General features: G+C 43.5%; 2 protein-coding genes across 6 annotated transcripts; one reads left to right on the top strand and one right to left on the bottom strand.

Annotated features, from left to right (window-relative positions):
* Positions 1-5993: 5993 nt before the first annotated feature.
* Positions 5994-21229, bottom strand: SIX6 (SIX homeobox 6). Its single transcript, XM_028739035.2, has 2 exons — positions 20550-21229; positions 5994-7050 (listed from the first exon to the last, which is right to left on the bottom strand). Exons 1-2 carry the CDS (start codon positions 21119-21121, stop codon positions 6873-6875), a joined length of 750 nt encoding a protein of 249 aa, XP_028594868.1. The 5' UTR covers positions 21122-21229; the 3' UTR covers positions 5994-6872.
* Positions 21230-36752: 15523 nt separating this feature from the next.
* On the top strand, positions 36753-63702 carry C1H14orf39 (chromosome 1 C14orf39 homolog). 5 transcript variants are annotated; one of them, XM_077921733.1, is made up of 22 exons: positions 36753-37172; positions 39533-39590; positions 40193-40249; positions 41071-41197; positions 42880-42969; positions 43343-43530; positions 44750-44792; positions 45831-45951; positions 49045-49139; positions 50329-50462; positions 51600-51679; positions 53640-53725; positions 53833-53897; positions 54773-54843; positions 55975-56105; positions 56259-56391; positions 58337-58388; positions 59903-59973; positions 61653-61783; positions 61939-62071; positions 62604-62658; positions 63082-63700. In XM_077921733.1, exons 2-22 carry the CDS (start codon positions 39542-39544, stop codon positions 63270-63272), a joined length of 2103 nt encoding a protein of 700 aa, XP_077777859.1. In that variant the 5' UTR covers positions 36753-37172; positions 39533-39541; the 3' UTR covers positions 63273-63700. The 5 variants fall into 5 exon arrangements, with proteins under 5 accessions (XP_077777859.1, XP_077777904.1, XP_077777978.1 ...); XM_077921778.1 differs by lacking the exon at positions 36753-37172 and adding an exon at positions 37552-37603; XM_077921852.1 differs by lacking the exon at positions 36753-37172 and adding an exon at positions 38291-38572 and having other exon boundaries at positions 61999-62071; positions 63082-63702.
* Positions 63703-71604: the final 7902 nt, after the last annotated feature.

The following is a 71604-nucleotide window of genomic DNA, read 5'->3' as shown; positions in this document are numbered from 1 at the left end:
TAAATTCCCCCTTTATTTCCCTCTTAAAACAATAACAACACAACACAGTCTTCTTTAAAAATAAGAATAAAGTTTTACTCACATTCAGTTCACAGCAGTAATCTGAACGCAGGCCTTATCTTGTGGTTACAGTGAAAAGAAGTCTGAGCTACATCTCAGACTTTCTGCTTGTGGGCTCCAACCTATGTGAAGGTTGAGCCATGCTCTGGCTAAGAGCCAGGAGAGTCCAAGAGTAAGAGTAAGAGAGTAGGAGTCCAAGAGAGAGGTGGTGGCCAGCCCTTTTATCTGGTCAGCTAGGGTCACAGACATCTACCTAGTCACACACAGGGGGAGGAAGCTTCAGAGCAGGTATGACAGGAAGTCCTCCCTGTCTGGAGCCACATTCCCCTGTGTGTCCATTCTAGGCAACAGGAAATGTTGTACTTGACTGCTCTGGTAATAATACACCCCACACTTATTTCTAGGAAAGTTTGAAAAGTATTGCAGTAGAGGTCTTATAGATTTCAACTTGTGTAGGGTTTCAACTTGCGGTCATTAGACACCTGCTTAAGCATGGGCAGTGGCGTAGTGTGGGTTGTCAGCACCCGGGGCAAGGCAAGTAATTTGTGCCCCCTAACCCGTGGATTTGCGCCCCCTAACCTGTGGATTTGCCCTAACCCCAGATGTTGCGCCCAGTGCGGCCGGCCCCCCGTGCACCCCCCACGCTACGCCACTGAGCATGGGCATAGCCAGGATTTATGTTAGGGGGGGACATGGCACCCACCTGTCATCGTCCTCTGTCTGGCTCTGTCTAGCAGATTTGGAATGAAATCTCTCAATAACAGTTGTTTTAAATCACTTTATTTTGATCCCACGTGCTCAGGAAAATCTGTCCAAATCTTTCTACAATTTCAACGTTTGGCTTAGTATTTTTTATTTATTTACTTGATTTAAGCGGGCAGCTGTCCCCTTGCTCCCCCCCCCCATTACACCCACGTGCTTAAGGCTTAGATAAGCCCTGAAGAGCACAGTGGCATGTAAAAAAGGTAAAGGGACCCCTGACCATTAGGTCCAGTCGTGGCCGACTCTGGGGTTGCGATGCTCATCTCGCTTTACTGGCCGAGGGAGCCGGCATACAGCTTCCGGGTCATGTGGCCAGAAGACTAAGCCGCTTCTGGCGAACCAGAGCAGTGCACGCAAATGCCGTTTACCTTCCCGCTGGAGTGGTACCTATTTATCTGCTTGCACTTTGATGTGCTTTCGAACTGCTAGGTTGGCAGGAGCAGGGACCAAGCAAGGGGAACTCACCCCGTCGCAGGGATTCAAACCACTGACCTTCTGATTGGCAAGTCCTAGGCTCTGTGGTTTAACCCACAGCGCCACCCGCATGCCTGGGGTTTCAAGCCTGTAGAACAACTAGTTCAGGATTCATTTCAGGATTGGCCTGGGGCTGATGGAAGATGGTCGCAGGTTAGGGTCGCAGGTTAGCCACCCTTGGTGCAATTGTTGCTGTAATCCTGTACTTATTTACTGGGGTGTATGCTCCATTGAACTCAATGGGACCTTCTGCTGAGTAGACAGCTAGCAGGGGTCAGCAAACCTTTTTCAGCAGGGGGCTGGTCCACTGTCCCTCAGACCTTGTGGGGGACCGGACTATATTTTGAAAAAAATAATAATGAACAAATTCCTATGCCCCACAAATAACCCAGAGATGCATTTTAAATACAGGGACACATTCTACTCATGTAAAAACACACTGATTCCCGGACCGTCCGTGGGCCGGATTGAGAAGGTGATTGGACCAGATCCGGCCCCCGGGCCTTAGTTTGCCTACCCATGAGCTAAAAGATTGCTCTGCCAGCCATTTTAAGAACTTCCTAAAGTCTAGGAAGATACTGGTTCGTTTTTCTTTTATGAATTATGTTAAAATTCACAGGCTGCAAACTGATGAATGAAGGCTGCACCCTAATCGGATTGGGAGGATTGCTCCAAAATAAGGTACCAGCCAGAGAAACTTTGTAGTTTCCATTTTATAGTGGACACACCCCCCCCCCCTAAAAAACTAAGTGGTTTGGTTTATCCATTTACTTGGTCTGACTTTTCTGACCATCTTCCTCCTGCTATTATTGAGATACACACTTAACCGGCAGTAAGCCAAGTTGAGCTCAGGGAGACTTACTCCCGAGTAAACATGTATAGGGCTGGGCAGTGAGACTGCAATTCAAGATGCATTTACTTAGGAGAAAGTCTCCATTGAACTCAGTGGGACTTACTCCCCAGTAAACATGCATGGAATCCTAGTGCACCCCAAGCGCTTCTTAGTAATTTTTTATTGGATCTGGGCCGTCAGCATGTCCCACTCCTTTAATTAAAGAGGGATTCTAATTAACGGAGATCCCTTTCTCCCTTCTGTTCGCAGCGCGCGCCCTCCCCTCCTCAAACGTCTATTATTTTATCGGCATTAATCCTTCACGCTATTTAAATCACATTAATGGCGGGGCACCGGGAGGAGCTGTACTCAACCAAACTGCAGTGCGGGCTTAATGCGACGTGAGCGCGTATCTCCTCCATACAGACCCAGCCGGTATCTCGTCGCTGTTTGGGTCTCCAGTACCAAACTGGAGAAAATGGGATGTTTCTTAAGGCAAGAAAGAGATGATTAAAATGGAGATTTACACCAAATCCTGATTCCCCCAGAAACAAGGAGTCTTGTTACTGAGGAGTAAAATGTTATTATGCACCTCAGTCCTGTTCACTCGGAAGCAAGTGGCGCCGTGATAACCAGTAAGGCAAGTAAGTGTCTGTTCAATGGTTCATTCGTCCTTCCTTCCTTCCCTGTTTTGTTTTCTATTATTCTTATTTTTATTATTTCTTTTATTATTATTATAAAAAATAATAAGAAAAAGAAAGCAGCCGAGGAGCGCAGCGCAAGGAGGGAATCGATGGCTGAGCGGCGGAGCGTCTGCCCCGCAAGCAGAAGTAATAATAATAATAATAATAATAATAATAATAATAATAATAATAATAATAATAATAATAATAATATATTACTTATGCCCCGCCCATCTGGCTAGGTTTCCCCAGCCACTCTGGGCGGCTCCCAACAAAATATTAAAATACAAGAGTCCGTTAAACATTAAAAGCTTCCCTAAACAGGGCTGCCTTCAGAAGGTCCCAACTTCAACCCTCAACGTCAGGCTTCCCCAAACTCGGCCCTCCAGATGTTTTGGGACTACAACTCCCATCATCCCTGACCACTGGTCCTGTTAGCTAGGGGATGATGGGAGTTGTAGTCCCAAAACAGCTGGAGGGCCGAGTTTGGGGATGCCTGCTCAACGTCATCTCCAGCTCGGGCTTGGGGAGACTCCTGCCTGAAACCCTGCAGAGCCGCTGCCAGTCCGTGTAGACAGTATTGGCGGAGATGAACCAATGGCAGGTGAAGCGTTGTTCTGACTCGTTACAAGGCACCCTATAGAATCAAAGAATTGCAGAGCTGGGTGGGACCCCCAGGGGCTTTCCAGTCGAACCCCTTGCAATGCAGGAATCTCAACTAAAGCATCCGTGACTGATGTATATTTTCCTAGGCATGCGTCTGCCTTAGGCAGCTGTTTTGGAGCGATGGAATGAAAGGGCACCAACGTTTTAGTTGCGGCTCCCTTTAATGCATTCTTGTTGGGTTTTTGCTGCCAGCGAGGAGCAAAAAACAACAACAAAAACCACCATGTGCGTCGTGGAAGTCTCTGCCGTAGGTGCCAAAATAACATGACCCCCACCACCCACGCATAGACGCCTTGCACTGGTTGCAAGCGCCCTTGCCCGGCGCGCTCTCTCGCGCTCTCTTTGCGGTGCGCATCAGGAAGCAAAATGTCTTGGTCCGGCCCTGAAGGCGCTGTGGGCGAAGGCAGCGCGCGCGAGCCGCAACCGCCTCCGGCTCCGCGCTTGGCTTCTAGGAATTCGCCAGGCGGCGGGGAGAAACAGGGGGCGACGCAGGCGGGAGGGGGAGGATGGAGGGAGGGAGGACTCGGGCAGGTTCCCCTGCGCGCTCCCTTTCCTTCTCCCGCTGCAAAGAAGCCAAGCCAAGCAAGCAAGCAATCAGCTTATTCGGGTAGCCGAGTCCCCAAGGACAAAACGCGAGACCGAAAAAAGCACAGCTCAAGTGATTTAAAAGATCAGCGTTCAAATTGTATAATATTGTGAAATCCTCTGGGCTGGCGAAGGGGGAGACGCGCGCAAGGAGCTTAGCTGCCTCTCGGCGCGGGCTTTCTCTGCAAACCCGAGTCAGGGAGCGAGCGCGCGGCGAAGAAAATTAAGCGGGCAAAGCGCCCGGAATCTTGCTATATTCCACCCAAAATTCTGGGGGAACCGGGCGGCCAAGGTGCCCTCTGCCTCCACACATCGAGTTGTGTGGCTGCTTCGGAGCTTGAGATCTAGCAGTGCAACGAGCCCGCTGTTTTTACCTGCTCGTGAAAGGGAAACAAGGGCTCTCCATCCGTCTTGGCGCAAGAAGGTGGCGGCGGCGCAGGATGCAACGCGAAGCTAAGCAGGGCTAGGTCTGGTTAGGGCCTGGATAGGAGACCACTCGGGGACCCCGCGGGAACAGCCTTCAGGTTCCACAACGGAAGAAACGCGAGATTTTGATGTAATAACAAAAGTACCCTGTTGCAATCGGTTGCAACTTGCTTTCCAACATTAGCCCGGGACCCAAAAGCTAAGTCGAGTTGGAGTGCACCTTACAAAAAGCTGTTGGTTTTAAAAAGGGAAAGGTCCATTGGCGTAGCCAATCAAGATCAAATAAAGAAAAATACTTTAACTGAGGTTCTGTACCCACAACACGAAGCCTGCTCCCCATAACACGGAGTCTGCCCCCCCCCAGACTTAAATCCTGGCTCCTTTCCCAGCGGTGCAGCCCAGTTCTGTACACATTTACAAATAAGTGTTCAGGAAAGTGTGTCAGTATTCTGTAGGGTTGCAAATTTATTCCGCCCCATCCTGTGTATAGCATTAGCGCGCAAAAGAGTCATTGATCCGATGCATCACTTTGCACAGGATCGCTCTAGCATAAGGGGATAAAACTGGTATGTTGAAGGTAAATAGCATTTTTTTAAGCGCGCCAAGTTTATGCTCATAAAGGATGGATTGTGGGTGTGTGGTGCCCAATTTATCCTCTGTCAACTGCAAGTTATCCCCGGGATATTTTTACTTTAAAGTAAGCACTGTTGAAAATCTGCCCTGTTTTCCATATTGAAAGGACACGGGAACTACATCTTGCGTTACCCAGATGGCTGCAATATTTCCCCCCCTCTTGCATTAGCCCGCTGTGCGTACAAACAGGGCTTAATTCAGAAGCCAGAAAAGGCAAAGATGCCATCTTTGCAGCTCCGACCTAACCTCTAGTTTCTGCAAAGAGCAGCTGTGCACTGCGATCCTAGTAGACCCGTTGAGTTTATCAGGGCTTACCCCTCATTGCATTATGCTGTTATTTTAATTGCTTTATTTAAAAAAAAGAGTAACTGGCTCGGATAACTTCGGTTCCTGGACGGCATTGCAACGCAGTTAATAAAACAGCTACACCTAAGTCTGGATAGACAGACTGCTGCCTTGTTTTCTCTTCCAAGGCCCAAAGATTTTCCTGACTTTTGTCTTCGTGTACCGAAACGCTCCCTTCTCTCTCCCTACCCTCCTTCCTTTGGCTCGGTTTGTCTCTCAAAAATGCTTTACTCCAAGACGGTAAAACCTCCTTGGTGCTGAACCCACAAGCGCAATAAGAGGCCTTCTCTTTTTTGCGCACCAACGAAAATGAATAAGCGTTGCTCAAGAACGTGGATAGACTCTGGTTTTCTGGAAATCACGCTTGGTTTTAAATTCACTTCTTTTCTTTTAAATCCACATCCAGGTGCTCTCTGTGGACCTTGTTTAGACCCCAGATCCATGCAAACGAACAAACAAAGCGCTTCCAACCCTTCTCCTGGTTTTAAAAGCGTTTTGAGTCAAGGACGGGAAAGAAAGAATCTCAGTTTCGCTCACCTATTATTTTATTACACTGGAATTGTTCGTTTCTTGGTCTGTTTGTTGTGATTTGGCTGCCCCCTCCCCCTACAATCCCTAGTCCTGCTGCACATGATCCAGGAAATTAAATCCCCAGCGCACGCAGGCATCAAGCCTCAAACAATAATTATAATAATAATATTAATAATAATTAATAATAGCAATTATGATAATCAAATAAAAACAATCTACCCACAGAGCAATTCTTTAAATAAGTCAATAAACATTATATAGAATATTTATATTTATATTTATATATATGTATATGTATAAAAAAAACTTTTAAAAATAAAAGCGAACTAACAAACCAAACCAAACAAACAACCTCCGAAAAACAACCACCAGCAATTTGTCAGCTGGAAATCCCCAGAGGGAGGAATTAGGATTTGCGGCAGGCGACGGAGCTGCAATTTCTATCCTCCTCCCTCTAGGTTTGGCGTCTCTCTTTCTCCCTCTGCGCGCGTGTGTGACTTTTGAGGCATCTTTACAGCAGATCCTGGCTGAAGGATGGAAGGCGACGAAGATGCCGCTGGGAGGACAAGCGTCAGCGGAGTCTCTCCGAGCGTTTTCGCGTCCTGCTTTTCAGACGGGCTGGACTGTCCTTGGAGACTCCGGCTGCTCCGCAGGCCCGCCACCAGCCGTCGGGCCCGGGATTGCGGACAAGGCAAAGCGGCGCAGGAAGCCGTGAAGGCGGGCAAGGCAGGCAGACAGGCACTGGCTGGCGAGGAGTGCTTGGCTGGAGGCGGCTGTGCCACCGCTGCTGCTGCGCCCTCGGCTCTCCCGCGCGCCCGGCCGCCCCGTCCGTCCGTCAGTCCTTCCTCCTCCTGCTCTCCTCCTCTTCTTCCTTCTCACAGATCACATTCGCTGTCGCTGGAAGTGATGGAGATGGCCGAGGAGGCGGCGGCTTTGCTGGACAGGCTGGCGGCAGGGCTGGCGGCTGCGCCCAGGAGGGGCTCTCCGGCGCTCTCCTCCTCCGACGGCAGCGACCGCCCTGCGCCTTGCGACGACAAGACCTGCTGCTGGAGCCTGCGGCGGGAGAAGCGAGAGGGAGCCGTCACTTTGGGGAGGCAGCGGAAATAACCAAGGGCTGCCCCCTCCCTCCTTCCGGAACACCCCCACCTCTGTCTCCGGGCCCACCCACTGCACCCCCGATGCCCATCCCTGAGCCACCTAGCAAGGGATCCTAAGCACCGAGACGCAGCCTCCTGCTTCCGGGCAATGTGCATTCATATTTCTAGAGGGGCAAGGAACAATGCTGGCCCTCCACCTTTGGGCTAAGGAGGGCCAGTGAGCGCCAGACACTTGTTTTCTAAATTTGTTGTTGTTTTCTGGTGGTGCATATTTAATCCAGCCAGATGGGCTTGGGCAGGGTAAAAATAATGAAATTATTATCATTATTATTAAGGCGGTAATACATTTGGATATATAATGCTTTCTGCATTTAGGTATGAGCTGCACTCCATTGATTCCGCTTCAAGTACACTTAAAATTTCTAAAAATTTGCAAGCTGCCCTTTCCCAAGGAGATTCGCAATCTATATGATGATGATGATGATGGTGATGGTGATGATGATGTTCCCAACTAAATCCTACTCAGAACAGATCCGCTGAACACAATGGGCATAAGTTCATTATTTGCAGTGGATCTACTCCGAGTCGGGTTAACACAGGACACAATCCATTATGTTTGTTATTATTGTCAAAATACAGCCATAAGCAAAACAATGACACAATGATTTTTTTAATTAAATGATTGCAATAGACTATAGCATTAAAAACACACACACACACACACACACACACACACACACACCTAGCAGACCATATTAATGAGAACCCCTGTTTCTTTGGCAGAGATGAACACATCTCTTTCACTTTGTGGTCACTCATTATGCTTCTTCACACCTTGAGCAGCCCAGGGTCTCACCTGCATTAAAAGCCTATACTTTCCTCTACAAATAATATAATAATAATAATAATAATTTATTATTTATACCCCGCCCATCTGGCTGGGCCTCCCCAGCCACTCTGGGCGGCTTCCATAAAAACCAAAAATACAGTAAAAACACATGTTAAAAACTTCCCTGAACAGGGCTGCCTTAAGATGTCTTCTGAATGTCAGGTAGTTGTTTATCGCTTTGACATCTGGTGGGAGGGCGTTCCACAGGGCGGGCGCCACTACCGAGAAGGCCCTCTGCCTGGTTCCCTGTAGCTTTGCTTCTCGCAATGAGGGAACCGCCAGAAGGCCCTCGGCGCTGGACCTCAGCGTCCGGGCAGAATGATGGGGGTGGAGACGCTCCTTCAGGTATACTGGACCGAGGCCGTTTAGGGCTTTAAAGGTCAGCACCAACACTTTGAATTGTGCTCGGAAACGTACTGGGAGCCAATGCAGGTCTTTCAAGACCGGTGTTATATGGTCTCGGCGGCCGCCCCCAGTCACCAGTCTAGCTGCCGCATTCTGGATTAATTGTAGTTTCCGAAATCTGTGGTGTGGCTGCATTTGGAAAACGGTACGTTTCAAAGCACAAACCAAAGTGTTGGTGCTGGCCTTTAAAGCCCTAAACAGCCTGGGTCCAGTACACCTGAAGGAGCATCTCCACCCCCATCGTTCAGCCTGGACACTGGGGTCCAGCTCCGAGGGTCTTCTGGTGGTTCCCTCATTGAGAGAAGTGAAGGGAACCAGAAAGAAGGCCTTCTCAGTAGTGGTGCCCTTCCTGGGGAACACCCTCCCACCAGATGTCAAGGAGATAAAGAACTACACAACTTTTAGAAGACATCTGAAGGCAGCCTTGCATCAGGAAGTTTTTAATGTTTGATGTTTTATTATGTTTTACATACGCTGTAAGTTGCCCAGAGTATCTGGGGAAACCCAGCCAGATGGGTGGGGTATAAATATTATTATTATTTATTATTATTATTATTATTATTATTATTATTATTATTATTATTATTTACAGTTTTGGTCACTTCATCTCAAAAAAGTAATTGCAGAGCAGAGGAGCCAACTCCTAGGGGCCAAAGTCCCTTTGCCCCCAATAAAATATTTGAGGGGGCTGGGCCCCCCAAAGTTAATGGGCATGCCATTCAAATGGTTTGCATGTGCCATGTCATATGATCGATTTATGTGGGGCAGGGCTGACCTGGCACCCCCAATATTTTATTCAAGTTGGCACCCCTGTTGCAGAGCCTGAAAGGGTAACGGGATCGAGGGGATGGGACAACTTGCCTATTGGGAAAGAGTGCAATATTTGGGACTTCTCAGATTAGAGAAAAGCCTAGTAAAAGGCAAGAAGTGTATAAAATTTATGCATGGCATTTCAGAAAAACTGAGAACTCCAATGAAGCTGAATGCTGGAGGATTCAGGACAGATAAAAGAAAGGGCTTCTCCACACAGCGCAGTTAAACTATGGAATCTGCACATATGGATCTGCACTGCACAAAGTGGCAGTGATGTTCACTAACTTTGATGGCTTTAAAATAAGTAATCTCCTCTAATAAGGCTACCAATGGCTACAAGTCATGATGGCTCTGTTTTGCGTCCACTGCTGGACGCAGTATGCCTCTAAACCAAATAGTAGTAATATTAGCAGTAGTAATAGTAATAATAATAATAATAATAATAATAATAATAATAATAATAATTTATTTATACCCTGCCCATCTGGCTGGGTTTACCCAGCCACTCTGGGCGGCTTCCAACAGGATATTAAAGGTAAAGGACCCCTTACAGTTAAGTCCAGTCGCAAATGACTCTGGGGTTGTGGCGCTCATCTCGCTTTACTGGCCGAGGGAGCTGACGTTTGTCCGCAGACAGTTTTTCCGGGTCATGTGGCCAGCATGACTAAGTCGCTTCTGGTGAAACCAGAGCAGTGCACGGAAACGCAATTTACCTTCCCGCCGGAGTGGTACCTATTTATCTACTTGCACTTTGACGTGCTTTCAAACTGCTAGGTTGGCAGGAGCAGGTACTGAACAACAGGAGCTCACTCCGTTGTGGGGATTCAAACCGCCAACCTTCCAATCGGCAAGCCCAAGGCTCAGTGGTTTACACCATAGCACCACCTGCGTCCCAACAGAATATTAAAAACACAATAAAACATCAAAAACTTCCCTAGACAGGGCTGCCTTCAGGTGTCTTCTGAAAGTCAGACAGTTGTTTTTTCCCTTGACATTGGCTGGGAGCATGTTCCACAGGGTGGGTGCCACCACCGAAAAGGCCCTCTGCCTGGTTCCCTGTAACCTCACTTCTCGCAGTGAGGGAACCGCCAGAAGGGCCTTGGAGCTGGACCTCAGTGTCTGGGCTGAATTGCACTGTTGCACTAAGGTCTTGTTTGTGGGCTTCCCAGAGGCATCTGATAGGCTGCTGTGAGAACGGGATGGTGGACTGGATGCGCCACTAGGCTCTTCTAATGTTGTTTGCACCCCTGTGCTAACCCTACAGTCCTCTTCGTCTTATCAAAAGGTGGAAACGCAATCATATGCTCTGCCACTGCCTCAGGAATTGCAACCTACCACTTCTCCAGCTCTTAACTATTCTGCTTCTGTTAGCCAAAAACAGACACCATAGCAGTCGTGTTTGCATCATTAGACACCATGCTTCTCCATGCTTGCATGGAGAGGGCAATGAAGAAGAAGAGGAGGAATCATAGAATCATAGAATCATAGAGTTGGAAGAGACCACAAGGGCCATCGAGTCCAACCCCCTGCCAAGCAGGAAACACCATCAGAGCACTCCTGACATATGGTTGTCAAGCCTCTGCTTAAAGACCTCCAAAGAAGGAGTTTGGATTTGATATCCCACTTTATCACTACCCAAAGGAGTCTCAAAGTGGCTAACAATCTCCTTTCCCTTCCTCTCCCACAACAAACACTCTGTGAGGTGAGTGGGGCTGAGAGACTTCAGAGAAGTGTGACTAGCCCAAGGTCACCCAGCAGCTGCATGTGGAGGAGCGGGGAAGCGAACCCAGTTCACCAGATTATGAGTCTACCGCTCTTAACCACTACACCACACTGGCTCTCAGTGAACGAGGACAGGGGTCAGCAAACTTTTCCAGCAAGGGGATGGTTCACTGTCCCTCAGCCCTTGTGGGGGGCCGGACTGTGTTTTGAAAAAAATAATAATGAATGAATTCCTATGCCCCACAAATAACCCAGAGATGCATTTTAAATAAAAGCACACATTCTACTCATGTAAAACATGCTGATACCCAGACCGTCCGCAGGCTGGATTTAGAAGGCGATTGGGCCAGATCCGGCCCCTGGGCCTTAGTTTGCCTACCCATGAACTAGGACTCCCCAGCTGCTCTCAGCACATTGCAGGGTGTGGGGGTCTCATATCCATACAGGGAGAGTGGTTCTCTGGTTTCACAAAAGCCCAGGCAGACTTAAGAACTAATAAATCATTTTAATGAGCCACAAGAACACAGAAATAGCTGGACCAGGACAAAGGCCCTTCTACTCCAGCATTCTGTTCTCCCGATGGCCAACAAAGCTTACAATCTTACAATCGGGACCTGAGTGGAATCGTGGGGAGGAAATTCCTCCACTTAGGAGAATGCTCTCTCCCAGAGCACCACCACTCAAACTTCTGAGGGCAGTGGAACTTCCAACGGGGCCTTTTCTGCAGTGGCTCCCCATTTGTGGGATGCTCTCCCCAGGGAGGTTTGGCCTGAGCCTTCATTTTATACCTTTAGGTGCCAGGCAAAAATGTTCCTCTTTGACCAGGCCTTTGGTTGATTGACATACAATACCCTTTAAAAATGTCTTGTGGAGGCGGGGGATTATTGGGTTGCTCTTGTTTTTGTTTTTATTATGCATTTTATGTTTTTTATATTGTGATTTTAGCTTGAGATCTGCGGGCATAGGGCAGTATACAAATTTTAATAATAATAACAATAATAATACCAAGAAGACCTGCTCTGTTGATGTTAATAAATGAGTGGGTTTATTGGAAGGGAAGCAGTATTTCAGATATTTACATCATTTAGACCTTGACATCATCATCATCATCGTTGTTATTATTATTATTATTATTATTATTATTATTATTATTTTAGTATTTATACCCTGCCCATCTGGCTGGGTTTCCCCAGCCACTCTAATCATAGCATTACTGTATGATTAATAACAAATGATACACCTACCCTCCATGAATTTGTCTAATGCACTTTTAAAGCATATTCTCTTTGCCTTGTGTCAATGAGTTCCACAGATTCACTTTAACCATGTCACTTTAACCAAGCCACTCTTGTTCACTATTATTTCAATGCATGCTATTTCCCCAAAGGACAAAAGCTTATCTTGGAATCTGTACTCTTTGTCTTTCATTGGAAGGTGAGAGAAGGCAAAAGCTTACTTAAAGATGTACGTTTCCTGTTCACCTACTCAGCTACTGCAAAGGAAATTTAAAAAAAATCCTTACAACCTAACAGTGTAAGACACATTTTGTCTCCTCTGAAATCACTCTATCTTTCCTTTATGGTGGGGGAACCTGATGCCCTCCAGGTGTTATTGGACCACAAGTCCCATCATCCCTGATCATTGGCAGGTGATGACAGGAGTCTGGGAATATATGGAGGGCCACAGACTAGCCAACCCTGCCCTAAATATTTGCCTTCCTTTGGATTACTGAGCACAATTCAAAGTGTTGGTGCTGACCTTTAAAGACCTAAACGGCCTCGGTCCAGTATATCTGAAGGAGCGTCTCCACCCCCATCGTTCTGCCCAGACACTGAGGTCCAGCTCCGAGGACCTTCTGGCAGTTCCCTCCCTGAAAGAAGTGAGGTTACAGGGAACCAGGCAGAGAACCTTCTCAGTGGTGGCACCCTCCCTGTTGAACACCCTCCCTTCAGATGTCAAGGAGATAAAGAATTATGGTACACAACTTTTAGAAGACATCTGAAGGCAGCCCTGTATAGGGAAGCTTTTAATGTTTGATGTATTACGGTATTTTAATATTTTTTTGGAAACCGCCCAGAGTGGCTGGGGAAGCCCAGCCAGATGGGTGAGGTATAAATAATAAATTATTATTATATTATTATTTTTGTGTTTCTTCATGAACCTGCTTCAATCAGAGATTATAGAGGTATAAAGAAATGAGTATGCCCAACACTGGCCCTATCAGCAGGGCTTTTTCGGCCATGGCCCTGATCTGGTGGAACGCTCTGTCACAAGAGACTAGGGCCCTGCGGGACTTGACATCTTTCTGCAGGGCTTGCAAGACAGAGGTGTTCCACCAGGCCTTTGGCCAAGGCATAGCCTGACCCGCTCCTTCGGCAATCCTCATAGAACTCTAGCCCAATGGTTGCCATTAATTTGACTGTGAATTGATTTTGGAATGAATTGATTTTAGAATGTATTTCAATAAAATGATTATGATTTTATGTAGACTGTGTTATTTTTACTGTTGTTAGCTTCTCTGAGCCCAGCTTTTGGCTGGCGAGGTGGGATATAAATAAAATTATTATTATTATTATTATTATTATTATTATTATTAGCAACATCATATCAGCTTCAAGGCTCCTAAGCACTGATTTCTGTTGCAGCCACGTTTGCCAAATTCAGCTAGGTCCTAGTGGCTCCCAACTCCATCCATCTATCCACTTGTTAACCACCTATTCTGACGCTGCAGTAGCCAGTGTCTTACACTTCCCCATCAGCTATCCTAGCCAAGGCCACTTCCACAATTTAAAATGGCCAGTCATAGAATGACTTCACGTGCATGTACAAATAACTTCAGTGTCACTTTGGTGCAGGGACGCGGGTGGCGCTGTGGGTTAAACCACAGAGCCTAGGACTTGCCGATCAGAAGGTCGGCGGTTCGAATCCCTGCGACAGGGTGAGCTCCCATTGCTCGGTCCCTGCTCCTGCCAACCTAGCAGTTCGAAAGCACGTCAAAGTGCAAGTAGATAAATAGGTACCGCTCCGGCGGGAAGGTAAACGGCGTTTCCGTGCGCTGCTCTGGTTTGCCCGAAGCGGCTTAGTCATGCTGGCCACATGACCCGGAAGCTGTACGCCGGCTCCCTTGGCCAATAAAGCGAGATGAGCACCGCAACCCCAGAGTCGGTCACGACTGGACCTAACGGTCAGGGGTCCCTTTACCTTTACCTAACTTTGGTGCAGGGTTCCACAGGTTTCAAACCCTCTCCCTGGGGAACCCTAAGACACTCCAGAAATTTGTCAGAGGTCCTCAGTGAAAGGTTCAGGAACAACAGACAAGCCAGTTGATTCCTGCATCGGCAGGGGGTTGGACTAGATGACTCCCCCCCCCCTCCCCCAGGCATCCCTTGCAATTCTACATTTCTAAGCTTCCCTGAAAGAGTATTACCACTTTCCCCTTTAATGCACAGCCAAAGAAAAGGGTTGTGTGCATTCTGCAACAGTCGGTCACTTTGCACAGGAGATGGGCGTCCCTCGTGCCATGATCTTTCTGCAATGGCCAGGGGTTCCCTGACAAATGCACACAGGTGCCTCAGCAGACAGATCAGGGTGGAAATTCCTCCTGAATGCAGGAAGTTTGAGAAACCCATTGGTATAACTCAAGGGGGTATTTGTCCTGCTTTAGGGGCTGGGGGTGTGGCAGGTCAACTGGAACAAGCTGTGACTCTTCCTCATTCTGCAAACTTTGCAAATTCACCACGCCTGCATTTGCATCCACTGCAAGGTTTTAAAACTCTTGCCAGCTGATCCACTCATGCAGTTTTAATTTAGCCATTTGTGCATTTAAATTATTTCCCTAATTCCAAATTGCATTATTATCATCATTAATATATATCCGTAATATTCTGGATGAAGTTTCTTTTCAAGAATGCATTTCTCATTCCGCATCATATATTATTTCAGATTCTGTAAATGCGATTATTTCTACTGTTATTTTTCTTGCAACGCTATGTTATATGATACCGCCAACTTATACACCCAGACCTTGTAAATTACATTTTATTTGGCCCCCATTTTGTTTTCATTGGGAGTAATTGTTTTCATTTGTGTAATAACCCATACAATTTGAAGGTGATGTTCAAACATAAATCAAAGGCCATATATATATATATATATATATATATATATATATATATATATATGCAGGTTTTGGTGTCCTCGGGTGTCTTCCCGTGTAAAAGTTGGGGTGTCTAGGCGACGTTTCGACGAGGTCTCACTCGTCATCTTCAGGCTGGTGCTTTCGGCTTCTTGTTACTGGAACAGAGCAGGATCTCAGTGTTTGAGTTCCTATAAATACTGTTGAGGAGGTGTGGTGTATAGCCTCCAATGTTCTGGGCAGAGAGGAAGTTCCTTATCCTTAAGGAACAAAAGAAGAAAAGGCACACTAGCCTGGGAACTTCCTCTCTGCCCAGAACATTGGAGGCTATACACCACACCTCCTCAACAGTATTTATAGGAACTCAAACACTGAGATCCTGCTCTGTTCCAGTAACAAGAAGCCGAAAGCACCAGCCTGAAGATGACGAGTGAGACCTCGTCGAAACGTCGCCTAGACACCCCAACTTTTACACGGGAAGACACCCGAGGACACCAAAACCTGCATTCCTGTACCCGTGAAAATCTACGAAAGCATATATATATATATATATATATATATATATGGATTCATTTCAGTTTCTGAAATTTTCAGTAGGGAAGGGTCACAGGGTTGAGTGATGTTCAAAAGGTCTGCTAGAGCAGTTATTGTCAGACACAACAGAAGTCCACAACAAATGTTCTCAACACATAATGCTTTTTTGTAGTTCTGCCTTGAACATATTTGCAAAAAGTACAAAAAGAGCAACGTTCAAAGTAAAGCAGCGAAAAAGGCGAAATCAATGTATTTTGAGAAGATTCTTAGTGGTTTTTTGTTTTGTTCTGCCTCACAATAGCTGCTGTAGTCTTATCGACATGGATGAAGTCATCACGCATACAGCTTTTTTAATATAAAAAAGCAAAGGCACACACACTTAGCACATGGACCCAGTTAACAATAGTCACTCTCTGGGTAGAATCGGCATGGAAGACCAGTTCAAGACAGAAATACTTCCAAGCGCATGTGGAACACATCCTGCAGAATAGCATCTAGGAACATATTTAAGATTGTAATGTTTACCCCTCCTCTCTTTTTTTAAAAATCACCTTTTTAAAATTAAACCTGCCTCGGGCAAACATGGGTGTTACAGAGCTGAAATAAAATACATCTGTGAAATATTGCAACTGCTTGATATATGCTGTTTTACTGTTATTAGTGTTGTTATTCTATCATCATCATCATCATCATCCCTTCCCCTCTTTATGGAGCCAGGCTCATTGTTACGGCTGACTACATCTCTTAGAACAAAGAACCGAAGAACGGTGTTAATCTAAGCACCGAGGGTTAAGCCTCGTCTATAGAAACGGCTCTTTTTAGCTACCAAACCTAAGACAAATACATTAATGGGGGACGATCCAATAATTTGGCATCGAAGCAGCAGTTCCTATTTCTGCAAACTATATGTCGTAATAGTATTTTTATACACACCTGCTTTCAAGCAACTTTTAGCAGAAATATATCTTGGGTCACTTATTTGAGGCGGCTGAGGTCCCCACAAGTGTTTCAAAATATTGTCTGTCCCCCCCCCCCGCCGCCCCCAGTTCCAATAAATTTAACCACACTTGCACTACAATGGGGAGGAAATGCAGTTTTTGCAGATTGCACTATGGATTGGAATCAGCTCCTCTCCAGTAGATTAAGGAATGTCCTACAACTGATTCCCACCAAGGATAGTTTAGAACCAACAACAGTGTTTTTTCACTGGATTCATTATTTGTATTTATTGTATAAATGGAACATCCACTCTCAAGTGCACCGGGTTTTAAATTTTGTTTTTGTAATATGATATTTTCTTGTGTGCTATTGCTCTGCCCTTATTTTATAAACATTTATGAAATAAAGGGTCAATACTGTTTAGAAATGACACATCCACAAAAATACAGAACAAAGAAGAGTATTTTCTGAACAAAGCTTTCAAGGATGTTAAGATTAGAACCGATTTTAGCTCTGAGCAATCCAGAGTAGATTTGGAAAATACTTTTTAAAAACAAACAGCAGGGCCGTTTTTAAACACAGTCTGCTTTTTCTCTCTTAGCCTTTCTCTCAGTTGAAGAATCCGCAACCCACTTAAAATAAAAGCCCTTTAATTTCCAGTTTTGCCGCATTGGCTTTTGTGGGCCTGCCTGAATTTAAGAATCTCTTTACAGCTGCAATCCCGTGTGCACCTGAGCTCAGAAAGATTTACTTCCAAGTAGACCTGCAATGGGATTATAGCTGCATGCATATTGCAAAACTCTCTTTCTTCTTCACCGGTTGTAACTGAGGAATAGATTCAAGAATGTATATACTTCGACTGGATCGCAAAAACTGCTTGTCCCCCAGCAATTTCCCCCCTCTCTGTCTCTCTCATTTCTGTCTCTCTCATTGCAAGTTATTTATACATTGGTGTGCATCGCCCTCACATTTAAACTTTGTAAGATGGAAGCCTATCTATGTTTACTCAGAAAATCAGGATTTACTCCTAGGTAAGTCTGTATGGGATTGTTAATGTTAGTCGGATTCACAGACTTAAGCCGAAAGAATCCTATTGGATTTAAGCCGAAAGAATCCTACTGAAGTCCGTGCAGCTAAACTGGTTTACATTCAAGCACTTTGGCACAATGGAATCGTAAACACGCCTCCTGCAAAATATAGGTCATTCGTGCTAATTAGTGCACCTAATTGTCATCAGAAATCCTTTCCCATTCTAAGCTAGGCTTCTTCTTCTTCTTTTTACTTTCCCTATTTATTCCTTACGTCAAGCTCCCCAGGCAGTCCTTAAACCAGCTCCCTGTTTGGCTAAATAAAAGTCCTAGTTTTGTTCTACGCTTAAATGGCAACATTGAGCATCTTTTTAAAATTATGGGCTGTATCCATAACCCTAGAGAGGGATAAAGGATAATGGTGAAGGGAAGCTGATGTGAATTTCCTAGGAATGGCATGTACCTTAAAATATGCATGAATCACAACTGAATATTTGACAGGTTCAATCCAGCTGTCTACTGCCCTGGTAAAGAGGCTTTAAGAACCATATCTTTCAAGATACCATCGTTCTGAATTCTGTTGGAAGTGGGTCTTGCTGCAGTCGAATACAGGCATTTACTACTGTTGTGTCTTTGCACTGAAACACAGCAGTGTGTCTATGTCCTTTTAGAAAATTTAGAAAATGGGTGGACGAACGGACAGCTGCTTAAAAGGAGAATGGCGTAGCCATACCACATACTTCTCAACAGGGGAAGAAGTATTTTGCTCAAACACTTTGCTCGCGAGTTGCTCCTGGTTTTAAATTAAAAGTGGCTGCTCGTGGTTGTATGCATTTAGAGACTGATTCGAAACTCATTACTCAAAGTAAGCCATTTAAAAAAAAAGAATCACTTAAGTGTGGTCCCGTGTCCATATACACTTGGGAATATCTTCTTTCGAGGTAAAGGGGACTTTACTTCTTATAAACATGATTTTAAGGTAGCTACACGTGCATTTAGGACAGGCGAGCAATCAGCTTGATCCACGGAAATGCTTGTTTTAAATGAGCCATTAACGAGGTTATGCACCAGATAGCATTAACAGTATTAGAAATATCCATCTGTATAGATGGGTATCAGCAAGCATGGCATAATGGTATTAAATGATAACCCCCGGTAGTGAAATAGATATTGTATTTTAAGATATGCTTATTTTAAACCCATCAGCTGGTCTCTACCTATGTATGCATTCATACATACAGGCAATGCATTTTTTCCTTTAGTCAAGCAGAGATGATGTGCTGGATAGTCAAAGGAAATTAAAAGAAAAATGAAAGCCAAAACTTTAATTGTAGATGAATTGTTAGAGGAGATAACAATAGTAAAAAATAGATTTTAAAATAGAAAAAAAACCTATATCCTATGTCATGTACCTGCATTCTTTCCTTCTTTAATTTTAATTGTTTGAAGAATCAGTTCTCCAAACCTGCCTTGTTTCCTTCCCTTCCAAAAATATGTTTCATAAATTAATTTCCAAAAAGATGTCCCATACATTAATTAAAATGCAGGATGCAACAGTCTCAACAGCAATACACCTCTACAGATACAGGGATGCTGCAGAAAAGTAGGCAGGTGTAACTGCCCGGCTGATCCTCAACATACTTACTTGGAAGTAAAATGACATTTCTGCATCTCATATCTCCCTGGCCTCAAGTTTTTTTTACAAGCCCCCACCCAACTATGTACCAGCAACTCAGGATAATGCTTTGTGCATCTGATGTTGCTCAGCTCAAGGAAGCTTATGCCACAATTAATTAGTTTTTTCTTGGAGGTCCCACAACGCTGCAGCGTTGCTTATTCTGCAAAAGGCGATCAAGGCTGCTCCTCTGGAAATCGGTTACAGGAAATCTGGTTTCTAAATGGCAGTCCGCCCCGCTGATATCAATGTGGCTTGATCCTAAATTGGTAATTTAATACTTGTTTTGCAACTCATTTCCCAGCTCCGGGCTTAGGATCCGGGTGGACAAAAGAAGCTCACAGTCTTACTTGTCTCCTCCCACAAACCCGCTCTGTGGGAAATTCGAGCAGGGGAAAGTAAAACCCTAAACGCTGTACTGTATCTAGGGAGCAAGCCTCACTGTACTCAGTATGACTTACTTCTGAGTAAAGGTGCATAAAACTGTACTGCAAATTTCCTCCAAAGTCCTTGCTCTTTGGACTGAATTGGGAGGGCGAGATTAGCGAGGACTTGCTCCAAAGTGAATGTTAAGGCGGCCGTGGGATAGGGAGATTTTAAGCACATTTTGCATATGCGGTCTTCAGGCACCTTAAGGCGAAGTTTAAAAACCCCAATCTGTTTCAACGGAGCAGATTCACACGAACGGCTTCCCGGATTCCCCCCTACGAATTCAGATCCAATTCAACTTACTTAAAAGGAGGGGGGGTGTTATTGTGCAGAGCTTTCAGCTTAATGGGCCCTATTCTGGAAACCTGAACATGAATTTTCGCCTGAGTATCTGCCTCCTGCCTACGTTAGCTGCTATCTCGATTCGGTCGCAAAAGCTAATACCCAAAGACAGCAAACGAAGCTAACCAAGTGAATCTGGCGCGGGCCGGGGAAGAGAGCAGCAGGATTCGCACCCTCGCCTCCCCGCTATTTGGGAGCGGAGACGGTCGCTGCAAAGGGGATTCCAAGCGGGCGCTAGTCCGCTTTGAGGCCCCTGGGCATGGAACAACTAACCCAATAAAATGGGGTGAGGACGTGGGGGCACGAGAAGGAGAAATCGCCAGGCGAGGGGGGCGGAATAAGAGGACCATCTCCTTTTCTTGCAGTGCCAGCAGCGCAACTGGAACTCAATATTCGTAGCTGTGTTTGGAGAATTCGTGAGTGCGCGCAAGAGACTAGGAAGGGTATGAGTGTATCTATAGCGGCGCGGTCGCCACCCCGCCAGCCACCCTCCCCCGAGATCTTCCTCCTCCTCCTCGGTCCATCCCCGCCGTGCGCTACCGACCTGTTCTTGGCGGCGGCGGCCCTGTCCCTTTGCCTGCGGTTTTTGAACCAGTTGCCCACCTGCGTGGGGGTGAGTCCGGTGGCTTGGGCCAGCTCTCGCTTTTTGCTGGGGTTTGGGTAAGGGTCCTGCAGGTACCACTCTCGCAGCAGGTGCCGCGTGCGCTCCTTGAAGCAGTGCGTCTTCTGCTCGCCGTCCCAGATGGTGCGCGGCAGCGGGAACTTCTTGCGCACGCGGTACTTGTCCACCGGCCCCAGCGGGCGGCCGCGCAGCTTCTCGGCCTCCTGGTAGTGCGCCTCGAGCCACAGCGCCTGCAGCTTGGCGTGCGACTCCTTGGGGAACTTGTGGTTCTCCAGGATGTGGTACAGCTCGCGGTAGTTGCCGGCGTGGAAGGCCACGATGGCGCGCGCGCGCAGCACCGACTCGTTGCGGTTGAGAGCCTCGCAAGCCGCCGGCGCCACCGGCAACGACCACAGGAAGCGCCCCAGGCGCTCCACGTCGCCGCTCTCCTCCAGGGTCTCGCACACCCCGGCCACTTGCTGAGGGCTGAAGTTGAGGATGGGCAGCTGGAACATGGAGGCGGCCGGCGAGGGGGCCAGGGCAGGCGAGAGGGATGGCTGGGGCTGCTGGCGACCACGCTTTCTCCGGGTCACCTCTTGCGCGCAATCCGCGGGGAACGCCGAATCAAGGCGCCTCTTCTCCGCGCCTCGGGCTGGGCTGCCTCTACCGCGGGTCCAGGCGCCTCGTCCCTTAGTTATGGGGCTGCAGGGTTGCGGCGACTCTTCCACGCGTCGGAAGCGACTCCCAGAGCCGAGCCTCTCCAAACAGCGGCGCTGGTTTTGGCGGAGGCCACGCTTCTTGGCTTTTCTCCTGGGTTCAGAAAGCCAGCGCGCGCTCTCTCGCTCTCTCTTCAGCCCTCCAGATAAGGGGTAAAAAGCATCTCTCTCTCTCTCTCTTACCCTTCCTTCCCCTCCTCCTCCTCCTCCTTTTGCGCGCTTCAGGCGCTCGCTTGGCTAACCTTTCGCAGCAGCAGCAGCAGCGGCCGCCGCGCGCGCGCGCTGCGCTAGGGCGCTGGGAGAAAGACTGCGCCGCGCTCCGGCGGCTGCCTCAAGTTGGCAAGAGGGAGGGACCTGTGCGTGAATGGAGGAGGGAGGGCGAGGGAGGGGAAACAGGGGAAAGCCCCCCGCTTCCTCCACCACCGGCCCCCCCCCCCACACCGCACCCTCGGTCTCCCTTCCAGCTTCTGATTTGCTGCTGTTGGCCTCGCCAGATTGGCTGCCCTCTCGGTTTCCATGGCAGGCCGCCTGCCCATCACTGCCAAGCCTCTGCCAATCAAAGAGCGAAATCCTGCCAGCGCAGCAGCTCCGAGCGCGCTTGGAGAAGGAGGGTGGGCGTCCTCCGCCCTTTCCCCGCTTCTCCCTTTCTTCCTTTCAGCACCTCCCCGCGGTCGACAGCGCCCAGTCACTGCACTGGCCCTTCGCTAGCAGGGAGAACTGGAGGGTGGTGATGGGGAGAGTGTTTCTTTGCAAGAGATTTGCGCTGTATTCAGATAGAGGGCGCAGGCGCGTCCGGGCGCTGCCTGAGATGGCGAAGCGGTGTGGTTTTCGCGAGGAAAAGGGAATGGTAACTCTGCCGCTCAACTTTCCCAAATATAATCCGAAATAAAACCAACTCATTCAGCATCTGATCTGGAAAGGGAAAGCACCGCGATCCTACTCCGAAGTATCTCATTACAGGAAAATGTGTCTCTTTTAAAATAAAAAATAAAAAAAATTGTCCAGTAGCGTCAACAGGTTTACCATACTCATTGAGTCAATCAGCCATCTCCTACTACCCTCCTGGGAAAAACCCCACCCCACCCTCCCACTATATATAAGGGTCTGGTGACTTCTGTTTCAGTGTATCTAAAGAAGTGTGCATGCACACGAAAGCTTATACCAAGAACAAACTTAGTTGGTCTCTAAGGTGCTACTGGACTATATATATCGACTGCGTTAGACCAACACGGCTACCTACCTGAATCTTTTTTTAAAAGTTAGCTTCATGCGGCCTGATGAGAGGAAGCGGAGGCTTCATTTTGGACACCGAAGCATTGCACCCGGGTCGGACTGTTCGCCCATCTAGTCCACTATTGCATACTCTGACCGGCAGCAGCTCTCTCTGGAGATGTAAGCGGAAGGTATTTCAAATCAGCTGCCGCCTGGTACTTTGCCAGAGATGGAAGTTGGCACTTTGTGCGCGGAGAGGCCTCGCCGCCAAGCTCTGATTCCCAGCACGTGCACACGCAACCCGCCCAAATCTAGGCAGCCCATATAGCCCGGACACGCTCTCACGTGCAGCCAGTCACACGTTCCACCTTTTCAGCCTCTTCGCCTGGCTTTGGGATGACCCGCAAAGGGACACGAAGGGTCTTTTTCCAGTGACATCTTAAGATTCCTTTCCTGCCTAACTGGAGCGCGCTTGGGGAAAACAACGGCCGTTGGGTTCCTTGGACCCTACATGGGACTGGCTTTTGTAAGGGGGTTGGGGCAGAGTCTTGAACCCCTGGAGGAAAGTTCGGGCCAAGAGATGCTGGGGCTGCAGTGAGGGAAAGAAGAATCTCAGCGCGAGACTCTGGAATAATCTTAACACATCCTTCAGCCACCTGGTGCACTGCTGACGTTTGGGAGTTGTAGTACAAAATATCTGGAGGGCACCAGGTGGCCTGAGGCTGTCTTACTTAACGCCGCCCATGAAGTTGGGTTCTGGCCAAGACTTACTGAAGGCACCCGCGCACAGCGATCCTATGCATCTTTCCTTAGAGATAAGCTCTCCCCGGTTCCAAGTGCGCAGAACTCAGCCCAGGCGCAGAGTTCAGCCCTTCTCGATCGCGTTCTGGATGTTTTCTTTTGCGGGGAGACCTTTAACGCCACCCCCATGAAAACTACCACGGGAATCGAACAGTCCTCTGCCTCTGCCCGCCATCCAGGGCCTGCTGAGGATCGACCCTTTCCCGATCCGTTCTTCCCTCACTCCCTCATTCATTTTCTCCTTTATTTAGCACCCCTCCTTTCCATTTTAAACCTCATTGTTTTCGCTTGAGTGGCCTCGAATAAACACCCAGGAAAGCCGCGGAAGAAGTGAGAAGTCATTTGTAGGTCAGGGTGAGCAACTTAAAGGCATCTTTTAAATTATGGATCAACTTTTAGTCATAATTTTGGCCCCTCCTCCCCGCAATATTTCTTCCCCTTTCTCCCTGCGAAGTCTAAGAAAGTATGAACCACTATTTTACCTTCCCATGAAATAATAATAGCAACAGTTTCGTCTTCGTCGGTGTCAGCAAACGGAATTAATTCGTTTCCCGGAGGGTTGGAGTCTGCAGTTTTATGGCGTCTCGGGCAACGAGATAGAATAAACTGATATTTATTTACAGTCTCAAGGTGGCCTACATGATTCCTGCATTGAAGGGGGTTGGACTAGATGACCCTTGGATCCCTTCCAGCTCTAGGATTCTATGATTCTCCCCCGGCCTCATTTAATCTCCACAACAATCTTGAGAGGTAGGTCAGGCTGGGAGGCAGCGAGTGGTCCAAAGTCACCCAGCGACTTTGGAGAGGATTTTAACCCTGGTCTTTCCCAGATCCCAGCCTGTGACATTCTAACCACACAAACTGTCTCTCGATTTATTTTGCTTTTCTCCTCCTTCCGTCTTTATAAGCAAGCATCCATTCTTCGGGGGGGGGGCGGGAAGGAGAGGAGAGGGAATAGAGCTAATCTCAGAAATTTGGAATTAAATTCTATATTAGTGCCAGGCCTTTCACATTTAAAGTTTAAAACCAATCAATTCTGTTTTCAAGCCTCGCCTTGGTTATTTTTCACACACACCTCGGTCCCCGCGCAGATGTAAAAAGAAATGCCCTCCGATTCGACGTGGTTTGCTTGGGAGGAGGGGAGAGAGAGAGAGAGAGAGAGAGAGAGAGAGAGAGAGAGAGAGAGAGAGAGAGAGAGACTTCTACTGCCTTTTCTTTAGTATCAAGCACACTGTGACTTTTTCCCGGAAAGATTTGGTAAATCAGACGGCGGATACATAGCGCAGATGGTTTGGAGGTGTCGGGTCACATTATGGCATGCCTGGCTTCGCGTCTAAGTTCATTCTGACGGAAAACCCTGATATTATTTTCACAGATCTACACAGTTCACTTGAAAAAAAACCCTCCGAGCCATTTTCATCATTTATGCGAGTCTTGCTGCTAGCGGGATGGAAAGCCTTTCGATATTGCTCATTTTCATAAAGACGACAGGAGGAGAACTGCAGAGAAACAAGACCGGGCAGGGCGTGTTTGTGCGCGTGTAATCAAACGCTGAGTGCGGGGAGCGCCGGGGGGAAACGGACCCCATTCCGTAAGCATTTCTTTTTATCAAGAGTCTAGTCCTCTTAAAGGCAGAAGAGTTGGACGTGATGCAACTCGGTTCCTCTGTCCAGCTACGCCGAGGGTTCGGACACTTTTCTGCAGAGCCCACAAGCGGTGTACGTATAGAATCGGAGAGTTGGAAGGGACCCCCAGAGCCATCTAGTCGACCCCCCTGCGACTCAGGAATCCCAGCTAAAGAGATGGCCACCCAACTCCTGCTTAAAAAAAATCCCGTGAAGGAGAGTACACCACTTTCCGTTCCACGACTGAGCAGTTCTTACAGTAGGAAAGTTCTTCCCGAGCAATAACCAGAGCAATAGCCTTACAGAGCAAAACTGAAATAATAAATAGCAAAATTAAAAGAACATGAAACTGATTCGAGGCCCATTGCGACCTCCGGTAGAACCCGATCCACAGGTTCAGAAGCCAATTCCGTCAAACTATTTGCTATTTTTCGCTTTGTTGTTGTTTAGTCGTTCAGTCGTGTCCGACTCTTCGTGACCCCATGGACCAGAGCACGCCAGGCACTCCTGTCTTCCACTGCCTCCCGCAGTTTGGTCAAACTCATGCTGGTAGCTTCGAGAACACTGTCCAACCATCTCGTCCTCTGTCGTCCCCTTCTCCTTGTGCCCTCCATCTTTCCCAGCATCAGGGTCTTTTCCAGGGAGTCTTCTCTTCTCATGAGGTGGCCAAAGTATTGGAGCCTCAGCTTCAGGATCTGTCCTTCCACTGGAACTCAGGGCTGATTTCCTTCAGAATGGAGAGGTTTGATCTTCTTGCAGTCCATGGGACTCTCAAGAGTCTCCTCCAGCACCATAATTCAAAAGCATCAATTCTTCGGCGATCAGCCTTCTTTATGGTCCAGCTCTCACTTCCATACATCACTACTGGGAAAATCATAGCTTTAACTATACGGACCTTTGTTGGCAAGGTGATGTCTCTGCTTTTTAAGATGCTGTCTAGGTTTGTCATTGCTTTTCTCCCAGTCATGGACAAACAAAGTGAAGGGCTCTTATCAAATCTGCTTCGCGCGCAGAAGGTTCCAGGTTCCATTCCAGCCATTTCCCGGCAGGGCCGGGAGAAAACCCAACCTGAAACGCCGCTTGCCAGTGTAGTGGCAATGCCCATTGAGATGTCCTGTTGGCCTGAGTCGCTCTTGAAAAGCTTCCGGTGTTCCTAAACCAGAACCAAAATGAACTGGAACCGGAGCGCTAAAAATAAGTCTTGAAAAACAAAACGAAAAATGCTGATTTTAAGAACTGGGCTGGTGGAGACGCCAGCCATTGAACGACTTTGTGTTGGTGTTTATTGCCATGAGAGAGGAATTCCGGAGTCGTGGGGTACGGGGTCGCTTCTTCTTCACCCCGCGATGTCTGCTTGGGGTGAGGTCCTCAATCTCCGTCTGAAATGCGCCCTAATTCTAACAGGACTGGATACGAAATCGGCAACGATTTCGCACTGCGCGCACGTTCATGCTACAATTCTTCTCACGCTTACCACTCGGTAGGACATAGCTCCGTGTAAGTAGGTATAGGGTCGCGCTGCACGTCCTATAGAAAAGTAAATGTGTTTAGGACTGGATCCTTTCTCATCTGAGTAAAGCACTCCAGCCTGCAATAACCTCCCTTACCTGGGGGTAAATTGCGCTCAATAGGGATTACTTCTGAGTAGACACATAAATGACTACATTGTAAAGGCGCCATCGATTTAAAAGTGAGAATCAAGCGGTTTGTTAAATGACTCCAGATGAAATAAATGGGTTTTAACATGTTTGCCTTGAGCAGGGTTTGCGCCTTTGACTCCCACTTCTTTCAAAGGGAAAAGAGAGTTGAGCGTACATTAAATATATCTGGATCGCGCCCATTATTTTACTGGCGAATGAAGCATAGGCGCATGTAATTGGCGGCCAACCGGTTAGCTCTAAGAAAACTGACCCCATTTCTTTAGCAAACTGATAGTGATTGCTTAACCCTCTACCCGTTGGATTCAATGGGATTACTTCCAAGTATAAGATCGCGCTGTTTACCAGCTCTTGTATACAACAGAGTATTTAGTCATAGAAGTATAAAGTTGGAAGGGACCCGAGGGTCATCTTGTCCAACCCCCTGCAATGCAGGAATTTCAACTAAAGCATCCATGACAGATGGCCATCCAACCTCTGCTTAAAAACCTCCAAGGAAGGAGGGTCTGCCACCTCTAGTGGGAGTCTGTTCCACTGCCCAACAGCTCTTACTATCAGAAAGTTCCATCTGATGTTTAGTCTGAATCTCCTTTCTTGTAATTTGAAGCCCTCCAGAGCCAGAGAAAACAAGCTTGCTCCATTTCCCGTGGAACAGCCTTCCAGATATTTGAAGATGGCTATCATACCTCTTCTCATTCTTCTCTTCTGCAGGCTAAACATACCCAGCTCCTTCAACCGTTCCTCATAAGGCTTGATCATCTTGGTTGCCCTCCTCTGTACCATTTCCAGTTTCTCAATATCTTTCTTTAATTGTGGTGCCCATAACTGGACACAGGATGCCAAGTGTGGCCTGACCAAGGCAGAATAGAGTGGTACTATGATCAAACCTATCCATTCTGAAGGAAATCAGCCCTGAGTGCTCACTGGAAGGACAGATCCTGAAGCTGAGGCTCCGGTTCTTTGGCCACCCCATGAGAAGAGAAGACTCCCTGGAAAAGACCCTGATGTTGGGAAAGATGGAGGGCACAAGGAGAAGGGGACGACAGAGGACGAGATGGTTGGACAGTGTTCTCCAAGCTACCAGCATGAGTTTGACCAAACTGCAGGAGGCAGTGGAAGACAGGAGTGCCTGGCGTGCTCTGGTCCATGGGGTCACGAAGAGTCGGACACGACTAAACGACTAAACAACAACACCATACCTCTTCTCAGTCTTCTCTTTTGCAGGCTAAACATACCCAGCTCCTTCAACCATTCCTCATAAGGCTTGATCATCTTGGCTGCCCTCCTTTGCACAATTTCCAGTTTCTCAATATCTTTCATTAATTGTGGTGCCCATAACTGGACACAGTATGCCAAGGCAGAATAGAGTGGTACTATGATTTCCCTTGATCTGAACACTATACTTCTGTTGATGCAGCCTAGAATAGCATTCGCTTTTGTTGCTGCAGTTTCACACTGTTGACTCATGTTAAGCTTGTAGTCTACTAAGACCTCTAGATCCCTTTCACATGTACTACTGGCTTTGAGCCACTGGCTTAGGTGGCTTTTGGCCAATTGGTGGTGGTAAAGGAGAAGATTATCAGCTGTGACAGCTAAATGGGAACTTCCAGGTTCAGAGGAAGTCTACCCCTGAATACCACAAAAACGGTGGAGAGGTGTTGCACTGCTGGGCTGCCCCTTACCAGATCGGTAAAACCTTTGCCTTACATGCAGAAGGTCACAGGTGCAATCCCCAGCGACATCTCGAGGTAGGACTGGGAGGGACCCTCTACCTGAAACCCAGAAGAGTCTCTGCCAGTCCGTGCAGACAGTATTGAGCTAGATGGGCCCATGGCATAAGGTGATGCTTTCTATGTTCCAGAAGACTTCTGAAAGGGAATTTGCTCTAACCCAAGGTTTCCCAAACTCGGGTCTCCAGCTGAACTACAATTCCCACCATCCTGAATAGCTAGGGATCATGGGAGTTGTAGTCCAAAGACAGGTGGAGACCCAAGTTTGGGAAACCCTGGTTTAACCAATACCAGCTATTGTAAATGCTCCTCTCTATATAAAGCAGGGAGGGGTAGCCAATGTGGCGCCCTCCGCATGTTCTTCAACCCTCCTCAGCCCCAGCCAGCACGGCCAATGGTTAGAGCTGATGAGGGTTGGAGTCCCGAACACATGGAGTCAACACGTTGACTAGCTCTGCTCTAAGGAGCATTTCATTGATTTGGAGCCTTGAGGGTGCTGTGGGATTTAGAATCAAAATACGGTAGTTTCTCAGTCGTTGGGCCGGACGAGGGCGGTGACGCTGGGAGGAGGCTGGAAAGCATCTTCACGCCATCCTTCAAGCCTCTGCGCTTCCAAGAACCAGCTGGGCGGTGTTAACGTGCACACACTTCGATTTTATGGACAGCTGGATTAAAAACGGCCTTCGGGTGTCCTGGCAGGGGGGAATAAGTTCTCATGGCGCCCGATTCTGTCCACCGGACCGCAGTTCTATGTATACAGGCAGGAACACCTAATACATTGCAGCAGCGCTCTCTCTCGCTCGCTCTCTCTCTCTCTCTCTCTGTGTGTGTGTGTGTGTGTGTGTGTGTGAGAGAGAGAGAGAGAGAGAGAGAGAGAGAGAGAGCGCGTTCAGGTATTTTTATATATTCACTTCCACTGGCTCCTGCACTGAGGCCCGTCCTAATTTCAGCAGCAAAGCAGAGAGGGCCGAGGGTGCTTTGGGAGGCGCGCGTGAAGCCATTCTCAACGTTCAGAAGGCAAAACATTCAGAACCACGTTGAGGCTCGTGTGAAAACAGCCGCCGGGGTCATTTGTCACGACACAGGTATGAAAAACAAAACAAATCAGCACGGGCCTTCATTTGTGCTTTACGGATGGGGCGGGTCAGAAGCTTTAAAAGTCAGGGCTTAAAATAAGGCAATATATCCCTGGCGACCAGGGCCAGATTAAAACCTTTTAGGTTCTAAGCACCAAAAAAGTTATGATGCCCCCATGGGCGTAGCAGAATCGAGTAGGGGCAGAACCGAGCTATATGCGACGCGCTTGGTCACTTTGTTAAGTATAAAACAAAGCAAAACGTGGATTTATTGTAACACTTGACAGGATCTGATTTTCTTGCATTGTTTCCATCTACCTTAACAGGGCGCCCCTTGGTTTAGTTGGGGGTAAGTCAGGAAAAATGAGAACAGAAAACTGGGAGAAGACTTTGGAGTGTACGGAAGTCAAATAAAGCTCTGATTCTTCCCATGATGACTGCTTCGAAGCCTTTTGTTGTTGTTGTTTTTTAAATCAAATGTCAAATTCTAAAAAAATAAAAATTCTAATAAAATAAAATAAATGTGCCCCACAGTGTGTACTTAGTCTGCCTATTAGAGAGTCCAGCACCGGGGATGAGCCTCTCAGACCTGCTACTTCTTTTAATCGGTCCCTATCCGACCCTTAGGGTTAAGTCAAAACTGAAAGCAGTTTAGATTGCTGCCAAACTGTAGCGACGCCAAGGATTCTGAAAGTTGCCTTTCCGATGAATCTGTCATTCTGTAAGAAAGGCCTGATTCCCTGTCTCTTGGAGAGACTCTCTTCTCTTTTGTCTCTCTCTTTCTATTTTTCTCTCGCGCGCACGAAAAAAAACAACAGCAGGAGTAAGGGAGGAAAAATAGAGACAAAAAAATAATACAGTGCAAAGTCATAGCTGTGAAACCGTCACATTTATCACTTCGGGGTTTCTTTGCTAGGGAGCTGCAATTCCCTGAGATCTGAGGCTGATCTACAGAAGAGAGAGCCATTTGCTAAATTTTTGATTTCTGCAAGCTGACTGTTTTCTAAGCGCAGAAGCGCATCCCCCCAGTTTAAGCAGACAAATCTGTCATTCCAAGTACAATGTTGCCCTGTGACTCACATACCCCTCTTCCTGCATAAGGAGGGAAGCCTCTCCAGCACAACATCCCATTATACTGAGTCAAGGAGCAAACAAGTGTAATGGGGATGAAAGCGGCCCTTTGTCATCCGTGAAACATTTAATACTTTCAAAGTCCTACTGTTCGCCTTGCATATCATACAGCAGGCTCATGAGACCAAATCCAGCCCAGTAGGATGGAGAAAGAAAAAAATATATCTCTGGAGTCAAGGGAACAGTTGTCAAAGAACAAACGGCTGGTTTATTTAGACAAATGAATCTGTTCGTGATAGTGGATATAAATGCTAAAACGAAACAAAACCGTTCTCTCTTTTTTAGGAATTATGCTGTGGATAGTATTGCTTACCTTCCCCAATCGTATTTTTTATGTTTGGTCTTCTGGATTCATGAACAATAAGATCAGGCAATCAACGGAAAGCAAGTCAACTTATACACATTTGTTTAATTTGCATTGCCTGCTTATTTATTTGCTGTGTAGATTTTTCCTCCTCCGTTGAGAAAAGGCGCACCCTTGAGATACCTTATAAATGTGCAATCTATGCAGTGGCGTAGCGTGGGTTGTCAGCACCCGGGGCAAGGCAAGTAATTTGCGCCCCCTAACCCGTGGATTTGCGCCCCCTAACCTATGGATTTGCCCTAACCCCAGATGTTGCGCCCGGTGCGGCCGGCCCCCCCTGCACCCCCCACGCTACGCCACTGAATCTATGTGAAGTAGATCATGCCGGCCACATGACCCGGAAAGCTGTCTGTTTGGACAAACGCTGGCTCCCTCGGCCTGAAAGCGAGATGAGCACCGCACCCCATAGTCGCCTTTGACTGGACTTAACCGTCCAAGGCTCTTTTACCTTTCCAAATTCACATTCAGGGATCACAACAATGGCCCGATCTATATATTTGCAGCAGAATGGGCAAGTTCTGAGGTGGCACAATGGATTTCACCACTTTAGGTCGGGTGGAGGGGGCGGGACAGACCACATTTTTAAAAGAGTTGTAAAAATAACTCTGTATCACAAGGATGCTAGCACGGCAAAGGGAAATATTGTAGCCCAGCTCCTTGTCTGCTGTTCTGCTTTTCTATTTGTAAAACGTTTTGGTTTGGAATGCATGTGTGAGCATTCACAAATGTTATTCCACCCCACACAATGTGAAGTGGTATAAGCCGTTATCATCTTCTTTTCCTGGACAAAAAGGACCCGTTGAAAGTCCGGTAGAGATTCCCAGGCCAGTTTTCCATTGAAGACAAGAGATAAGGAATTGTATGGACAATATAAAGGCAACTTCCCATTAGATATAATTTTGGACTCTGTGTTGCCTAATAATTGTTTTCTCATCCGCTTCTGCAACTTGTGTATCTCACGTTTGGCAATATTAGTGTCATAAGGCTATATTGCTTGCATACAGAGGTCTTGCCAATTGTTTGACGTGCTTAATTCATAAATAAATATCTGTCTTGGGTCAATAAGAATCAGTGGTGGCTGCAGGAAAAAAGATGGGAAGGGGGAAAGCATATGATAATGACAGGAGTTCAGCAATGGCAGGGCAAGTTGGTGGGGCGAACTTCTTGCTTGGGGGGCGCTTCTGATAAGAATTATACATAGCCAGATCCTGCATTTATTTTATTTATTTATTTACAGATTTATTAACTTTTAAAAGATGATAGTCTTATCCTTTTTTTGGATTTTACAGAATCTGTTTACCAAGTTGCATCTATATCCCGCTTTTTGGTCTGATGAGCCTCCAAACAGGTCATGTAACAGAACAACACAAAACAAAATACAGTTTTGGTGTTGGGAGTTGTGCCATTAGGGTGTTGGGAATGAGAGTCACTGAAAGGAAGAGGAGATTTGTAGAGCACAGCAAGAACTCATTCCTAATCTCCAAGGGTGGGTAGCTTGTTACTTTCCTGCTATTGTTGGACTCCAGCTCCCATCAACTGTGGCCAGCCTGGCCAATGGTCAAGGATGATGGAAGCTGTAGTTCAGTAACATCTGGACGTTTCCAGATTTCCCACCTTGCCATAGACAGTATCAGGCTCTGCTTAAAATATAGCATTAATAATATTAATTTACCCTGCTGGATTAGGCCAACGGCCAGATTAGTCCAGCTTCCTGTTGTCATTGTGTCCAACCAGAGGATTATGGGAAGCCTAAAAGCCTTAGGCTCATTATGAGCCAACTATCAATGACACCTGTTATTTTAGGAACATTGAGATCACCTCTCAATTATAAAAATAAGTTTCCAGCCTTTATGATGGCTGAAATAATATTGGAACCACATAAACTGCATCTGTTGAAGCTTTTGAGACACTGAGCAGCAAACCTTTCCATTTAAAAATAAATAAATATCTCATCCCCCTTTCCACTGGGAAAATGGAGGTTGTTGTATTTGCTTTCTAAAACAACTTAATTTATGTGTGTACACTTTGATATTCAGTATTTCTACAACTGCATTTGGCATTTCCTCAGCTCAGGAGTAAAATTATTGGGGTTGTGGTTTTTTTGGGGGGGACCATCCATAACTTCAGTGTTTGACCTATCGGAGACAACTGTTTCCTTGTTAATCACTGGCTTGCCTCAATAAAATAAGAGTGAATTATTCCATGATGTGCTTTTATGGCGAGAACATTTATACTAGAGATGACATTGCTCATCCAAACGTATGAAAGATTTTCATTTCTACTATTTAGTTGTGGGCCTTTGTAATCAGTATTTGACAACTTAAGGCACTTCATGATGGAGCAATCAATTGGTCCTCTTTGTTAACAACATTTATGGCATTGTCATCATCGTAAGTAGTTCCAGTAATGAATTTGCTGTATATTACTTGTAATTCATATCTGACCTTGGATGGCAATTATCAGCTTCTCTGTCTGGGATTCCAAACACACACACCCCGCCTGCCCGCCCCCCATTCATAGCTATGCTATTGATGTTCCATTGTCAGAGTAACCATCAACTTATCTTGCTGGGTAACAATTGTATAAGTTCTTATCCGTGAATTTATCCACACTGTCAAAGCCAGCTTTCAATAATGTTTTAGGGCACTTACTATAGTTGAGGGGAGATGAATGAACTATCAATTAAAGCACTGAATGCTATCCTTCTTCAAGGAAAATAGTATTTTTTGCCAAACGGATGCAATCAGATACATACAAGTAAAGAAAACGGGAGGGGTGGGGGACTGAGGTAAACATAGGATTCTGTTTTTTTTTAAATCTCCATAGCAATCAACTGCAAGAGTTCTTCCTTGACTGAATAGAAACTAACCTTTTTGACAGTAAGAGCAGTTGACAATGGAATGGTCTCCTTCCTTGGAGGTTTTAAAGCAGAGGTTGGATGGTCATCTGTCAAGGATGCTTTAGCTGAGATTCCTGCATTGCATGAGGTTGGGCTAGATGACCCTCAGGTCCCTTCCAACTCTAAGACTCTATGATTCTATTACTGTGTTCATCTATTGCACTAGCTCAGCTCTTGAAGTGTTACAGGATGTTCATCAGCATTCCAATTGCTCAGATGTTAAAAAACAAACACAAAACTGCTTGTGTGTAAGGCTTAGGGCAGTGGTGTCCAAACTTTTTTCAACGAGGGCCAGATTTGATGAAGTGAAGGGCCGTGAGGGCTGACCAAAGGGCCAACCCAAGTTGTTGATCTTTTATTATTACAGTATTATTATTATTATTAAAGATTTTCTTGGTTTACAAAAGTATGAGCAATGTCTCCCCCCCCCCCAGTTACATTTTTACAGATCAGTTTCATTTGTTGAGACATTAGTGTTACATTAGGAAGAAAAAGGGAGAAAGAGGTGGATGGGGAAAAGGTGAGTGGGGCGGGTACAGGTGGCGATGTTTCTATGAAGTTGTTGAGCTTTTTTTATGATTTTACCCCAGGAAATAAACTGCCACAGGGGCCGGATTAAACCAACTGGCGGATTAGGCCCCCGAAACGTACTTTGGACATGCCTGGCTTAGGGACAGTTAAGAAATGTACACCTGTTTCCTCTGATCGAGTATGGATGAGAGCAGCAAAAGGAGTTCTGCAATGTAAGCCTATTCATGTATACTCCGGAGTAAGTCCCACTACAATGGGGTTTACTCCTAGGGAAGTGTGTGGATTGCAGCCTCAGGCTGGATATGCATGATTCATTTGTGAGACATTCATGAAACAAGAAGCTTGGTGACAGAAAGACATTAACAAGTGCCTTAAACTGCAGCAGGGAGGGTGGTGAGGTGGTGACAGAATACTGTAAACAGACAACGATGCCATAAGCAAATCAGAATAAAACGAAGAGATCGTAGCACAGATGAAGAGGCTGATGCCTATATAACAGTATATTCAGTGGTGTTTTTCAATGCCAAATTTGAGCAACTGTGTATTAAAACATACTGTATATATTATAAATAAACCTCTCTTTTTATGCAATTATGTTGGTCTGATTCATTTTCTGTCTCTTTGTGTTTTCAACCTAAGGTCAGTTTAGTCAGTGCTTCCTCCATGCTGCTCCTGCATTTCTTGATGCGTGAGTTTTCATTTCCCCAGGCAACATATCCTGTCTGTGACTGACAATAGGCTACATTTTGAGCAGAATTAATTCATTGCATCTGCCCATATCTCACTTCCAGTGTGCTTTCTCCTTCTCCTCCTCCAGTTGCTGCATCTTTCCTTCATCTCCTGCCTGACCATCAGCTTTAGACTACCACATTTTACTTCCCTCTTTCTCATTAAACAATCTGCTTCTCCAAACATGTGCACCCATGATGCTCTTCCTGTTTGTTCTCTCTGCCAGTTCAATTGGGCAAGCAACTCATGAGGTTGCTTGGGGCAGGAAAATGTATGTGTTGCGGTGAAGCTGCATGGAATCTAAGGGGTGGATCCTGGGATCCCTTATAATGACACAGAATACTTTGGGGATAGAATTATGACAGTAACAACTGGACTCAATTTTAAAGTGCTGCACGGCTCACACATGACCCAGCAGTTGCTTCCATGTCTGGCAAAGAATGTGGTACAACAGCCCTTGGGTCAATAAAATGCCTTGAGGTGCTGTGATCTATTTAGAAGTACATCCTACTGAGTTCAATGAGGTTTACTACCATTCACTACAAATAGATTCAAGTTACAAGAAAGGAGATTCCAACTAAACAAGAAGAACTTTCTGATGGTAAGAGATGTTCGACAGTGGACCAGACTCCCTTAGAACAGGCATGTCCAAAGTCCGTTTCAGGGGCCTAATCCGGCCTGCCGGTTGGTTTAATCCAGTCCCCATGGCAGTTTATTTCCTGGGGTAAAATCCTAAAAAACCCCTCAACTAGTTCAATCCTAAAAGAAGCTCAACTCCAACCCTAAAAAAAGCACAACAACTCTTCAATCCTATAAAAAAAGGTCAACAACACGGCGCTTCACTTCATCAAATCTAGCCCTCTTTGAAAAAAGTTTGGACACCACTGCCTTAGAAGGTGGCGGACTCTCCTTCATTGGAAGCTTTTAAGCAGATGTTGGATGGCCATCTGTCATGGATGCTTTCAGTGGCAGATCTTGGGACCCCAAATTTCACTGGTGCCCTGTATGACACTAAAATTCGGCTCTCTTACACCTCTCATGCTCCATTGTAAATCATAGTTGTGGCGTCCCCAGCAGCACCCCCAAGGCTCTATGCCCAGTGTGACCAAACTGGCTGCACTCCCCTGAAACAACATCTGATGCTCTAGTCGGGATTCCTGCATTGCAGGACGTAGGACTAGATGCGCCTCAGCGTCCCTTCCAACTCTACACTTCTATGATATAAACATGCATAGGGCTGCAGCTTTGTATTCAGTCCTTTGTGTCTTTGCAAGGGAGTTGGGTGGGGAGAAGATCACAATTAATTGACTCCACTGGACCATAAAGAAGGCTGATCGCCGAAGAATTGATGCTTTTGAATTATGGTGCTGGAGGAGACTCTGGAGAGTCCCTGGGACTCTCCATGGGATTGCAAGAAGATCAAACCTATCCATTTTGAAGGAAATCAGCCCTGAGTGCTCACTGGAAGGAAAGATCCTGAAGCTGAGTCTCCAATACTTTGGCCACCTCATGAGAAGAGAAGACTCCCTGGAAAAGACCCTGACGTTGGGAAAGATGGAGGGCACAAGGAGAAGGGGACGACAGAGGACGAGATGGTTGGATAGTGATCTTGAAGCTACCAGCATGAGTTTGACCAAACTGTGGGAGGCAGTGGAAGACAGGAGTGCCTGGTGTGCTCTGGTCCATGGGGTCACAAAGAGTCAGACACGACTAAACGTGTAAACAACAATTGACTCTACCTACTGTGGTCCCTGACTCTGCCTACCAGTAGCTGCCAGTGGGTACCAGCCTCCAGGTTTAGAGGCAACAAGCCTCTAGATACCAATTGCTGGATAAGGGTGAGAAATAGTCATTGCCCCTGTGTCCTGCTTGTGGGGCTTCCAAGTGTCTTTTGGCTAGCTTGGCCACTGTGATTTGTTTTCCCACACTGAACTTCAATTCACCAAAGCTGTCATCTGTGGATGTGTTGTCATCAGCACATATGTGGCAGCTGTCTGAAATTGTCTGGGGATATGCTGCATCAATTCTCCAGTAGATGGAGCATCTTCATTGCTTTTCTTCAAGAGTATTTGGGGAAAGAGAAAGGAAGAGAAAGTGAGTTGATTCATTAAAAAAAACAAAGAGATCTGTTCCCACTGATTTCAGTCAGGTATTCAATACTTTGGGGCTATTCTCATGACCACCTTTAATTTCCCAATTTTGGTGCAGTATGATATTGCATTTTCCCAGTAGTCAAACCACAGTATTATGTACTTTGGAAAACTGGATACTTCTTCCTCCAGGATCATAGCTGTTAATATTGACTGTATACAGGGCTTTTTTCAGCTGGAACCATTTCAGCCAAGAACCACACACTTAAATGGCTGGTAGTAGTACTCTTTAATACTTCAATCTTTTTTAAAAAAATATGTGCGCATTTATTTAATCCCGAGCAAATATGGTTTACGATTGCACTCTTCTTGTGGGGTTGTGCAGGGAATCAAGCAGACGTGCAATCTGAGACATGACAGGGGAACTGCCCAAAGGTGCTTGGAGAAGATTATGGTTATTAATATAGATAATAATAGTAATAGTAATAATAGTAATTATTAATAGTAATTATTAATAGTAATTATTAATAGTAATTATTATTATTATTATTATTATTATTATTATTATTATTATTAATTAAATTTGTATACTGCCCTCCATCCAAATGTGCTTGGAGAAGAATACTCTTGTTGCTAATTTTTAGTTGATTATAATTCTAATAATTTTATTAAATTTGTATACAGCCCTTCACCCAAAGGTGCTTGGTCATGGGGTTGCCATATGTCCAGAATTTCCTGGAAGACTCACTTTTGTATCTGGATTTTCACTTTTTGAAATATTATGCTTGGAGAAGAATACAGTCGTCGTTATTTTTATATATTTATCGTCACCGCCAATTAAATTTGTATACCACCCTTTATCCAAAGAGCCCAGGGAGCTTCACAACAGAATAATGCAAAATGAGAACTTTATTATATACATTATATATAGCAAAACGAAAAGCAAATCAATTACACCTCCCCCCCAAACCCCCACATTTTAACTGCCGTAGAATGTTATAAATCCCCGGAGGAAGGGCGCGCAACCCTAACCCATGTCTACTCGGAAGTAAAGCCCCACTGCGCCCAGAGGAACTGACTAGGGAGCAAAGCCTTCTTTTGGACGCAGCGGGCTCAGCCAACCCCCTCAGGGCTTCCCGCCAAACGAATCTCCTCAGGCGGCGCAGCTCCCCTCCCCCGCCCGCCCCGCTGCCGTTAGGGCTTAAAATAAAGGCGGGAAACAGGCTGCCGAGCGCCTGAGGCGGATCACCGCAGCCAAACGGCGGTTAAAGCACCGCGAGAAGCGCCTCAGAAACGCGCGTCTTTCCTCCGCCTCCTCAGCTTTTCCCGCGCTTTTCCCCCCAGGGCGGCGCCATTTTGCATTCTGCTGAACAGCGTTTTAAGAGGTTGACTCTCAGCCTCCCTGTGAGCCTTACTGCCCCCATTGAATAAACAGGACCCCCCTTCCCAAACGAAGTGGGGTGTTTTTTGTTTTGTTTTGTTTTGTTTTGTTTTGTTTTGTTTTCTGACAAAGGACAGCAGGTCTGGTGCCATACACGCCGCAGATTATTTTTATCTGTTCTTCTGAAACCGTGTTTGTGGTGGGGTTTTTTTTTTGTCATTAATGGGGTTTTAAAATCTATTTTTATTACTGTTGTTGTCAGACTGCCCTTAAATCACGTTGGAGGTGAAGGCTGTGGTTTGAAAGTATTTTTAAAGTGAATGAACTGCCCTGTGGCCTTCGGCTGAGGGGGCTATATAGAAATTTAATAAACAAAGAAAGAAACAGGGTTTTGTAGAAATGCATGTTATGTGGTCTGGAAACTTTACACCTGACTTAATTTTGAATTTAGATAAAAATGTCGCTGTCGTGCTAATCACTCCTCCTTCTGACTGATCATTTAAGGATCGTGTTTATCGTTACCTGTGAAAAAATTAATCAGGGCAAAAGATTGGTGAACGTGCAGTGTAACTTTGAACACTTTAAACATTGGAACGTTTGTGATGCTTATTCAGATACATTAAAATTTGTTAATGGTAAAAAGCTGGTTAAAGATTCCAGCTATCATTACGAACAGGTCAGTGGAAACAACTGCCTCAGACAAAGTGGGATAATTTTACAAGAGGGTTAATGTTAGCTTCATATTCCCTCCTTTTTCATGAAAATTTCACCCCTGCCTTACAAAGCATCTCCCGTGCTAGCATAGCCTTTAATAATAATAATAGAATTTATATACTACCCTGTACCCAGGCCTTTACAGCAAGGGGTGGGTTTTCTTTTCATTTGTCTCCAATTTTCATTTTGTATTGCTGGGGCTATTAAGTATGTCATTGTGAGTGTGTGCTTTTATTATGTTCTTCCTTTTTGTTACCCTCTTCATGTAGGTTTACAAAATGGCTGATGTCATGTTAAACAACCTGAACAAACTACTGCTACAGCTTGGTATGTTGCCGTGTGGTTCAGCTTTGGAAACAAGCAAGGGAGAGTCCTCACATCCCCAGCCTTCAGTTATCTATAGTTTTTTATTATCTGCATATATTGTTAGCCTCACAGTGTTATAACACATTTAAAACACTTTTTCTTTACAGTACTAATGTAGCTGAGTCCCATATGGATCTGTGTTACTGGGTTAAGATAGAATTACACTCGACGCCAAACTACATGTTATAAGGTCCTAACAGTCACTTCTAAGCAAATTTGAGAGAGGAGAATTAATAGCAAAGAATGGTGGGAATGGTTTAATTCTTCCTCTCCTTTCCCCATCAGCAGTTTTCTGCTTTGTACAGGTTTGGATGGATGTTTATAAGGCAAATGCATCTGAAATGCAGGAAAAGCAGCTTTGGGATGCGGAAGGAGGGGAAGCAGCTGATAGGGTATAGTTTAATATAGGCAAGCCATAGGCAAACAGCTTGAATACACCTAGCACTGAAATAAAATCTAGTATTCAAGTGACTAAGTTACTCTTTTAAAATGCAAATTAGTTTTCACACTTACCGTAATATCTGAAGGCAATGATATCATTCATCTATATGTTTCTGCTACAGTGTTTCAGCTGCAGCAAGCATCTTACTCCAAGGAACATTTGAGGCAACAGATACAGAGTGAGTAGACTTTAATACATAAAGTTTGTCAGAATCTTGCATTTGTTGCAATTTAAGCTCTCATATATACTTTTGCATGCCCTTTGCCTTTCCTTGAAAGAAACATTCCTCTTATCCTTGATGGATTGTAATGGAAACTGGTCCTCATTGTCGAGAAGTTGTACTCTTGGTCTGAGAATTGGTTATGATTCACAACTTGTGGTGTCTATCCAAAGGCGTGTCTAACAAAAAAAACCCATACACAAACAAAAATCACCATGCACAAGGACCTGCTACCTTATTGAAACAAATGTAGCAGTCCTAGAAAGCAGGGGAGCTCCAGATGCATAGTAGACCTCCAGTATCCATAAGAACAGGCATAGGCAACCTCAGCCCTCCAGATGTTTTGGGACTACAATTCCCATCGTCCCTGACCACTGGTCCTGTTAGCTAGGGATAATGGGAATTGTAGTACCAAAACATTTGGAGGGCCACGGTTGCCTATGCCTGCATAAGAAGGTGCTGGATCAACATTCTGGGTGGAATTTAGCATCATGCTCTTTCAAACATTCTATCTGTGCAAGCATTTCAGCTTGCTGGTCGGAATTATACCCTCTCCTCCAACCCCAAACTAATTTTGGGAGAGTGTGTGGGGAGCAGAGGAGGGCAGGTCTTGTTGTGTAAGCAAATCTTTGTGCACAGCTTCTGCTGATGAGACTGTTAGGTAAATTCTGCTCTATAGCTCTAACCTTGGAACATATTGGGTGGTTCCAGTTGTATAGTTTGTATCCCAGTGACCTATCTTAAATTCCATCAAACATGAAATAAACATTTTCTTTCAGTATATTCTGCAAATACTGCAGGGAAAAAGATTGAGATCTGTCAGCTACAAGAAGAAATTAACAAGAACAAGGAGGCAATTGCTAGCCTACGCAAACGAAACAATAGCTGTAGAGAGAATTGTAATGCGTAAGTATATGGTAAAAACTTTATTTCTGAAACCGCAATTGGCTATAATATACTTCTTTGTAATCAAGCAATTATGAATTTAGCTAGTAAGAAGGGGTGTGAAGTTATTTTGTTATAGACAGAGAAGATGCATAGCACTTTCTGAGGTTTTAAAGTGCTTTCAGTACATTATCTCTCTAATCTTACAGCAACTCTGTTAGTCAGGTCAGTCAGTATTATTATTTACATACTGCGTATGGGTGGTAGAGTGTCTGAATGGGTGGAGACACCTGGAAAATTTGTGATATGTGTTCACATTATACCTTTAAAGCACAATTAAATAACATTATTTCTCTCAAAGAATTCTGGACATTATAGTTTACCTCTCACAGTTACAATTCCTAGCAACCCTTAACAAAAGGCATTCCTCAGAATTCTGAGAGGGGAAAAATGTGCTTTGATTATGGTTTAAAGGTATAGTGTGTATGCAGCCTTAGAATTGAACTGGGGACTGGATTAAACCCTTTCGGAGGCCCCTAGGCAGTCTCAAACTTGGGGGGGGGGCTTGTGTGTGTGTGTGCTTTAGTGGGATAACATTAAACTAAGAAAGCTTGGTTGTAATTTTCTTTCAAGATCAAATCAATATTATTTTGATCTGTTGTGTCATGGGGCCCCTAAAAGGTGTGGGGCCCATAGGCCAGTGCCTACTCAGTCTATTTGGTAATCCAGCACCTCATGGTTCTCATCAGTTTCTTAACTACTGCTATGTCTTTCTTTCTTTGTTACACTTATTCCCTGTGTTTCTGGCAAATGGCAATCCGGTCAGCTAGCAGCAATAATACAAATGCAGTGGTACCTTGGTTTAAGGACAGCTTAGTTTATGAACAACTTGGATTAAGAATGCTGCAAACTCGGAAGTAGGTGTTTTGGTTTGTGAACTTTGCCTTGGAAGCAGAACATGTTTCACTTCTTGTTAAGTCTGCTCCATTTGTAAATTGAGTCCCCTGCTGCTATGGAAAAACACACTTTGGTTTAAGAACGGACTTCCAGAACGGATTAAGTTTGTAAACCAAGGTATCACTGTATATTAAAAATATCAAAATACAATCAAACAGCAATAAAATACAAACTGAAAAACACAAAAAACCAGACAAATAATCATTTAGAGCCAACTACAACTTACTTACAAATCAACATATGGGTCAAAGGACTGTACTGTATTAATAAAAATGCATTTGCCAACCAGTGGAAAGTCATCAGAGACAGGGATAACTGGGCCTCCCTTGGCAAGAAGTTCTGGAGTCTGAGAGCAACAACTGAGAAGGTTTTCTGGGTTCCAGTTAGTTTTATTGAATTAATGAGTATTTTTGAGTGTGAATATTTTGTGATATGAAAAGTTGGTACACATGTTAGTACTGAACCTTACACTGGATACAAGCTACATGCAATTGAAATCAATGAGAAAAGCACAGAAGTTTTAGCTTAGGCTCACAAAGGTGACTGTGAGCCAAAAGTATATCCCAGGTTCCTGTTTCTCAGAGGACATCATCACATTATCTTCTGGTAGCAAGAAGGGAGAGTGTAAATAGAAAGGTGCTGGTGGGAATTACCCATTTTTATGATGGTTTTGTTACTTATGAATATAATTAAACTATGCTTTTAATAATTAGATGCTTACTGTAGTTTTAAATTTGTTGCCTTAGCTGGAAACCAACATACATGATTCTTAGTCAGCATGAAGAATATTTGCAGAAGGAACTTCAGAATTACCAGGAATCAACAGAAAAAGACAAGTATGTAGAAATGTTTGACAGCTGTATATTAAGACCTCCATAAAATATTGCTGATTATAAGCAATGAATTTCTTACCTATAAAAATGTGAACACTCAGGAAGATAAGGATCTACTCTTTAATGGAGAATTATATTTTGGGGTACACCACCACTTCAATGGCAATTGCTGACTGCATCCTATCACTGAAAAGTAATAGAAAAATACAGGTGGTTTCTCATATTCCCAACTAGGTTGTAGTTCAGTTAAGGCAACACATTTTTTTTCAATTTTCCCCTGTGTTGAACTGAGCAATTGTCTCAAGTACTGGCCTTGCTTTGAAAAGATAGTTAAGTGGTGTCTAAGGCGGGTGATTGTATTTCCTTGTTTTAAAAGGAAAATGTACCAGGATTACACAACTCAGTATCAAGAGACTTTTAAACAGCACCAAGAAAAATATTTAGCAACTGCCATTGCTCAGGAATATCACCAGGAAAAAAATGAATTTGAAGAAATCCAAAACCGAGTTCTGAAGCAGTCTGAACTACTTAAAAAGAAAGAAGCTGAAGTGATAGAGCTTCGAGGTAAAAACATAGTTTCTATAATGCCAGTTATCCCAACTGAAATAAAAGATACATGGTGGAATTCACTTAATGAATTCCATCAGTGGAAGCCCGGTGCAAGGCCTTCTGCTTGTGCAATGAGGTTCTTACCCTTTCTTTCTTGTGCACCCCCACAAAATGGGGTCTGGGTGTTTTGCGGGGCGAACTACTAGAACGGCACATGATAGGAGTAGAGGAGGAAACATTCTGTAAGGCAAGCCAAAATGCTTTGAATTCATCCACAGAAATAAAACAGAGTTTGGAAGGGATCTAAAAGTTAATTCAACAGATTGCAGTGAGTTGGGATTATTTTTCTTTAAGGGTATGCCCAGATCAACGGTTGCCCTTCAATCCACCTGATATTATTGTCATTGTTTATTATTTATTTAATTTCTATACTGCTCTTCATCTGAAGATCACAGGGCAGTTCACAATATAACAACAAATACATACCATAATAAACAAAAACAGTACCCCCAATTTAAAAGGCATATATAGTTTAACTAGCCAAAGACTTGGGAGAACAGGAATGTTTTAGCCTGGCACCTAAAGATATAACAAAGATGCCAGATGAGCCTCCCTGAGGAGAGTGTTCCACAAATGGGGAGCCACCACAGGAGATGCATGTTCTTGTGTTGCCACCCTCTGGACCTCTCATGGAGGAAGCACATGAAGAAGGGCCTCTGATGATGATCACAGGGTCTGGGTCGGTTCATATGGGGAGCGGCAGTCCTTGAGGTATTGCAGTTCTGAGCCGTAAAACTTTATTGTTAAAACTATCACTTTGAATTGAACCTGGAAACTAATTGGCAGCCAGTGCAGTCGGTCAAGGATTGGAATATATACTCAAACCATCTTGCCGCAGTGAACAATCTGGCCACTGAATTCTGCACCAGCCAGTTTCTGAACCATTCAGAGGCAGCCTCATGTGTAACACGTTTCAGTAATCTAACCTAGAGGTTACAAGAGCATAGACGACAGACGTTAGGCTATCATTGACCAGATTTGTGCCACCGAGGCCACCTGAGCCTCAAGCAACAGCAATGGATCCAAAACCGGATCCATTGTGCAGATTAACATGGTGAGAACATGATATAGCACAATCTGGAATGAAAAGCTGTTTTTAAAAACCTTTGTGACCAGTTTTTACCCAAAATGCGTAAAAATGAGATTAATTCATGAACAACTTTCCTTCCTCCAGAACCTGGTCCATTCCAGTCACTTTCGCAGTGGGCATTACAGATGTATCCATATACTCAGCTTAAAAATTGTCTGTTTAAGAGTTGCGCTGTGGTTTTTCTTGTCTTTGTTACTGACTTTATAATTGCTGAAAGATGTTGAAATACACAGGAATCTACATTGTCTTCCAGCTCTTAAAGAAATCTATTGAACTGTAATTGACGTAGAGGGGTAAGAACAAATCCTATAGTTCAGGCCATGTAGCTACTGTAATCAACAAGTCATGAGCAAGGAAGAAATATTAGTTTAACTTTGGTTTAGAACTGCCCTATTTACTGCTCTTTTTGCTATTCACAAGTAAAGATTTGTTCTAAATTATTTACAATAAATGCTAAAAGTTCTGTGCATTTATTACTGGTACATTTTTGTCATATATAATTCACCATGAATCTTCAGGATAGGGTGGGATAAAAATGGGATAAGTATGATGTTTATAGATTGAATACACAAAGGCCTTTTGTGCTAGTTGTTATTCAGAATGGTCTTAATTCTTGCAATAGCGTTCTTAACATTGTTTCAGATTTTCGGAAGCAGAGCAGAGGCTCAGCTTGCCCAAAGCAATGTAATAAATCTAAGGATTTACATGTTGTTCATATCCAGTTCTTTAGCCACAGGAACACACTGAAAGCTCAATCCTTCAGTTCAGTTCAGTTGAAATACTAAAACTCATTTCACACAACCAGCACAGTTGTGATATGACAACTGTCCCCTCCATCAGGCATGAACAAAGGCTGTGATAAGTGGTTTATCTGAACATTAAGCCCTAAATATTGCATGGCATGCCACTGTTTATCATCCAAATGTGGATTCCAGCACATTTCTGTCTGGGTTAATAGCAAATGATTCAGACAACATGTTCAGCCCAAATGTGGCTGAATCTGGGTTGAGATTAAAAGTTACCCAAGTTAAACAGTGTAAGTGTGAATAAGTTCATTTATTTCAAAGGCTTAAATCCAAGTGAGCACACTAAAATGTGTTTCCATTTAGCATTTTACTTTGACTGTTTGTTGTGTATGTTTTATTGATTCCTTAACATAAGAAAGTGCTTCTTTGAGGCACAACACAAAAGAAATTCTTACGCATGCAGTGGTTCTCAGGCAGCAATCACTTGAACTAGAAAAAACAGCAGAAGAACTACAAAGGAAAATTAATTATTTCAAACAGGTAAAATGCCTTTTAAATTCCATGCTATGTTACCATCTGCTAAAACACTACTACATCACTCACAGTTGATAAAGATATATTACATTATTTCAAGCTCTATTCTGTAGTTGGTAATTATTGTGTTCTTACTATTTTAAGACAACAAAATGAGATTTCCTCATTTCCTCTGAAGCACTGTGGATGATACCCAACCCACACATCAGATAACATAATCACCCAAGGTCTCGCATTTCACTCAGATCTAGCAAATCGTGACCTCCATCCTGATGCAGTTCCTTGTTCCTGATGCTCTCCACCAGTCCACCTCTCAACAGAGCCCCACTGCCTCCCAACTCCCACAAATTTAAAAGAAATATCTTCATCCTATGTTAAGCGCCTGACAGGATTTTAGAATCTGACAGGTAACAGCAGACTTATGGGGGTGGGGGTGGGGGGAGAGACTGAAGACCCAGCTACATAGTGGTTGACTGATTAGAAGTTAAATAAAGGAACTGAGAGGTAATATATAAATGTCAATAAAAATTCTTTGTTGTTGCCAGGAAAACTTTACACTACATTTTCTTGAAGACACTAATAGCTCCAGCTACAATTCTTTTTCCTTTATCTTTTGAGTATGTAGGTCACCCTTATTGTCCCCTATTGCAGATTTGGGGCAGTAGCTCAGAAATAGTGGCTTGCCTAAGGCTACCCACAGAGTTCATGGCTGAGCAGAGATTTGAACCATTTCACTGCTCAGTGTTCTGGTTTCTTTCTCTTTCTCTCTCTTCAATCAATGTAAAAGAAAGGCCACGTTGCCATGTCATATTCACACAGTCACAAGCAGCATAAACACCCTCATTTCAGTCACACACATACCTATAGCAATTCAAAAGAACCCTTTCCCTCTTGCCAGAGTTGAAATTAAAAGCCACCTAGCATACCTCCCCTTCAGACACCTAAAATCCTGCATCCTGTTCACAATGTGGCCTGCTACATGCATTATTATTGAACAAGGAGAACTGGTCAGGCTTGGTCAGCTTTTTAAAATCTGTATATCAGTTCCCACTAAAAAGTCTGAAAGGTTCTGCATAGTCTAATGTCATGCCACACAGTAACACCTGTAAAAAGATTGCATGTGTCAGGCAAAGTATGTTGTACATAGCATTATTAATAAATGTATGACTTGGGTCTCAAGCCCCTATATCTTTTGAAGAACTGGATTCAGAGCCTTTCAATCCCTTTCAACAGGGTTCTTTATAGCACTTGCTTTTCTGAACATACCCCATAGAGATCTGTAATGGTTCCTAAGGGGGTTGCTCGTGGTAAGCAGGTGCCTATCTTCCTGGCTGTGTGCAAACACCTGGCTGGGCTGCCAAAGTGAACCTCCTCTGTCCGGACAGCCACTCGCCCATGGCTGACTCAATCGCTGGCAGAATCTGTGAGTGGGCGTTTCTTAAACTTTTTCCAGCAAAGAACTTCTTTGACGCCTAGTCTCCGCCTACCCTCTCTGCGCGGAAGCCTCCTGCGCAGGGAGGGCGTGGGCAACGGAGGACCTCTAGTCTCTCCGCTGGTCCCAGGCAAGGAGTCATGGGATCGCCTCGCCACTTCCCCCACCAGCCCCCCTTCTCCACTGGTGCTACACTGATTCTCCTGCCCAGAAGATGGGCTGCTTCTCCCGATCCCTGGACGCCCTCTGGAACCCCTCTGGGCTCCGCGCTCTCCCTCCAGTACTGATGGCAGTTCCCTGACAAGATCTAAGATTGGTTTTATAGGTTCCTCAAGCCTCCACAAGGGTGGAGGACCACTTAAGATTTCCAGAGACTAATGCATCAGGTTAGTTGCCAGACTGGGGAAGTATTCAGCTGGCTGAATACTACTGTCCATTGCAGGAGTATTCTCCTGATTTTACTATCCATAAGCTACACTGGTGGACTTTGGAGCTCACTTAGGCTACATATGCAACATATATTTTATGCACCCACCCACAGAATCCTGACAATGTTAGTTTGTTAAGGGTGCTGGGAATTGTAGCTCTGTGAGGGGTAGACTACACTTCCCAGGATTCCTTTTATAGGGTGGGAGCAAGAAATGTGCTTTAAATGTATGGTGTGTACACAGACTCAAATAGTGGACACAATAGCCCCTAGAACCCTTTCCCTCTTGCCAGAGTTGAAACATCTTTGTGGATTACTAGGCAGCTACAGGCAATGAGACAGCAGAAACAAAGATAAGAGTGCAAATGAAGAAAAACATCTGAAAATTTCAGCCAAAAGAGCATAGAGCCCATTTGAAGGCTTCCGTGGTGGTGATAGAGAGATGACCTTTTCCAATAGGTTTTCTGTTGTCTTAAAACTTAATAATTTTTTATGTAGTTTAGATTCTGATTTTAATAAGTTTAAAGAAATGTAATAGATTGGATCCTGTCATGCCCTCCCATGAACAAAAGGGCTCCTTTCATTTACAGAAGTGATTGCAATCTGACAGATGAAGGTGATTTTTACTAGTTCCCTGTAGCCTCCCCACCTTCTATACTGCTTCAGAGGTTCCCACAACTCTCAATAACAGATTCATAGGGGGCTATGTGCAGTGGAAAGTGGAAATCAGTGAAAATTGCTTCCCTTTCTTTCGTCAGGGCAAGTGTTCTCCTGTGAGTAGATCAAGTTCTGAATCTAAGCTACTGTAATTGATTCCTTTTTTATTTTACTATTGGTCTAAATCATTCTGAGGGCTTTTTAAGGTGGAACGGTGCCATTAATTAAACAAGGGCAGGCAGAGATAGACCCTTGGGTTTTCTTGGGTTAGTGTAGACAAGTCATGGAAAAATAAGACTGCCTTTCCATGCTGGAAGCAACTTTACAACTTTTAAGGAACCACCAGATTTTTCAGTGAAGCCTATGGGGTACCCTGTAGTGCATAATAAAAGAGGGGCATTGTATTAAACCTAGTGCTACAGTAAATATTCTGTTAGTGCAAGGATTTTTCCCTTTGTGGTAGAAGATTCTGTCCCTGTCTCCTCATCTCTGTACTCCCTAAATCTATTCTGGGGGTGAGATATATGCGGGGGGGGGGGGGAGGATACAATTATATCATTTGTTTATATAATTTTTCTTTTAGCAAATTGAAAAGATTAAAGAAGATCAACACAATCCTGAAGTGATAGAAAAGGAAAATGCAAAAGATCTTGAAGCAAGGAAGGCATCTGATGAAAGGCAATATTTTAAAATTGATTTTATCACACATAAACAAGTCCCGTAAACTGTAATGCTATAATCCTATCTATATAAACATTCAGACATATCTACACAACAAACATATATCATGTTTATACCCCTTTAATAACTGCCTGGGCTTTCCCTGAAGAATAATAGGAGCTGTATGTAGTGTTTGAAGATTGTGCAGATTATATTGTATTGATTCCTTACATTATCTTGTATGTGAGTACCCCTCCCAAAAAAAATAACACTAGAGTTCCCAGAGGAGAGGGAATAGTTATTGTCAGTGCTCTATAACAGTAGAAAGTGGCTCCTGCATTACTCTAATGTCAGTGCAGACCTTCTGATCAGCACATGAATAAGAGGGGCTAGTTCTGAACTGCTATTGCAGTTGTAGTTGAGAATAGCATTGCCTTTATACCTTTTTATCAAGGAAGAAATATTTATTTTAAAAGCTTTATCTCTATCTTAAGATACTTTACTGAAGTCTAAGGGTGCAATTCTGACTTCACTTAAACTTTTGGCAAATCTCCCATTGAACTAGGGTTGCCATATTTCAAAAAGCGAAAATACAGATACAAAAGTTGTTGAGGTTTTTGTTGTTGTTGTTGTTGTTGTTATTTTGCAAAGATGCTGAGCTATTCTTAAGGAATTTTGCCAAAATCTACACTTCTGACATTGGTTGCCATACGTGTGGATTTTCCCGAACATTTTGGCGATTTCTGCCCAGGCACTGTTTCCAATGGCCAAATTCTGGTTATGTCTGGGAAATTCTGGACATATGTCAACCCTATAATATACATACTGTGCTGTGTTTCTGCATTTAATGTCACATGTCTTTGTTTTATTACAATTAATGCTAGATCCTCTGTATACTGCATTTTAGGATGGGAATTTTTTTAAAAAAGGAAGGTAGAGGGATGTATTAAATGTTTTGTCCCTATAAGGCTCCATGTTACGTTCTCTCTGTTCTATAATTTGTCATGTTTGTGTCATGCCCATTGGCAGGTATTACCCAGCAAATATATTATAATGGATTCTAGCTTAGGCAGAGAAGGTACATCTTTTCAATGTTTTGTCCTTTACCTCATTAAGCCACCCCTGGCCTTTCCATCTCTCTCTTTTTTTGAAAATCCACTCACCTTGTTTACTGTTTGCTTTCATTGTAGCTTTTTTCTTCTTTCAGCTTGTTCAAAGAGAGTCAACATGTGTTAAAAGAGAAACGTCAGATGTATGAATCATTACAGCTTCCTAGCATTTGTCAGAAATTAGTCCAAAGTTTCTCAACTCTGAAGCCATTGTTTCAGCAAACGCAGAGAGGTATAATTTATGTCTGTCTGTAAAGAAAATACTTTGAGATTTCATTTTTATGTGAGGAGTAATGTAGATGTTAATTATCCCATAGTAAGCAGTCCCTGCCACATCTGAGGGGGACTCCACACTCTGTGCAGTAGACACAATCATTGTATGGGCACTAATGTTTCTGAAAGCATACATATGATTATTATTGGGTGGGTGGGTGTGTATTGTTTTTGTTTGTTACTTCTTGTTGGCATATGTCTGTCTCGAGAAACGATGGAGTGCTGCTGGAGACAAACTGCTGTGTTAGCACCGACATGACCTCCCCAGGGCACAAGCCTGGGCAGTGTGTGTATGGCAGTCTTGGGCTGCCCAGATGACAAGATCCTCCCCCTCTCGGTCTTACTGATGTGGTCCAAAGAAAAACAGAGCGATACAATACATTTGGCACCAGCTTGGCTGCAGGAGTTGCCAGAAGGAGGCATACAAGGTGCCATCCAATTGTGTTAAGGACTCCAGATTCGTGTAGGGTTTACTCCTTAGGCTTTTCTTCTTCCGAAGATATCCTGCAAGGCAGTGGATGCTTAGGACCAGAGTTTTTCTTCTCCTAGATGGGCTACCTTTCCAGGTTGATGAACCCCATCTGCCCCTCAGTTCCCTCTACAGCACATGCAGAAACTGCCTTCTTGACAATTGGACCCACTATTGGTCTCATCCGCTCAATCCACCACAGCCTGTCTTCGCATGCAGGAGAAGTCTGAGGCTGATCAGTTATCCTCACCTGGTTTAGCAGCTTTGTTTTTATATTGTAAACCACCCTGTGGTTTGCAGTTTATAATAATAATATAGAATGATCACAATTGTTGTATAGGCAAATACCTCAGTGTGTTTTCTGTAGTCTGAATTGCCTACACCAAAGGTGACAGATTCAGAGACTTTTCCACATAATACTTTGCGCCAGTTCTTCTCAGCAGTCACCCATATATGTTTTAAGAAACTGGTATAGGTGTCCTGAAGTTCGTTATCTTGAAGCTGGTAGCTTTCTGATTACCTTCATGCTGTTTATAAGCATTTATTGTCAATTTTGTTTTCATTTGTTTAATAATAAAGCTAAATTATGTATGGCTAATTATATCAAACTGCCATTAAATAATATAGGTATGGAAGAGAGAAATGATTCTATAGGACATTCAGCAGTGACCAGTATATACTTCAGCCATGTAGAAAATGAAAGACAGGTATGCAAATGGAAAGCAGGTGAGACCAGGGGCAAGACAGGAGCAATTTTTTGTATCTGTTGTTTAAAAGATTATTTGATTTAAAAGAAGCAGTCAATTTTCACATTGTAACATTCTACGTACCGTATTTTTTGCTCTATAGGATGCACTTTCCCCCCTCCAAAAATGAAGGGGAAATGTGTGTGCATCCTATGGAGCAAATGCAGGCTCCTTGGCTTCAGCGATAGCTCCACTGATACAGATTCTTTTTATTTTACTTCCGTATATTTCTCACCTTTCTTCTTTCCTGGAATCCAAGGCAGAGTGCATGTGATTCCCAGGTAGTCATATATGGGCACCAATTGAACCCAGATCTGCTTAGCTTTAGCAGAATGGTGGTCTCATGTGCCTTTAGCCTATACAGGCTATGTAACAGGCTTCTATGAGGAAGGGTGATTTCTGAGATAGATTTGGGTCTTAGTTTGTGAAAAACCTAAAAAGTGAAAAACAGCACTTTGATTTAGACTTGGAAGCTAAATGGTAACCAGCGCAGTAGCCACAAAATATGTTTTCACTTCCAACATGAGGTGAGCTTCAGGTTCTCTCCCAGCCCTGCCTGGAGATGCCAGTGATTGAACTTGGGACCATTTACGTACAAAGCATGTACTCAATTGCTGAGCTATGGCCCTTCCATAGTTGATCCTAGAAGCATGGAGTTATCAGACACAATCCTTCTTCTCTAGAGAGGGGCACAAGCTACATCTATACAGCCATCACTTTCTCTTAGTTATTTTTTTAATGCAAAACAATAAAATGCAAGGTCACTGATTCAGTGGGAGGTGTTACACAACCAGAAAATTTGTTCTGCTTGTAGATAACAATTCCCCCCACCCCTAAGAATTGCAGGACAATCTCACCTATCTATCCAGACAGTACTATGCATATGAGTCAGAGATTCCATGCAGACATACAGCAAGAAACACCCAATCTACACCACTAGTACACTGGTCCATCCCATTCTTCTCAGCTAACAAGGTATAGGTTTGATAGAAAGGGAAAGAGCTCTACAAACCCTCAAACCCTGATTCTTGTAAACCACTTAGAGGCTGTATTACAATTAAGTTGTACTTAAAATTAAATAAATAAATAAATTCAGCAATATTTATGTTTTTCATCCTTTGATATAGACTTATGTGATGCCAATAAGCAATTTGAAGTTCCATTGACTTCAGTGAGAGAAATATAGGTAGTCTCTTAATTCTGCCAGAAAAATCAATGGAACTTGTAAGTGCTTAAGTTTGACTTCATTGTGCCTTTGTTTTCATAACATCATAGAATTGTAGAGCTGGAAGAGACCATGAGGGTCATCTAGTCAAACGCCCTGTAATGTAGGAATCACAACACGTAGTTCCCCCATCCAATCTGAATCATACCAGACCCTGCTTAGCTTTGTAAATGCGCTGGCAGTTTTACTGCTGTACCACTATGTGGTTCTTCAGCATGCCAGAACAATGTTCTACATCCTTTTCTTTTGACCTTCTTTGCTACAAATATGCATTGTCTTTCCCTTTTAAGAGTACATCAACTCACACTATAATGAGGTCTCCTAATATAATTCATATAATAGGTATATTTCAGAGTTTGTTTTTGAAAGCCTAAGTAAAAAGTAAATGCTATACTCACTTCAGTTATACAGTATGTTCTTTATTTAACACATAACAAAAATGAGCCTATTAAGCAAACATACAGCAATACAAATTAATTAATTCACTATAGCAACTTTCTTTTAGTTGTTGTTGTTTTTTAGGGAAACCAAAGGACAAACTGGAGCAGATCTGATGGCAGGAAAAATAATGTTTCAGAATCATGACCTGTAAATAGAGGTCAAAAGAGCTGTATTTGTACAGCCTAAGGAAAAGTCAACATGTCTGAATTTATCATTTTGTACTTCCCTTCATTTGAAATATGTCCTCTGTTTTAGAAATGTAATGACACCATAGGAACTAACATAGCAAAAAATGCCCAGCTTTCATCTGTAACAAGCTTGCAAAACCAAACACCACTAAGGTAACTTTTAAAACAAATCATATTTTCATTAGTGAAAGCATGGATTCAGAATCTTGCATGAAGATAATGCTTTTGAAACAAACTTGTTATCCTGTTTATTGTCTTAGGTTGCTATCTTATCAGAAACAAACAAACAACAGGCAGTGGTTTGAGGCTGAGGCTGCAGAAATAGGTATAAAATGCAACTGAAACGTTAGAATACAAAACACTGTTTAAAATACTTTATACATAATCATATAGCTAAAGAGAAGAAGAAAACTTCATCCTGCTTATTGACTTACTGTGTAAATTACAAATTGCATAAATTAGAGTTATTGATTTTAAAATAATGAAGAATTGTGAACTTATGGACTATTATGCCTAAAATTAAATTGTGTTGCAACAACCACTATGTTGGCTGATGGTTATATTTGTGGTGGTGTTTCATTGCACCATCACACACATCATATGGGATCAACTAATTAGTGTCAGTCATCATCACTGCTTAATCAGGAACGCTAGTCATCAGCAATTGCAGCATTTTACAAAGTAGATAAATAATAGAACTATGAATGACTTGCCCATATAGTGTATTAAAGGTTTTCCAGTCAATATGGACCCACTTACACAGGATACCTATGCAGCCTTGTTTCTCAATGTGCCGCTTATAGGACACATAAATTCTTCAAGTCTCTTTGGCCATTTGAGCCTCAGTATTGTTCCTGAACCCCTTTGCTTTTGTTTGTGGTGCCCAGAATACCACATTCCTCACAGGTGCATGGATCACCCCCCCCCCCCCAGGGCAACAAATCAAGAGGACTATCTTGCAGCCTGTGGAGTTGATCTTCACTTTCATGCTACACATTGCCTTTAGAATGAGGTTAATGTAAGGGACATGTAAGGGATGGGTTAAGTGATTTGTAGAAGACACCATCATACTCTGCTGCTAAAAAACACAAATAAACCAACTCTTATGTTAGTAGATCAATGGTACCAACAGTGCTACTTTTGAATATTCTTTTCACGTGTGATGACCTGATTTTTTTTAATGCAAGCATTTTTTTATAGGAGGAAAAAAGGTTGAGTATATGGAACGAGAAGAAGGAAACAGGCCAGAGGATTCTGCACAAGCATTTCAAGTCCATTTACCTTTATTTTTGCTTTATCTATTTATTTTTCTTAAATAAATGCCCAGATAATGGTTTTTCAGTTCTAACATGCTCTATAATGCAATGTCATTTGTAGGCTCTCCTGTCTGAAAGTAGATGCAGTAAAAAGAATGAGTCCTGTTTTCACAAGGAGGGGCTATACTTGGTGATAGAGCACATGCTCTAAAATGATCAATGATAAGCTCAGCCATGGAGGCTCTGCTCAGTGGTGCTGTTGCCCAATGAGATTTGACAGATGATGGCATGTGAGGGCCTTTTCAGTGGTAGCCTCTAAGCTGTGGAATGCTGCCCCCAACGAGGTGCATCTTGCACCAACAATGTATAGCTTTTCTCAACAGGTCAAGATGCTCCTCTTTGCCCATGTTTTTAGTGGAGTGAAGTACTGTTTTTAGGGATATGTAACCCATTTAAGGGATCTTCAAGTGAAAGGAGGGTCAGAAGTTTAATAAATAAAAAAATCCTGAAGGCCCTAGATTCAATCCTTGGTAGGGATAAGATCCTGATTGAATCCCCGGGGAGCTGCTGCCATTCAGTGTGCATACAAAATTGAGTTAGACCAATGCCCTTTTAGCACAGTGCAGCTTCATAAAGTTCACACACATGTTAGTGGTCCCCCATTGCTCAAATGCATGGTTCGTATCCATCAGGAGCTATGTGTTCCGTATCATGGGCCAAGGCTTTTTTAATTCAGCAGGCATTTAAAGGCAGTACAGAAATTGTTTAAATAACTAATCAAATTTGTGTGTGATATCTAAATACAGGTGATTGAACGATTTTTTCAACTGATAAGCTTAGAGAAAACTGTAATCAAACATTATATTGTTAAATAACTCATCAAATGTCTATATGTGATGTCTATATACAGGTGATTGAATTTTTCACTTTTCACTTCCATTATACGTATATGGATGGATGCACGCATACATTTAAGAACGTTTCTTATCCACCTTTACTAATGTTGTTTTAAGCACAGCAGTCTTATACCTGATGAATATAAAGATTGTTCTCTTTTTGAAAAGCCCCAATAAGTGTGTCTTGGTGTTTAAACAGCTGTGAATGCCATATAAACATGGTCTTGTATGTAAAATTTCTCTTTAACAGGATGGGCAGGCAACAACTGACTGTCATTTTGCAGAAAGAGAAGACGATGCCGAAAGCTATCCAAGAACTCCGGAGCCTCACAAACTTCCAAAGACACCTGCTTCTAGTAGGGTGGAAACTCCATTAGAACTGTAAGGATTCTTAGTTCAGATATGAGCTTTGTCATTCTCCCACACTTTTGGAGTGAACACCCTACCAAGCCCAGATTTTGGCTGCTTTCCAACTTACCACCAATTCCCGCCCTCAATTGCCGATAAATTTCTCCTCTTATTTCTTTACAACAGAACTCCATCAAAAGGTGAAGGATCAATGTCAAAGTCGCCTACTTTTCCTTTCCTTTCTAGCTTTACTGCAAAGTCCCTTGGATTTAATTTCTTTGATTCTTCTGTACTTGGAGCGGAAACTTCACCAGGCCAGGTAACATTGAATTTTCAAAATGCAGAGCTGTGTGAGCTTGAGAAATGTATTCATGATATAGTTAGTGTCAGACTAGAACTGAAAAGGTGAATATTTAAATTCCCAATCAACTGCAAACCTCATTGGGTGAGGAATGGATAAAAGCTTGGGGGAGAAACCATGGCTTCCACAACTGTGAGTTTTTTTGGAGAGTGAAGATATAAATGTAATAAAATAAATATTAGAAACACAGCATGAATGATAAGTGCAATCTGCAAGTATAGTCAACCTAACAGGTATTTTCATGTAAGGATACAATTCTGAAATGCAAAGTTCAAAATTTCTCTTTCGGGATTGGTATAGATTCTTAAGCAATAATAAAAAACTAGTTCATTGGGAGTCAGCTGCAAAAGGATAACCCAAACTCTTTTGGATGTCCAGTCCATTGGGATTTGTCTGAAATTAGTGATCTGTCCTTGGAAGTCACATTCTTTTACCAAAGATTGAGAAGAGAAGATTTGCTTAAACAGGCCACATACAGAATTAATAGCCTGTCAACCTATAAAAGGATGATTACAAAGTTGCCTGTGACCTTCTCCGCAGAATCTTCCATGAAGTCTACCTCTGACATCAGTCAGGTTCAAATTAGACATGCATCTACTACGTGCCTCTCTTCCTTGATGGAGTTGAGTTTTTCTTTTGTTACTTGCTTGAAAAGCAGCCTTGGTGACTCCAGTCACAGTGCAGAGCGGATGAACAGATAACACTTTCCCTTCCAGCTGTTCACACATTCAAAGTTATCTCCATAACGTAAAGAGATTCAGGGACCACACAACTGCATGCCTCATCTAGTTTGAGGCAAACCTAGAGATGCCAGGTAGCAAACATGAGGCAAAACTGATTCCCTATTCCTAATATGCAGTTTCTCTTTCATTGACCATAACTACAATTAATTCATGGTGTTGCATTTATTCTTTGGTATTTTTCTGGAATGATGAGTCCCAGTTCATGATAAACATGGTCATATGCATTTAGTTTTAAAAAGGTAAAGCGACCCCTGACCATTAGGTCCAGTCGTGGCCGACTCTAGGGTTGTGGTGCTCATCTCGCTTTATTGGCCGAGGGAGCCGGCATACAGCTTCTGGGTCATGTGGCCAGCATGACTAAGCTGCTTCTGGCGAAACAGAGCAGCACACAGAAACGCCATTTACCTTCTTGCCGGAGCGGTACCTATTTATCTACTTGCACTTTGATGTGCTTTCAAACTGCTAGGTTGGCAGGAGCTGGGACCGAGCAACGGGAGCTCACCCCGTCACGGGGATTCAAACCACCAACCTTGTGATCAGCAAGTCCTAGGCTCTGTGATTTAACCCACAGCGCCACCTGCATCCCTTGCTGCATTTAGTTTTACTTGGAAGTAAATTATTATTGCATTTAAGAGTGGTATGGCAATCTCAGTCCTCAGGTTGGAAAACTAGTAAAATGTAATGTTTGCTTTTGATTTGCTTTTTAACATGCACAAAATAATAAAAATATTACATTCAGGGTATAATCCTCCATCAATTTACCTGGGATTAAAGCTGAATACAGTGATAATAAAGAGTAAACATGCATAGGATTGCTCTGAACATCTTAAAGAAAACGTAGCCATGTCTTTACTTTGACTTCTGGAGCACTTGGTGGAATTAATGTCTCACTAGTAGAAGGCATAACTCTTAGAAGTAACATGCATGGAGTTTAATAACAAGGCTGGCAGAAATGGCAAGTTCTTACTGCTAGGGTTCATTTTTGGAATTACAGTTTCACTACATCAGCAGATCCCCTGTAGTAGTATGTTTACTATTAATATTACCTTGCAGCATTTTAAGAACTTGGATAATTAAAACATGGTGCTTTTCAAATCCTGAATTTACTAATTTATTGATTTTCTAATTAATTCACTTATATAATGAATATTATGTTTCAGTTAGGTGAAAGAGATTCTGCTGGCAATTTAAATCCTGTTTCATTACACAAAGGTAAGCTTTTACCATGAAATGTTTTGTCAATAGCTTCTATTAATTCACATATTGCTGATAGGCACCCAGTAGCTTCATTCCTTTAACAAAATGTTTAAAATGGATTCAGTCTGGCTTCACACGGTATCATAGAGCTCTTGGGCTTAGTGGTTTCTGTCTATCCATTCCACTTGCTCTTGTGATTTGTTAAACTTTAATTGTTCCAACCAACTCTCACAGCAATTTCATTCACTCTTCTGAAGCAGTGGTCTGAATATTTGAAATGTAAGGCTTCTTTGAACACTGTCAATCATGAAATCCTGTCCTTTAAGAGCAGTGGGACAATCTCAGAATCCATGTTATGTCTAATACTATTTTTTTAAAAAAAAAAAAGTATTCAGGCCATTTTTAAAATAATGAAATTGTAAATAATCTCCAGTATTTTTTATTGTATTCCTTATAAAGTCAATTCAAAATATTATTCCCTTCAAGGAAATTTATTTAGGAAAAGGGAGAATGATTATTCATTTGCATTTTCTTTTCCATCATGCTCTTCCGCTCAAGCTTTTCAAGATGAGAAAGATGACATCAGTTTTCCTTTTCCAGTTGGATCATTCCAAGGCTTTCAATCCTTCCATTTTTTTGCTTTTTAGAAATTGTTCCTTAACTGGGCTTAGAGTTCCTGTGCTGTGGAAACACTCTCAGTCTCCTGACCTACCAGAGTTTGCTAATTATATAGCTGTGAAGGAAAACTTCATACTGATTATCCACTTATTGCATGAATTACAAACTGCATAAGATAGAATTCTTGGTTTTAAAAGCATGAAGACTCATGATTGTTTGGACTGCTGTGCCTAAAAATAAATAAATATTTTTTTATTTAAAATATATATTATGTTGACTGATAGTTGAATTTGTGGTAATGTTCCACTGCTGCAATCACACACATGTGGTATCAGCCAATTAGAGTCTGTAATCACTGCTTAAGTGGGAAAATCAGCCACCACCAATTACAGCATTGTGCAAAGTAGATAAAAAAATAGACCTGTGAATAATTTGTTTATATATGATGTTAAAGGTTTTGCAATTAATATGGATGCACCTACAGAAGATAGCTAAACCAACTTTTCCCCCCTTCTAAATATGCTACTTGCAGGCCAAATTCTTCAAGTTTCTCTGGTCATTTGAGCATCTATTCAGTATAGTTATTGCACCTCTTTGCTTTAGTTTGTAGTGCCCAGGATTATCCCATTACTAACAGGTGCACAGGTCAGCCCCCGGTACAGTAGATCAAGAGATGGATTATCTGCTTTATTGCACAGCACTGCCTTTAGGTTGAGGGTATAGGCTGGTGTAAGGGACACCATGATGGATTAAGTGATTTGTGGAACATACCATTATGCTCTCTGCTTCAAAAAAAATACAAATAAGCCAACTCTTACATTAGTAAATTTATAGTATAAAGAGTCTACTTCTGAATATTATTTTCACATGTGATGAGCTGAATTATTTTTAATGTGAACAATCTTCTCTAGAAGGAAAAAAGACTGAATATGTGGAACGAGAAGAAGGAAGCAGGTCAAACGATTCTGCACATGTGTTTCAAGTTAGTTTAACTTTATTTTTGTTTTTTCTATTTATTTCCCTCAAATTCATGCCTGGTTAGCACAGTTTTTTGCAGTTTTATCATGCTGTATAATGCAGTGTCATTTGAAATTAATGTTTTACACGTGAGCTCTCCTGTTTGAAAGTAGCTGCAATAAAAAATAAAGTGTTTTCACAAGGAGGGGCTATATTTGGTGATGGAGCACATGCTCTAGAACAGGGGTCTGCAACCTTTAAGACAAAAAGAGCCACTTGGACCTGTTTCCGAAGGAAAAAAAACTGGGAGCCGCAAAACTCGTTATTCTAAAAATAACTTTTTTGTCACTTTTTTTAATTATTTCTTTGTTTGACCCCTCAGAATTACTCCTCCTCATAGAAATAAATGTGAAATTAACAAGTTACCTTTTTGTGTGTGTGTGTTCTTCACTCCCCTTCAAAACAGTGACCAGCGTACATGCCCCTTTTCAATGCAGTGACCAGCGTACATGCCCCTTACAATGTAGCGGGCAGGAAGGTGACGTCGGGACGGTGCGTGACTAACGCACGCACCGCCCCCATGCGATGTCACAGCCAGTACAGCGCCCACCACAGTGGGGAGTGTTGGGGCGCACAATGTGCCTCCTCCCCTTGCTAGTATCCGCCCCGGAGCTGTGGCAAAGGTGTAAAAGAGCCACATGCAGCTCCGGAGCCGCGGGTTGCAGACCCCTGCTCTAGAATGATCAAAGATAACCTTGGCCAGGGAGGCTCTTTTCAACGGTACTGTTGCCAAATGAGATTTGACAGATGATGGCACGTGAGAGGGCCTTTTCAGTGGTAGCCTCTAAATTTCAGAATGCTACCCCCTCCGAAGTTAATCTTGCACCAACATTATATAGCTTTCCTCAACAGGTCACTTTTGCCCATGCTTTTAGTGGAGTGGGCTAAAGTGCTATTTCTTTTAATTTGATTCAACTCACACCTACTGTTTCATTGTATTTTACAGTGGTTTTAAATATTGTGTTATATGTTTTAAGTGACATGTAACCCACTGTAGGGACTTTCAAGTGAAAGCCCACCCCCATCCCGATTCAATGCTTGGTAGGAATAAGAAAGATCCTGATTGAAACATTGGAGAACTGTTGCCACTCAGTTTGTAGACAAAATTGAGTTAGATGGTATTTTAGTATAGGGCAACTTTATAAAGTTCACACACATGTTAGTGGTCCCTGTGGCTCAGATACAGGAGCTCTGTGTTCTGTATTAAGGTTCCAATTTTGTAGAACATCTCTGCAGCCGAGATCAGACAGTCCTCCCTCCTTGTTGATATTCTTTATTTTAGCAGATACTTTAAAGTGATTCTGATTTTGTAGTCGTCTTTCAACTGATAAGCTAGAGAAAACTGTAATCAAACATTATATTGTTAAATAACTCATCAAATGTCTATATGTGATGTCTATACAGGTGATTGAATTTTTCACTTTTCACTTATATGTATATGAATGGATGGATGCATGCATACATTCATTTAAGAATGTTTCTTATCCCACCTTCACTACAGTTGTTCCAAGCTTGGCAGTCTTATGCCTGATGAATATAAAGATTGTTCTCATTTTGAAAAGCCCCAATAAGTATGTCTTGGTGTCCACACAGCTGTGAATGGCATATAAACATGGTCTTGTATGTAAAATTTCTCTTTAACAGGATGGGCAGGCAACAACTGACTGTCATTTTGCAGAAAGAGAAGATGATGCTGTAAGCTTTCCAAGAACTCCAGAGTCTAACATACTTCCAAAGACACCTGCTTCTAGTAGGATGGAAACTCCATTGGAACTGTAAGAATTCTTAGTTCAGATATTATAATGAGCTTGTCATTTTCCAGAGCACTTGTGGTAAAAGACCCTACCAAACATAGTTTTGGGATGTTTCCCATCTTAACACCAATTCCCTCTCCACCATTCTTACTAAATTTCTCCTTTCTTTACAACAGAACTCCATCAAAAAGTGAAGGATCAATGTCAAAGTCGCCCGCTTTTCCTTTCCTTTCTAGCTTTACTGCCAAGTCCCCTGGATTTAATTTCTTTGATTCTTCTGTACTTGGAGCGGAAATTTCACCAGGGCAGGTAATACTGAATTGCCAACATGTAGAGCTGTGTGAAGTGATCAGCTCATTCATTACTAAAGTATGGTGCAGTCAGTGTCAGACTAGAATTGAGGAGATTTGAATTTCAATCAACCACAGACCTTATTGGTTGAGGACTGGATAAAAGGTGATTAGGGGAAACATGGTCTCTACAACTGTGAACTGTAGTAAGGATAGTGTTCAGAAATGCAAAGTGGAATGTTTTCTTTAGGGACTGGTATAGCTTTAGAAGCAATAATCGGAACTAGTTCACAAGGAGTCTTCTGTAATTGAATAACCCCTACCTTTTTGCATGTGCAGCCACCTGGATTGTGTCTGAGATTTGTGACATAACCTTAGAAGTAACTCTCTTACCAAGACTGTCATAAAACATACGGCGTTTGAGAAGAGAAATTTTGCTTTAACTTGTGCTGTACAGCATTTCCCTTAATAGCTGGTGAACTTGTAAAAGGATGCTTACTAATTTATTGCTGGGTTTTGCAATTAATTCACTTATATATATTATGTTTCAGTTAGGTGAAAGCTATTCTGGAAATTTAAATCCTATTTCATCACACAAAGATATTGGTAAGTTTTTATCATGAAATAAATTGTTTTGTCAATAGCTTCTCTTACTGCATATATTGATGATAACATGTGTGCTGATAGCCACCCAACACCTTCCCTCTATGGGCTTAGATGATGATGATGATGATGAGAGCTTAGATTTCACTCTACACTTTTCCCCTGCTTTTGAGATTCATCACGCTTTAGCAGTTCCACCTTTAGGAGTGGTCTGAATATTTGACATAATTTCTTTGAACACTGTCGGTCAGAAATTCTTGTCCTTTATGAGCAGTAGGACAATCTCAGAATCCATGTCATATCTAACTGAAATAATATTATTCTTTGGCAATTTTTTAAAATAATGAAATTGTAATTAATCTCCAGAATTGTTGATTGTATTCCATGTAAAGTCAAAAGTTAATTCAAAATATTATTCCCTTCAAGGAAATTTATTTGGGAAAATGGAGAATGATGATTCATTTGCATTTTCTTTTCCGTCGTGCTCTTCCGCTCAAGCTTTTCAAAATGGGAAAGATGACTTCAGTTTTCCTTTTGCTTTTGGGTCATCCCAGGCTGCCTCACTAAAAGGCTTTCAATCTTCATCACAAAGCAGAAAGTCATTTTCACTTTTTTAATTATGTTCCTCAAATGGGCTTAGAGTTCTTATGCATTAACAAATGTTTTTCACCTTGCACCTAAAACAAAAGAAGATGACAAAGGAAAAAGAGAACAAATATTTTCATCCAAGTGATGACATTGTTGCATTTGAGTCTATTGATTTTAAATGGCTCCAGTTAAGAAAGTTAAAGGTAATTGTTTCACTATATTAAAACCTTTGACAAACTTTTATTTTATGGGCAGCATGTAGTGTAAGCTTCAAAACTTTAATTTGAAATAGCTTCTTCAACACGTTTGGTGCTATGTATTTATCAAGAATTTTACTGTCATCTCAACTTTGTAAAGACTTTTGGTAAAACTTTTACAAGTTGTTATAGCAACAGAATGCTTGTCACTATTGTCACAGTTGTTTTCCTTTAAAAAAAAAATACTGTCCTGTAAGAAATTTAAATTTTAAATAAAAAATTAATCCATATATTAAACGCCTCACATTTCTTCATGTGGCCAAATGTTTCTGTGAACAATGGCAAATGAATTCCTGTTTCAATTGAGCAAAACATTCGACCTGTTTAGAACATTATTTGGACTACTTGGTAGCTGACTGCTTTAAACTACTCTGTTTTTTTTTAAATTATTATTATTTAAAGTTTTTTATTTATACAGCAAGAAAAACAAACAAACAAAAAACACAAATACCAAATTATACACAAATTACAAAAATAACCATAGATACATAATATTCTTAGCAAACAATAAAACATCTATTGGTCTTAACACTTTAATGTCTTTAGTCTTTAGTGTTAAACTACTCTGAAAGGGTTTCTTGTGGCACTATTTTCTAGGAGTGATGGGTGAATATGCCATTTTAGTTCCTCTTGGTTTCCCATTTTTCCAATATTAAGTTCAGTTATCCACATTTCCGCATCAGTTTGTGATATATATATATATATATATATGCAGGTTTTGGTGTCCTCGGGTGTCTTCCCGTGTAAAAGATGGGGTGTCTAGGCGACGTTTCGACGAGGTCTCACTCGTCATCTTCAGGCTGGTGCTTTCGGCTTCTTGTTACTGGAACAGAGCAGGATCTCAGTGTTTGAGTTCCTATAAATACTGTTGAGGAGGTGTGTTGTATAGCCTCCAATGTTCTGGGCAGAGAGGAAGTTCCCAGGCTAGTGTGCCTTTTCTTCTTTTGTTCCTTAATTACTTGAGGGATATCTTGAGTGATTTCTTGAGTGATATCCTGAGTACCACTTAGGTGGGTCATTAGGTGTGGATTAGTTGCTAAGGCCTTTGTGTCTTGACCTCTTGAACTTTGTGAAGAGTTTTTCTGAGAAGATGGCTGTACTGAAATTAGTTGTGCTCTGGCTTGGCTTCGTGTATAGCTTGGCTTCGTGACGACACATCCCGCTTGCCAGACATCTGGAAATTAGCCCTCCCCACAAAAACTGACACCAGAGCCAGAGGCACACAGAACGCCATCACCAATCAACCACACCAGATCCAAACCCAGACCCTCTCCACAGATAAATTACAGACACCATCCAGTAGCCAAACCATGGTGGCACCTCCGGATGCTGCACCCCCCTGCAATCCCTACACAGATCTGGCTGGCACAGGCCACAAAACCACAGCTCGCCCCTATACACGAAGCCAAGCCAGAGCACAACTAATTTCAGTACAGCCATCTTCTCAGAAAAACTCTTCACAAAGTTCAAGAGGTCAAGACACAAAGGCCTTAGCAACTAATCCACACCTAATGACCCACCTAAGTGGTACTCAGGATATCACTCAAGAAATCACTCAAGATATCCCTCAAGTAATTAAGGAACAAAAGAAGAAAAGGCACACTAGCCTGGGAACTTCCTCTCTGCCCAGAACATTGGAGGCTATACAACACACCTCCTCAACAGTATTTATAGGAACTCAAACACTGAGATCCTGCTCTGTTCCAGTAACAAGAAGCCGAAAGCACCAGCCTGAAGATGACGAGTGAGACCTCGTCGAAACGTCGCCTAGACACCCCATCTTTTACACGGGAAGACACCCGAGGACACCAAAACCTGCATTCCTGTACCCGTGAAAATCTACGAAAGCATATATATATATATATATATATATATATATATGCATGCCCTCATGGAAATTTATCAGTATTGTAGTGCAAATTTACCCATCTGTCTAATCCAGGAGTTCCCAAACTGTGGACTGCAAAGTTGTATGTCTATGAACAACACAAGTGGCAGCATCTGCTCCAAGACAGACTGGAAGTGATAGGTGCGAGGAAGTGGTCCGCCAGTATTCTCAGGAATTTTCAAGTGATTATGGGGAAACAAGTTTGGGAACCACTAATCTCACCTCCAGTCAGTACTGATAGAGAAAATGACAGTCCTAAAGCACAGTCATAATCGTACGATGAATCATCTATGGATTACATATGTGAGCATTGCGTGTATCCACTCCCGCTGCCTTCATGTCAATAAAAAAATGTGGGATTGTATGCTCTAACTTCAGAGAGCACACCTGGATTGTTGACTGTTTTCCTCAGAAATTGAGTTGCTGCCAGCTTGCCTGCCTTCAAGGCTGAACGGCTCATTTAGAAACTTCTCTGTTGGCTTTTTTTTTTTATGTTGTAGCTCTTGACGTCTCTGGAGTTGACACAAGTCACATGCAATCAAGTCTCCCTTCCTGGTGGACAGGGCCTGTCCTAATGTTCTCTGACTCACACCCAGGTTGTCTGTAGCTCAGCAGTTCTGCTTCCAGACACATCACTTTTATGTTCCCATGTTAACATCTTGCCAGGAAATTGCCTTTTGGTGTGCCACTCTTCTTACCTTTGCTTTATCTGATGTGAATATCATGCTCTTTTTTTGAACATTTGGAACAGTTCACCTTTGGAAAGGTAACTTCACTTGTTCTCTCCTTTCTCCCTCAGCTGTACTCTCTCCTCCATAAGAGGACTTACATTCCCTCAAGAAGAATCTTCCCGGTTTAAAGATAGGCAGATTACGCATACCTTACTCAGTTATCTGAGCAGCCTGTGACATCCTAAGATCTCCATAGGAGGCCTTTCTTTTCAGCACTAACTTTGACCACTGGGGAAAGTCTTCTGTGTGGTGATGTAGGACCGAGCCTTCTCTGTGGTGGTGCCCTTCTCATGGAGTGCCCTTCCCATGGAAGCATGCTTGCCGCTGAAACACCTGTCTTTTCCCCGCCAAGCAAAGTCCCATGACTTCGCCAAGACAGTTATAGGAGGTTAGAGCTTTCACTGATTGAGAGTGAGTTACCCACTTTGCTGTTTATTCATTTTTGAACATTTAATACTGCATCTTTGATGCTCCTGTTAGTAAACTGGTACATGGGCTTGTGTGGGTTAATCTGCCTTTTAAAGCTGATTTTATGTCATTTGCAGTTTTGTAATTTGTGTATTTGTAGGACTTAAGTCTCTCTTCCCATTCATAAGAGTTGCAAAAGCCTCAAATTTAGGTCCAATGACTCCAAGAAATAATCCCGGGTTAGGATGTGAGTGTGGCCTGAATGTGCACCTAATTCATTGAGTGGCGAATTGTGGCCTGTTCATATGTGCGGCAGCCGTTGTATCCAGTCCTATGCATGCATGCAAAAAAGATCACACCCCCCCTTAAGATCAAATATCCACAAAATGTTCTGTCTCAGTATTTGACATTTTATAATACTTGATTGAAATATTAAAATCAGTGGAACAATCCTACCGTATTGGCCTGAATATAAGCCTCACACACACCCCAAATTCTGACCGTGAAAAGTTAATGGGTGGCATATAACTAATAAATTATTATTATTATTATCATTATTATTAAAGTGTGGCTTAAACTCGTGGCCTTACAAAAATGGGCTTTTACGATATCGCTGCTGAAACAGACATACGGTAAAACGGAATGGGTGTGAGTGCCTGCAGAATTTTAAGGGAGCAGCTTATATTCTGGTATTGTCTTTTTTTCTCCCCCCCCCCCCCCCGAATTTTAACGGTGCCACTTATATGTAGGCCATTATGGTATATTCATGTCCCGCCATCTGAGGGCTACAGGGTTCGGCAGAAGTGCATGGCAGATATTCTGGCGGGGCACCCTAGATATGCTGCCAGAACAGCTGGAATGGGAGTAGCACAAGAGGAGCACACTAAAGCCATGTTATCCTTGTCAACAGAAAAATGTGACACCAGCCCCAGACTTGGTGCAAATACTTTCTTTCCCATTGACTTTAATGGACATATGAGTCAATAAAGCTTCGGTGCACCAGCAAGGAAGGCATGCCACGAAACTGAAGCAGACAATTGTGCAGGTTTCAAAGGACAAGCTATAGGTTTCTATGGGGCAACTGCCCGTTGTGTTTGCTAATGTATAAACCCTAACTTTACTTCCAGCAGATCTCTCTAAAGTGCATCTAACCACAAATCCCTTTCGTAAGAGCAACACTAGAAAACTGGTTCTGCCAATTGGCTCCTTCAGCATCTCCCTTGATATTTTCAAATATAACTTTTCTCACCTTATATGTGGGGTGGGGCAGAGGACTAGAACAAATGGAAGTCCTCAACTAACTTCAACCCAGTTTGGTGTTGATTTTGAATGTACTGTTTTCCAGGTCTTATACTTTCAATCTATAGATTATACACAATATAATTTAAACAAGCTTATCCTGCTCTAGAAAGGTGGGTGGTGGGTGGGAAGAGAGACTCCTTTCATTCCTATAACAGTTTGGCTAAGCCAAGCAATTATTTTGCTACTGTGTAATTAAGGCTTGCCAGGCGATCTGCTTTGATTAACAAGACGCTCAACATCTGCTTATAGAACCAAGGATTAGTAACCTCAAGACCAGGGACGCGGACTTATAAAAAATATTGGGGGGGCCCGGGAAAGCTCATGAATAATAAATAAGCTCATGAATATGCAAATAAAGTGGCGCCGCCTCCTCGTGAGCGAATAGGGGAGAGCGTGCTGCGCCTATTAATCAGCTCCAAAGGAAATTGGGTGGAGCTTTTGCTCGGGAGGGAGGGCAGGAGGCATGCAGCCCGCCCCTCCCTGTGCATTTTGGGCTGGGGGAGGGGCGGCGATGGCGCTCTGCTGGAGGGGCGCCGGAGATTATTGGGGGGGCGGAGCCGCCCCAAACGAATTTTTGAGGGGGCTCGGGCCCCCTCAAGCCCCATGGAGTCGGCGCCTATGCTCAAGACCTTTCCTTACTTCTGTGGTTAATTCAATGTGGGGATGTTCTTAAGGCAGGCTTCTCGAATGGGAAAAACGATATCAAGCAACCGCTTATTCCGGCTGAAAATTTGCAAAGGCAACAACAATAAATTACAATGTTAGGGCCAAACAGCTTAAAAGTGTCAGGATGGCATAAGTTAGGGGCAGGGTTCCTAATCCTGAAATCCATGTTCTATCTCCACTTTTGGAGGGAGTTATGCTTCTGAATACCAGCTGTCAGAAACCGCAGGAGGTGAGAGTGGTGCTGTGGTCCCTCAAGTCCTGCTTGCAGGCTTGCCACGGGCATCTGGTTGGCCACTGTGAGAAGAGAACACTGGGCTAGATGGGCCACTGGCCTGATCCAGCAAAGGCTCTTCTTACGTAGGGTGCTTAAATGATGAGGAGGGAGGGATGATGGCAGTAGACCACTCAAAAGCACAAGGTCTCCTCTGGTTGCATCTCTGGTGCCTCTAGCAAGAAAGAAGCCATGTTGCAGGGATGGGGAAGATTTCTGCCTGAGGCCCTGGAGGTCTGCCTGTCAGAAGAAACAAGAAGGCAGCTTCCTGTGTTCCTAAGTCTCCCCTGCCCCATCTGCCTTTCCATTTGCTCTCCTCCTAGCGCTTACAGACATGTACCTAGAAGCCCTAGCTGGGGGAAACACCCCTGGAGGATGGGGATGCAGGAAAGATTCCAAACAGGCCATAGTTTATAGTACAGTGTGCAGTAAACTCTTGAGTTTGCTACAATATGTAGTGATGGCCACTAGCTTGGATGGTTTTAAAAGAGAGGAAGGGTGGTCAGAGAGTGTTAGGGACTGATGAGTGTGCCCTGGGGGAAAGGGGGCTGGAGTCTGAGGGCGAGAAGGGGAGGTGAGAATCAGAGGCAGGGGAAGCTTCAGACCTGGAGGAACAGGCAGACCAGGTATGTGAAAGACTAGGTGCTTCCCCAGCCTCTCCTGCACCACTGTCTCCCAGAACCAGGAGGGGATTGAAAAGGGAGGAGCAGAGGAAGTTTCCATGCAGGCCCAGTCTCTGGCTGCATGCATGCAGCCCGTTGGGTGAAGGTACATAAACTAGAGCATGGACCTGGGAATAGCTGCCTAGCCATTAGATTGGTGTGTGTACATATCCAGAGCTGTAGAAGTGACGGTAAGCATTATCTTTGACAATAAATACTGTTAGTAAATGGTAGGATTTTGATTAAATGGGAAGATTGCAGACCAGTGGAAAAATACAGGCTAAGCTTCCTTTCTAAGCCAGGGCTTCACCTGAAAAAATAGAGGCATTAACATGACAAAAGGTATTGATGAATTCTTGGGCCTGGGCCTGGGGTGGGTGTTTGATGTGTCAGGAAAAGAGAGTCTTTAGAGCAAGGTGTGCTGTGAAGAAGAAAAAGAGGAAAGGGACAGATCCATCTTGGGCAGGCTGGTTGAAGGCTGGCTGGGAGAGACAGGAGCGTAGTGGGGGGGGGGGCTAAAGAGGCCGTGACTCCGGGCGCAAAGTCTTGGGGAGGCAAACTAGGCGCACCCTCCATGCCCGGCTCTGCCCCCATCGTTGCTTGGGTGGAGACGGAGCACAGAGCGTACTCATCTCCTTCCATGCCCCACCCCACCTCCACTGACATGCTGAGGGGGCGGACAGGGCACAGAGAGTCTTCTGTGCAGAGAGTCAATCTGCCCCGCTCCAGCAGCGGCCTCCGTCCCTACTGGGGAGAGACACCTTCTTCCACAGCTGAGGGGAACAAGCCCTGCTTGAAATGACCATGTTGTAAGATCTGGACTCCCTCCATGGAGACTGAAGGTGTCAATATGTGAGTAAATCATATTTCTTAAAGCTACAGCCGTCTCTGCCGGGTCTCCAATCCACCAATGGAGCCCAATCCCTGGTTGAGTGCCTGGAAACCCCCTGGGATCTTGATGGGAGGGGTGTCCAACTTCTGGAACACCTTTTAACTCTCCGCCATGTTCATTCATTTGGCCGGGAAGCATCCTTGACAACCATGGCTATCACTTTGGTTGATTGTGTCCTACCCTCCGTGGCAGGAGGCCTCTGAATACCAGTAGCTGAGAATCACAGGTGGGGAGGCTGTCACCGATGGAAGCGAAAGCTCAGAAAAAGCTCAATATGGAGGTTAAATGGCCGAAATATTGGGAAATTTTGGAACAAGACGGAGATAGACTAAAACTGCAGAGTTTTGAGAAACTAAAGAACAAAGTGCGAGATTGGCTTCATTATTATCAGATAATGGAGGCATATAATTTGGACAAGAAAATTGGCTTCCAGGTAGAAAAATCAAAATTAGAAACAGAACTGTTAGAACCCAAAACTAAGAATTTGTCAAGGATGTATAACTTGCTGTTGAAATGGAATACTCAGGACGAAACTGTGAAATCTGTTATGATTAAATGGGCACAAGATATTGGACACAATATTATGTTTGCTGACTGGGAACAGTTATGGACCACAGGTATGAAGTTTACGGCATCCGAGACCAGGGAGAAGAGTTGGTGGAAGAAGACTGGAAGAAATTTAAAGACTATCTACAGAGACATTGTAAAATTAATGAATGTTAGAATGATGTTGGATTGAAATTAAGTGGTTTCTAGCTGTAATGGTATAAAAGAATATTAAAAAAGGTTTTTTATAAGTAAAAATTCAAGGTTATAATAATTTAAGATTAAAGATCTGGGTAGAATAAAGAGGGAAAGAAACTGCTGAGCTAATAAATTGAATTGAATACAAAAAAGGGAGGTACGAGGAGGTCCGAGAAACAAGTAAATGAAAAATAATGTGATGAAAAGATTGATTGTTTTTAACTATTTCTATTTTGTACTTTTTCTTTTTTCTTTTTCTATTTTGTAATGTAAAAATCTTAATAATTTTTTTTTTTTTAAAAAGAGAATCACAGGTGGGGAGAGTGTTGGTGCACTTGGTGCACCGGCCTGTGGGCTTCCCATAAGGGTGTCTGGTTTGCCACTGTAAGAGCAGGACTGGGTGGGCCTGATCCAGCAGCGCTGCTCTTCTCGTGTTGAAAACAGCAAAGTAAAACTACCAGGTGTTGTTTGTTGCAGGAACAACACTGCCTCTCCCTTGTGAGACATTGAAAAGAATATGGCGCTTAAGCAGAATCTCTC

Source organism: Podarcis muralis, chromosome 1, assembly GCF_964188315.1.
Source record: "Podarcis muralis chromosome 1, rPodMur119.hap1.1, whole genome shotgun sequence".
Taxonomy (NCBI): Eukaryota; Metazoa; Chordata; class Lepidosauria; order Squamata; family Lacertidae; genus Podarcis; species Podarcis muralis.
This window is presented reverse-complemented; position numbering and strand designations above follow the sequence as displayed.

Coding starts and splice junctions, on each gene's coding strand:
- C1H14orf39 (XM_077921733.1), top strand. CDS start 39,542: ATGGCTGATGTCATGTTAAACAACCTGAACAAACTACTGCTACAGCTT. Junction 41,198..42,879: donor TGTAGAGAGAATTGTAATGC/GTAAGTATATGG, acceptor TTGTTGCCTTAG/CTGGAAACCAACATACATGA. Junction 54,844..55,974: donor ATTCTGCACAAGCATTTCAA/GTCCATTTACCT, acceptor TCTCTTTAACAG/GATGGGCAGGCAACAACTGA.
- SIX6 (XM_028739035.2), bottom strand. CDS start 21,121: ATGTTCCAGCTGCCCATCCTCAACTTCAGCCCTCAGCAAGTGGCCGGG. Junction 7,051..20,549: donor GCCGCCGCCGCCAAGAACAG/GTCGGTAGCGCA, acceptor CTCCCGCCGCAG/GCTCCAGCAGCAGGTCTTGT.